General features: G+C 38.6%; 1 protein-coding gene across 1 annotated transcript; it reads left to right on the top strand.

Annotated features, from left to right (window-relative positions):
• Window positions 1–16,677: 16,677 nt before the first annotated feature.
• Window positions 16,678–52,231, top strand: COL1A2 (collagen type I alpha 2 chain). The gene is made up of 52 exons (XM_024767086.1): window positions 16,678–16,967; window positions 19,465–19,475; window positions 20,076–20,090; window positions 20,737–20,772; window positions 21,904–21,996; window positions 23,279–23,332; window positions 26,118–26,162; window positions 26,253–26,306; window positions 26,398–26,451; window positions 26,768–26,821; window positions 27,242–27,295; window positions 27,831–27,884; window positions 29,490–29,534; window positions 29,828–29,881; window positions 29,982–30,026; window positions 30,691–30,744; window positions 31,280–31,378; window positions 31,504–31,548; window positions 31,656–31,754; window positions 32,175–32,228; window positions 32,388–32,495; window positions 32,865–32,918; window positions 33,020–33,118; window positions 34,041–34,094; window positions 34,544–34,642; window positions 35,022–35,075; window positions 35,569–35,622; window positions 35,777–35,830; window positions 36,101–36,154; window positions 37,135–37,179; window positions 38,355–38,453; window positions 39,642–39,749; window positions 40,416–40,469; window positions 41,396–41,449; window positions 42,175–42,228; window positions 42,326–42,379; window positions 42,476–42,583; window positions 42,960–43,013; window positions 43,888–43,941; window positions 44,936–45,097; window positions 45,837–45,944; window positions 46,615–46,722; window positions 47,073–47,126; window positions 47,215–47,322; window positions 47,468–47,521; window positions 47,895–48,002; window positions 48,470–48,523; window positions 48,645–48,752; window positions 49,079–49,337; window positions 49,755–49,939; window positions 50,692–50,934; window positions 51,769–52,231. The coding sequence occupies exons 1-52, from the start codon at window positions 16,898–16,900 to the stop codon at window positions 51,913–51,915; spliced, it is 4,101 nt and encodes a 1,366-aa protein (XP_024622854.1). The 5' UTR covers window positions 16,678–16,897; the 3' UTR covers window positions 51,916–52,231.
• The last annotated feature ends 17,402 nt before the right edge of the window (window positions 52,232–69,633 follow it).

The raw sequence follows: 69,633 nt of genomic DNA, 5'->3' as shown, positions 1-69,633 counted from the left end.
CACACACACGCACGCACACACACACACGACTCCCACATAACGACCAGCATCAGAGAAGAATGGTCATCATTAAGAGTTCTATTTGTAATTCTATTACAGAGGATATCCTATTTTTTCTTTATTGCTAAACTTCTTGAAAAAGTGGCCAGTCTGTCCTCACTACTCTCCTGCTCCCTAACCCTACCACCCACTTATACTAGGTCCAGTCTAGCTTTCCTCCTAATGATTCCTAGATCAGTGGCCAGTGACCTCTTCATGATAAAGTTCGCTGGTCTTCTTTATTCCCTGCTTCTTAAACACATTTTCAGCCTTAATACTTGACCATCTTTACCTTCCTCCTTTGGATTAAGGAGCTTTGCACTCTCTCAGGTCTCCTGCTGTCTCTTTGTTCTTTCTCTGGATCCTCAGATTCTTTCTGCTGCAAAAATTCCCCTCAGATCTGCCCTTGGCTGTTTTGGTTTCCATCTCCACAACTTCTCCTCTGGCAAGCTTATTCAACCCCACAGCTTCAACCAGCACCTCCTCACCAGGTGGATCCCAGATCTCTCTCTCTAATTCTGACCTCTCTCCCAATCTCCACTCCTTTCCCTTTATTGTTCGCAAGACACCTTCATCTGGCTCTTCCACTACACCTCCAAAGTAACATGTTCAAAAGGGAATTAATCTTTTCCCCAAAACCACTGCTCATCTGGTATTTCGTGATTCTGTAAATTGTAGCTCAATCCTCTCACCTATCGAGCTTCGAATCTACAACATCTCTGACTGATTCCCGTCACTAGCCCACAACATTCAAACGGGTGACTAGCCCTGTTGATTCTTCCCCCCAGATATCTCCAACTCAGTCTCCTCCTTTCTAGTCCTACTGCCAGACCATAAATATTATTGTATTTTAAATATAGAGAAGATTTTTTAAGAACAAGAGTATTCAGAGAAAGATTCAAAATGCTCAAGATGAGACTTGAACAATCCTTGAAAGACTGGTAGGATTTAGGTAAGCCAAAGGAGAGGTGGAATGGAATCTGTGGGAAGATCAACATGGGTAAACGTCCAGATGCAGGAATAACTATGGCGTGTGCACAAGCAATGAGAAGCTGACTAAAGCTAAATGTGTGTATTAGTCTCCAAAGCTTACTCCCTAATAAACCACACATCCAGGTAATCACACCCCTGTGTAATCCCATCCTACTGAATCTCAGTTGGCACTGAGGCTCTCTTTATGATTACAGAATGAGGTAGAAGTGACGCTGTGTAATTTCCGTGGCTAAGACAGAAAAAGTCTTGCAGCTTCTGCTTTAGTCCTTTAGAATGCTCTCTGTGGGAGCCAAATATGAAAACTGACTGCTGTGCTAGAGATGCCTCATGTAGGCATTTCTGTCAACAGTCCCAGCTGAGCCCGGGCTTTCGGGCATCTCTGTAATGCCAAGAGATATATGAACAAAGCCGTCTTGGACTCTGTGGACCAGACCAGCTGCTAGCTGAACCTTGAGTGACCTCACTCAATAAAAAGTAGAACACGATAATCACCCAGCTAAACCCTACTTGAATTCCCAGTCTATAAATAAAGAATTTGTTTTAAGCCACTAAGTTTTGGGCTAGTTTATTAGGCACCAATTGATAACCGAAGTGCAAAGGTAAATTTTCTGGAGAAGTAGAAAATCAGATTATATATGTAGGATGGTTCCAAATTATGGAGAGCTTTGAAAACGTCAAGCAGAGAAGTTTTTCTTGCTAATGTACGATAATAGGGAGCTAATAAAAGTTGTTGAGCAACAGGTTGATAATCATAGCTTTGTATACAAGATAGTTTGACAGAAGTACACAAAATGCACAGACAAATGGCAAGCATTTGGCAGTCTGAAGATCTAGGGCCTAAACTTAGCTTTGTTAATACTGAGAAAATTACCAATTTCAGCTTGCTACCACCTCAAGGGGTTGTTGTGATGGGTAAATGGGTCATATACATGACAGTACTTTGAAAGCTCATTCTAAATACCACATAAAATAAATTTTTGTCAGTCATGTGAGTGAGAGACTAGAGGCATCAAAAGCAGCTCAAAAGCTGGGATAGCAATCTGGGTGTAGGGTGATGTATTCCTTACTTAGGATGGTTGATCTGGTCAGTCTTGAGCTTTATTTCCAGTCACTTTCTGCTGCATAATTTGTATTCTAGCCATACTAACTATGGAGGGTAGCTTCAACATGCCATACCTTTCCTAAGCTTCAACTCTCTTGTTCATGCTCTGCCCTCTAACAGTACATCTTTCTCTGCTTCTCTACCATGCCATTCCTATTCGTTTTCAAGACTCAGCTAGGGTTTTTCTTCTCTTGTAAATGTTTCCTTGATTTTCATAGTTTGAATTCTTAGGACCTCCACTATACATTGCACTCAGCAGGGATTCCGTATCATATTAAATGGTATTTGTAGGTTTACGTATTTGCCGTTCCAGTGGTACTACACTCTGAGCACCTTTGATTACCTGGCACACAGTAGGTTCTTAATAACTGTTTTTCTTTTCTTTTTATTAACTAGAACATCGGGGATAACAATATAAGAAAAATTGAAACAAGTAGCATAAAGGAAAAAAATAGGAATTTATGATTGATTGAATTTGGAGAATGACGACTGTGGAAGAACCAGAGATGATCCTGAAGTTTCAGATGTGTATGACTAGAGAACATTAATGCACAAAGAGATTCAGGAAAAATGATATGGATTCTGGACATAATAAAAGAATTTTGGAAAGCTTTGATGTACGTTGAATTGAGAAAATGACAAAACATCCAAATAGAAATATCTAGAACTAGTTGTATATATAAGGCTAATGCTGAGTTCATAGAACAAGAATCAACCTTTAGTGATAGTGCTTACGTTAGAGTGGTGATATTTGGTTATCTCCTTGATAAAAGGTCTTCTCAGAGAAATAGTGTACAGAGAGAAGAGGCGGCTCATCTTTATGGACCAAGAGGAAGAAAGGACTTACAGAGGGAAACTGAAATAAGCCAGCATTAATAAGGCTACCAGTAGTGATGTCACAGAAACTAGCAGCTGTTGCCTGCTAGTCAGCAGCAGATGGACATCCTGCACCATCTCAAAGATACCTTGTGCAAATCGAAGTTCAAATTCACAACTCTGCCTTTCCCCCTACTTTCCCCATCTCTGTTAACGACATCATCATCCACTCAGTGTTCCAAAGGACATTTAGGAATCATTCACAACTCTTTTCTTAATCCTGACATTCTCACAACAAATTCTATGAATGTGTCCTTGAAATATGATTCTCCTTTTTCCCGTCCAGCCTACCACCACCGTGTCATGTGATATAGCAGCTTTTTAACCGCCTGCCTCCAGTATCCGTTCCTTATGATGTATTCTTCTGTTGCCAGAATAATTGTTCTAAAACACAAAAGTGCCCTACTGAAAATCCCTCAGTGGTTCTCCATACCTTACAAGATATACCTTTGTCCTCCATGACATGGATACTGCCTACTTCTCTGCTTCACCTGTGATTCTTTACCACAAGCAGCCCACATGTTCTGGCCATGGGAAATTATATTCAGATATTTCAAACACAACATGCCTGAAAAGGAATTTATAATTTTCACAAGCTCAGATCCACTCTTCTGTCTCAGAAATGTTACCACAACAAGGCAGAAACCTGGTAGGTATACCCGTTTCTGATTCTCACGTCCCAAATCCACCTAGTTCTCTTCTCACCTGATGTTATCACCCCACACCCCACTACCATTCATCTCTTATCTGGAAGAGTCTCTTAAAGGGTCACGTTCCAGTCTCCTCTCTCAAATCCATTCTCTAGACCACAGACAGAGTTATCCTTCTAAACAAAATCTGATCAGGGTTAGCATTAGAGTGAGAGTTAGGGTTAATGTTTGGACTAGGGTTTAACTATCTTCAGTGGATTCTCACTGCTGCTAAGACAAATTCCTTAAGATGCCTTTCAAGGCCCTCCCTGACTGTCCTCTGGATAACCTGGAATATCCCTCTATGAACTCAACCCCTACCTCACCCATCTCCCTTCCTTTGGCTACATGGCACCCATCGTTTACGGACTGAATGTTTGTGTCCCCCCACCCCGCAAAAAAAATTCAAACGTTGAAACCCTAATCCCCAGTGTGATGGTATTTGGAGGTGAGACTTTGTGGTGGTAATTCGGTTTAGATGAGGTCATGAGGGTGAGGCTTTCATGAGGGGATTAGTGTCCTTTTAAGAAGAGAAAGAGAGACCAGAGCTCTCTCTTTCTTTCTCTTCCATGTGAGAACACAGCAAGAAGGCAACCATCTGTGAGCCAGAAGAGGGTTCTCATCAGGAACCAAATCTGCAGGCACCTTGATTTTGGACTTCCTAGCCTCCTGAACTGTAAGGAAAAAAATGTCTTTTTTTTAAGTCCCCAGTCACGGTATTTTGTTATGGCAGCCCAAGCTGACCAAGACACCATTCTAATTCTGAGTCTGTCATTTCCTCAGAGTTCTTCCCTGTGTCCCATGGCCAGGTCAGGACACCTGCCATGTACTCCCATAGCACCCCACATATTTCCTGTCAGAGGATTCATTAGTTTATTATGCAGACATGCTTAATGCCTGTCTTTTCTGCTGGTCTATAAGATTATGAAGCAGGAACTCTCTCACCTTAGATTATCAATGCCTGTCACAGTGCCTGAGAGACAGTAGGCATAAAATTAGTATTTAATAAATGAATGAATAACTTGATTGAACCATGGTGCTATATTTTATATATTCCTGTTTATTTCATGCAGTGCCAACCTAACAAACTCTAACCCATCAGGACTCATCATCTCCTCTTGGGGATTCACCTTAATATTCTCAGGCAAAGTTAGATACCTCATTTCTGTTTTCCCACAAAAAGATCTCTGTCACATTGTTTTGTTTCTCTCTCACACATCCCCACTAAATTATAAGCAACTTGAAGGCAATTTTCATCTTAAGCGTCCTTCTCTTCTCATTGCCTCTGATTCAATACATGTTTGCTGAATGAATGGACAAATGATTCCCTTGAGAAGGAGGTAGGTCAAATAATATTTCTTCCCGTGTTGAGGATGGAGCTATCCTAACTATTAAGTGATTCCAGTTCTCCGTTACCATATTTGGAAGGTATTGTAAACATGTACAAAACAACATTCTATCTTTTAAAAGATCTGTAGAAAATAAGGGGGTAAATATGGTCATTTTACATTAGGAAAACACCTTCAGTTACTTGTGACACCACTCTGCCAATTCCTTATTGGTCACTACAGTGCATCTTTTGGCCCACTCTTTACTTCCAAAAACAACATAAGTAGTGGAGATTCCTTAATGTTCTTTGGGAAATTTGTCTAATACATTAAAGGCCATTCGATTTTAAGTTGTGTCATGAGTTTCCACTATTCTTTCTCAATTATTTTTCTATTTGTAATCCTTCAACTTATCACTATCATTCTCTGACTTTACTTCCTGCAAATATTTTGGAGATGAAGTCTACATAAAGAAAAGATTCAAGTTCCGAGAACTGATGAACTGTATGTACTATTTCAGACCTTTGCCACTGACTGGTCACAAGACATTGATGGAACCACTTTAGGTCTCTGGAGTAACTCCATTACGCCTTACATGAAGTGCAGCAATTAGGACTATAAAAATAGAGCAAATGGTCTCTTCAATCCCTTCTTGCTCCCTGCTCCTGCCATGGGCTTTCATAGCCACTGAGGCTTTTTCTGGAGAGTTTCTTCAGCTTGAAGAACATTTTGTATTATTTGAGGCAATTATAGATGGCTCACATTGATTTGCCATATTTTTTACTAGTTTATCTTTCTCATGACTGCGAGCTTCCTTTTAAAAAAAATTATTGAGGTGAAATTCACATAACATAAAATTAACCATCTTAAAGTATAAAGTACAGTTAGTATATCCACAGTGTCATGCAATTATAACTACTATATAGCTCTGGAACATTTTCATCATCATCAAAGGAAACTCCATACCCATTAAGAAGTCATTCTCCGTTGCCACCACTAGTATGTTTTCTGTCTCTATAGATTTACCTATTCTGGATATCTCAAATAAATGCGATCATACATTATACAACCTTTGATGTCTGGCTTCCTTCACTTAGCATAATATTTTTGATGTTCATATGTGTTAAAGCATGTATCATTACTTCGTTCTTTCTATGGCTGAACAAAATTCCATTGTATGGATACACCACATTTTGTTAATCCACTCATCTGTCGATGGACATTTGGTTGTTCCCACCTTTTGGCTATTGTGAACAGTGCTGCTATGAACATGTTAGCTTCTTAAAAACTGGACTTATTTACCTTGCTACCCTTAGTGCCTGGGAAACTGGTTAATCAAATGTCTGTTGAGTGTACTGATATAAGCTAATGTTTTAATGAGTATACAGAGACAAGCTCACACACACATACAAATTCTGCTTCTCCTTCTATCTTCCTCATCTCAAGTAATGATACCAACATCCACTTAGCAGCCCAAGGCAGAAACTTCTCCCCCACTTTCTATATTTAATTAATCACCAAGTCCTAAGAATTCTAAGTCTTAAATATCTCTCAAATCTGCCCTCTTCTCTCTAACTATCTTCACTGCTTCAGCCTTAGGTTAGGCCCTCATCATTCTGGCACTATTACAATGCCTTTCTAAGTGACTGCCCAGCCTCCAGACTCTTTCCTCACTGCTTGGTCACCCTACTAAAACATAAATCAGATGGCATCAGTCTCCTGCTTAAAACCCTCCATGGAGCAGTTCTCCATGGACTATACATTAAAAGAAGACTCCTTAAGATAGCACAAGATGCCCTTCCTAATTTCTCTTTACTTTACTGATAGCCTTATTATTTTCCCACTGCTCTTTAACTATACCCTAACTTCTAACTCTGAATATGTATTTTCCCTCCCCAAACATTTCCCCTCTTCTTTCATGCCTCCATTCACTCAACAAATGTTAAATCAGTACCAACTCTGCCTCAAATTATGCTAGGTTCTGTTGACACAGGGGTGAAAAAGACAGGCTAGGTTCCAGGTCTCATGGGACCTACCTTATAGAGCAGAGGCAATGTTGACATTTGAGGTGGATGACCACATGTTATGGAATCTGTCCTGTGTATTGTAGGATATTTAGCAGCGTCCCTGGCCTCTATCCACTAGACACCAGTAGCACATGACACACCTTGCTGATAATAATTGTTATAACATTAATTATTTTTGAGTACAAATTATGATAAATGTCACCTGCCTCTACACATGTGGTACCATCTCCCTAGAAAGGGTTTCCTTTTCTTTTCTGCCTGATGAATTTCCTCCAAGAGTCAATTTCAACATTCCCTTTCCCTGCTCAACCTTCCCAAGTAGAATCAGTTACTTCTTGCTCTCTGATCCTCCTTACGGACTCCCTTAAACCTTGTTAATACATTGTACACTGAATAAGTGCAAAATATCTTTGTTCTAATGAGATAATGCCTTATTTTTTCCGGTTAGGTAAAGTAATCCCTCCCCATTAGTGAACTGCCCCTACTTCAAATTTTAGTAAACAAGGGGTTTCAGTATATGCAGATTTAGTTTTGTGTACTTTTTTTAGTTCCAGTATATAAGAATTATGAGTCACTCCTGTTGGGGATAATTAGAAAAAGAAGAAATTGGGTGTTGGGAATAAAAAAGTAAAGTAAAGCAGATGGCATGGCAGTAACAGAGGTTTTTGCCTTGAGGCTTTAGGAAATAAGGGAATCTGAGGAGACATAAACCAGGACCTTAAAATGGTACTCCTGCAGCTGCAAGGAAGGAGGAAAGTGATATTTGTGTGAGAGGGGCCTGATGGCATGTGCTTTAGAGTTACCTCTGGGACTGAGGATGCAGGAGTCAACAATTCGAATCACGATATCTGAAAGGCACTGCACATTTGGATGGAGAAAGAGATACAGGGGGAAAAATCCTTTCACATGCATATTATCTTCAGCAAAGCAAAGCAAATTTATGGGCATTTCATTGAAATGGCAGGGGAGAAAGACCCCGAGAAATTTCTACTGAGCAAGATATGGTAAATGGAAAGCAATTGTACCATAACCATTATTAGTAATTTAAGACGTGAAAAATGTCACTGATACTCTCTTCATTTAGCATGCTGTCTTGATGCTCTAGAGATGATACAAAGATTTATAAGGGCCTGCCTTTAACCCCTCTATAACCTTATTTTCTCCCTAAAATCTTAAGTACCTCAAACTGAAATATCTCCGTCCCCTCACAACTGGGGAGGATCTACTGCATTTGTGATGTCTCCTGAGATTGTAATCTATATCTTATCCCTCTATCCCTGCATCTGCACCTGGCACAATTGGAACTCCATCACTGATTGTTGAGGATGCAATCCAAAACAAGATGTGACTAGAGGAACTGGTAAAACCCATCCTCGTCTTGCAGAAGGAGATTCTGAGAGAAAAGTGAAGACTGGGAACGGGTGCAACAGCAATGGAATCAGCTGCAGGCAATAGCTGGAAGTCAGAAGCAGGGAGAGCACAGAGATAACTAGTATGTGCTGGGCCAAGCCAGGAGTGCCATCAGTGAGATCCTGCAAAAAGGAATGCAGGTGTCGCAACAGGTGCTGGAATACAGATACCTGAGGAAGCAGATACAGGCAGGTAGGTCTACAACAGTAGCAGACATGAATGTGGAGACATGGTGCTGAAGTCTAGGGGCAAGACTCCAGTCTCCAGGGTGTCAGAAAAGGTTGGATTGCCAAGATCGTATCTCAGGTCCAGTTTCCAACATTGTATCTTGCATAGACATTAGGTTTGTTGAGTGAATGAATGCATGAATGAGTGAATAGAGTGAATAAAGCCAATTAGAGAGGAAACAAGCACATTATCAAAAGAGGAACTCAGGTGCAAGAAGACAGGATAAAGACATATGTTGTAAGAACGGGCTTAACATGTAGACTCGGTTTCGGATATATGAAGCCCAGATAAAAGAAAAGTGCCACAGAGTCAAATCCAATGAATGGTAGTTAGAAAATGCTAGAACTGGAGCTTCTTCAATTCATCATGTACAAGGACAGGGCCTATTTCCAGAGTCTAGGCAGGACTGGGTTTGCAGTTGTGCCTAAGTGGCTACAGTTGTAACATAAGGAGCCTGTCAGAAAACCCAGTAGGGACTCACAGGCAAAAACAATGACTTCCGTGATGGTTTTAGACCAGCATATTGCACATTCTGAAGTTCTGAACAGGAAGATCCATCCTCTTACTTACTCTCTTGGGTGTTTCAGAAGGAAAATCCATTTTTAAGGCTGTGGAGTGCCATATTAATTCAAGTATCAAAACGTGATATGGGAACTACAGGAAATAGGAGCATATATGTCTGTGATGTCAATATAGAAATAAAATGTTTCAAAACATCACCTGGACTTTTGGGAGCATTTTCTAGAATGAGTAATGGATTTGCAGGAAACCATGAATCTTTCCTGCCTCACCTGAACTATTTAATTACCCAGGGAATTACACCCCAGGTCCACAGAGCAGTGCATTCCAAGCTACTGAAACAGGGAGAAGTTAATTGTTCCAGAGGGGAACTGATGCTACAAACCAGACTTCATTAGCACGAAGTTCTAACCATTAGGCCAATCACACTCAGCTTTCTTGAAGAGTTAAGGTATATCCTTCAACACACATTTTTCCACTGTAAATGCTATGTTACCCTAATAGCCTTAAATAAAGTCTGGATCAGCAAAAAAAAAAAAAACAAAACATAAAAACAGTCTTCTTTCGATGTTAAAAAATACTGTGAGTAAAGAACAATTAATAGCCTTTCAGAATGGTCAGCTACCCATCCTCTTGAAGCAAGGAGAATCAAGAAAAGACATATTAAGTCAACAGATGTATTAGAGAACAAAAATGGATGTGGAGGAGGCTCTTTGGAGTGAAGGAGAATAAAGGAATTAACATTTTCTTAACTGGACTTTCCCACTTTTCTATCCTGTTATGCTCACAGCTATTCTCCATGATACTAGATTTAGATCTATCTAATTCAAGTTTAACTTAACAGTAACAATCTTCAATACTAAATCACCTGGAGGGTTATTAAAACACAGATTGCTGCTAACCCACAGCCAGAGTTTCTGATTTAGTAGGTCTGAGATGGGGCATGCAATTTTTCTCTCTAACAAGTTCTAAGGTGATGCTAGTATTATTGGTCCAGGGACTACACTTTGAGGACTACTGATCTGGAGAATACCTTTAAGTTTGTTGAACCTCAATTTATCCTCTGTAAAATCATAACTAATCTTCAGATTGTTGTAAAGGTTAAATATTGCAAAATATTCCAGACAAATGCTAGATATTATTTTAATTTAAAGAAAAGGGCAGAAGAGTGGGAATCAGGTGACCCCTGGTTATGGGTCTACCATAAGCTACCAGTCACATAACCTCTCTAGGCATGTCTTCTCATTTATAAAATGTATTATTTCATGCAACTAAACCTTATTGAATACCTGATGTGTAACTGACATCTGCCAGACATTAGAAATATGGTAGTAAAACAAATCCTGATTCCACACACTATAATTACGATTATGATTTGGATGATATCTAAATTATCTTTCAACTCTAAAACTGTGTGGCTTTATCATTAATAAAATTAGCTTTTTCCTATTCTTCAATCACTTCGTCCTTCATAAATTTGACTTAATAAAATAAAATCTTTATGAGATATCAAGGAATAATTAGGTGTTATTATCAGGTGAGCTGGCTAAAATATATTCACGTATTATTCAAGTAAATTTCATATGTTGATTGCCACTCTTACCTATTAACAAAAATAAATTTTTAAGGGTGCGGGTTAAATGGTAAACCATCAGTGAAGAAAACAACCAGAATTTACATTTAGTTCCATATTCTCCAGTTACGTCATGCAAATCAGTCTTCATTTGTTGAGTAAATATTTGTTGAGCATCTCTTATTCAGCAGGCACTGTACTAGGATCTAGAGTTGAACGTGTGAATAAAATAGGCATTGTCTCTGTCATTAAAGACCTCACATTTAAATGAAGCCAGTCAATGAACAACTAGCCCCTTTAATTAACTGATCAGTTATCATGGTGATAGATACTAGATATTAGAAGTACAAGGCATTTAAAAATGTACAATAGGCAACAGATCCATGCCCAAGAATGGGCTTGACCCATTCTAGCATACCTGGGAAGCCTCAGACAAGTTACTTCATCTCTCTAAGCCTCAGTTTTTTTACTTGTAAACTTGGGAATAATAAAACATACCCCACCAAGATATAGATAATGATTTTTGGAGGTTTGAGATAATTTATGTAAAATTCCTAGCACAGTACTTAACACACTATATAATAGGTAGTTATGATGTCACATTAACTAACTGGAAGATTATCTATGAAAGTAGAGAATTCTAAAGGTCAAAATCAAATTTAAACTCTAAAGAGTTTGTCAGTAATACCATTAACTTAATTTGCTAGTTATTTTTAAAAGATGAAATATAAATTATATAATTTCTAAATATGGTATATATAATTAAATCTTTATAATTCTTTTTCTATATGTAATACATCTCAATTCAACTTAATGGGTGAATCAATCAAGTACCAACACCCAGACTCTTCAGCTGCAACTGAAGCAGAAGTCTCCTTATTTCTTTCAGCCACTTGAAAAGAATTGAAAAATATAATTCTGGAAACCAAGCCAACCAAAGTCCTAAGAACCCAGAGTGGACTTTTAGAATGCATTAGCATTCTGGCGCTCTTCGATTGAAGGACGGATTTGGAACTAGCTGAAGAAATGTAATCAGCATCTTCTCAAAGAAAAAGGTGGACTCAAGAGCAGAAATCTGTGTGCCCTAATATATCCCTCTGAATTAACAGGGCTTGGAACAGTCAGTAACAAGATATCACAAAACACCTATATCCATACAATTTGTACACTCTAGAATACTCAGAGTTGTGCTTAAGTATAGAAGTGGTTGTCTATTTCATATTTCTAGACATGAAAAATGGGGCACCGAATCCCAGAGGAATCTCCCAGATTAACTGGGATTCAAAAACCATGAAATAAATTGACTCTGTCTACACGTTTTAAAGGGATCTCCTGAAAAAAAACTGATCATTCACTACCAAGTTTTAAAAAAATATCTGCAAGCACTTAAGGGCTCCTTGCTTCAGTAATAAAAAGCAAATGAGGAGAAATCTAATGTAGGAAACCTAAAGAAGGAGAAGAACATTTCAATGGAAGGCTTTAAAATGGGGTTTGTATGAAGATTAAACATCTGCTTTGGATGGTCTCATTCTAACACACACAATTCTCTTCCATATTAATCCTAATATCACCCTTAAACTATATCCCAGCTCTCTCCCGACTCCTATTATACTCCTGATGTAACTTAAATTCTACTCCAGATGTGTTTATTTCCTCACTCTTCCACTTTCTCTCAGTAGGATTTCATTCCATTGAAACCATCCTCACCAAGGTCACCAGTGATCTCCAATTTGCTAATTTATGTCATCTTTTTAGCCTTACTTGACCTCTCTTGCTCTCCTCCCCCAAACAACCTGTTTCCTTGCCTTCTGTGATGGAAACACTACGGTTTTCCTCCATCCCACGTGGCTGATCCTTCTCAGTCACCTTTATGGATTTTCCTCTTCTACTGTCCACTGCTTACATGCCGGAGCTCTTCAGGCTTTTGTCCTAGGTTTTATTATTGTCAACTTCTTCCATTTACATGTACAACGTGGGGGATTTCATCCACTCCCATGACATCAGTAATCTGCTGACTCCCTTACTGATAAATCTAGGCCCAGTACACGTTTTGGACTTCAGGCCTAAATATCTAATCATCTATGAGACCTATCCACTTGGATCGCCCACAATCACCTAAAACTGAACATGCCCAGATTTGACTTCTTTATCCTCCCCTCCCTCACCCCAAGTCTTCCCCCCCTCAAATTTTTCCCTGCTTGATGGACGATACCTCCAGGCGGCCAGTTGCTCAGCCAAGAAACCTCCTGGTGCTCCCTGAGTCCTTCTCCCTCACTCCCCACAACCAAACGTCTGTATTTTCCTTCTACTCCCAAAATATTTACGAAGTCTGCCAACTTCTCTCCATCTCTACCAGCACTACCCTAGGCCACCATCGTTTTCCTTCAGAATTACTGCTACAGCCTCCTAACTGGTTTCTTTGTCTCCACTGTGTTCTCCTTCTAATCATTTCCCTACACTGCAGCCACAGTCATCTTTTTTAAAAGCACTCTCTCATCACACAAGTTTCTGCTTAAAATCATCCAAACACTCCCCATAACATAGTCAAGAAAACACAAACACCAGAATACAGCTGAAAGGGTGCTTTTTGCTCTGGTTCCTGCTAAATCCACCAATCTCATCTCCAGCTCCTTCCTCTGCTCTCCCCACTTCCCTCCACAAACCCACCATGCCGAAATGCTTCCATTCCTCAGAACTTCCAAGTTTTCTAATGCCTCTGTGCCTGGATCTCTCCCTCATCTCTTCTAATCCTATTCATATTTAAGGCTTGAGCTTCTTGCATCCTCCAGGAAGCCCTCTTTGATTCCACCCACCTAAATCTAGATTAGGTGCCCATCTAATCGTCCTCCAAACACATAAGCACCCTGTGCTCCCCCATCGCAGTACTCCCCACACTCTTAATCTCCAACAGACTATATGGCCCCCGAGGGCAATAACCATGTTATATACCCACCAATTAGCACCATGCCTGCTACAACACTAAATAGTACTTGAGTGAATATTCATCTGGTCTTATTTAAATAATCAGTGAGAACCGAATGACCCAAAAGATGTGATGTAGGGCAGGAATCTCCACGTCTTCCAAACAAATATCACAGACAGAAGTCAGCCTTCAAACCTTCTCAGCTTCCACCTTAATTATCAGCTAATACCTTCTTAGCAAAAAACCAACTCAACTAGAACTAGAATAAGATAGTGTAGTATTCGTGCTTTCCACAGACTGGACCCTCAGACATGTTTGAAAGGAGATGTCAGTTTGCTGCTTGACCAAAGAAGAGAAAGGAATAAACGCATAAGGCAGCACGGTCTTATCGGGCTGCCCTGCATTTTTTTAACCAGTGGGACTCTCAACCCTCCTCTTGCCAAACTTTAGGGTGTGGCCCAGTTTGTAACCTGTGGGTTATAGGGAGCTAAAGCGATCATCTTTTTTTTCAGCAGAGAATGATTTAGGAATAGGCGCCCAGGTGCTCACTGTGTAACAGCAAAATGTAGAGGTCTTTGATCTCTACCTCCCTCCTTCCTTCACTCCTCCACTCTCAGCCTCTACCCCACTTTACTCCTTACTCTCCTTTCCTCCTACTCAGTCTCCAATTGCCCCCCACCCAGTCACCCAGGCTTCCCCTAAACTCACATACATCATCACAGCCATTGCCAGGACACTCAGTTTAGGCTTTGAGTCAGCCCTCTTCCCAGCCCCACCCCTATCTACTCACAAAGCTTCTCGCTTTGTTTGGAGACACCAAATATTTAACAGAGACCTAAATGTAAGCATTAAAGAACTCCTCCAATAACATAAACACTCAATTAACTATCCTCCCCCGTAAGTGATGAGTAAGAGAAAGAGAAGGGCAAAATAATGCGTAAAAACTGCTGGAACAAAAATTTGTCTCCCGCTTAAAAAAGAAAAGCTCCCCTTCAGTTTTTTCCATTTTCATTGTTTCCTCTAGATCCAGGGCCTCCCACCAAAGGCTCCCGACTGCCTGCTTCAAACTCTGCCACGTCAGCAGGGAGGGAGGGAGCCCGGCAGCGTTTGGTATTTGCATCAGTTTCCAGTTTACTCTGCAGAGATATGTTTCCTTTAGTTTATAAATGTGTGCTTGAATTTCTCGAATTCTCAAAACCTTGCTGAGCATTTTGTTATGCTAAAAGGGAAATTATAATCACATTTCCAAAAAATGTACTACAATTTCAAAAAGTCTTCTCAAGTTATCTCCCACGTCAGTGCTCTTAATTAGAATAAAAGGTTTCTTTATATATATATATATATATATATATAGTTTTTGGTTGTTCTCTTTTATTTCAATTAACTTTGCTGTTTGTTTGTTTATAAGCTTAGAGGAAGCAACCAGTTTAAGAATATTCAATCCCTTTGGTTTACAGCAGCTGCTGATAGAGTTAGGCAGAAATTCTTCCTTAAAGTACCGGGTGGGGGGCAGGGGGGAAGGAGGAGCGGAGAGCTGGGGGAAAGAAAGGAAAAAAGATGAGCAAGGAACTACAGCCCACTCATTTCTGTTTGGTGGAGACAGAATTGACCTAAAGATGCCCCTTTTGCACTGCCTTCTGGGAGAGAATGGCCGCCTCATTGCTGGTGCTGAGCAAGCAGAGGCACAGCCCGGACCGATGGCCTTTCCTCTGGACCTGGAATGCCATCTCAGAAGGGTTGGGGAAAGGGCCATCCACTGAAGCTGACTGCACTCAGTATTCTAGATTCTCAAGAGTTCTGGCCTCGCATTTCCAAGGCCTCAGGGTCCTCTCCTCTCCCTGGTGGGGGGCAGAGAGTGGGAAGCGTCCTCAAGGGGAGAAGGAGCTCTCTCCCTAACGTGGGTGGTGGGGAGAGAACTAACACCCACGTTGGTGGGAGCTCCGCTTGAGGTGTTACCAGAGAAGACAGCCTGTATCCCAAACTCAAATTAGAAGTCCCTCTAGATGGCCTAGGCGTTTTCTCCAAGGTGTGGAGATCAGCTGGGAGGTGCTTGGGCGTTTTCCGTAAGTGTGGGGTCGGTGAATGAATGGGCAGAGAGGACAAAAGGGATAGCGGGCGGCGCCTCACTGGGGGCTTATCTAAATCTAGGCTCGGGCTGTAGCTGGTAAATCCAGACAAGGAGTCTGTGGAGAAGAGGAGGGGGAGACTGGAAACCCGAAGGGGAGGGCGTGGACTTTTCCACTGCAACCTCAGAAGGAGACTGCGAAGTAAGAAAGGAGTCCGTGTTGGTCAGTTGCAGTCACTTTGCAGGGCCAGATAATCCCCAAAGCCTCGGTTTAGAATCAGCCTCAACAGAGGGAAGCGAGGAGGTCGTATGATTTCTCCCGTGGCTCGGTCTAGTCTGGTGTGCGCAAAGCATATCCTCCCTGGTGCTGGATGCCACGCTGACCCTAGCCCTCTTCCCTCCCCACCCTCCCAACGGTGGGCGTCCTCGGACTCCAAGTAAACCCTCCACCGACTGAACCCCCCTCTCACCCTTTCCCGGAGCCAGAAGAGAGCGCGTTACTGCTCCGCCCTGCCGGTGGCCCGCGGGGCACCAGGTAGGCAGAGCTGGACAGCTCCTGCTTTGATCTCTGGGCTCCAGTCCCTTCTACAGCTGCCCGGCTGCCCGGAGATCTGAGAACTCTGCCCACGTCGGTGTCAGCAGAGCTCTCCGACGTGTACAGAAGTGTTTCCAAACTTGGGAAGGGCGGGGGAGGGCCGGGGGAGATGGGGAGGGCGGAGGTATGCAGACAGCGAGTCAGAGTTTCCCCTTGAAAGCCTCAAAAGTGTCCACGTCCTCAAAAAGGATGGAACCAATTTAAGAAGCCAGCCCCGTGGCCACGTCCCTCCCCCCTCCGCTCCCTCCTCTGCGCCCCCGCAGTCTCCTCCCAGCTGTGGCTGCCCGGGCCCCCAGCCCCAGCCCTCCCATTGGTGGAAGCGCTTTTGGAAGCACCCTCGGGCCAGAGAAACTTTGGCCGTATAAATAGGGCAGATCCGGGCTTTATTATTTTAGCACCAAGGCGGCAGGAGGTTTCGGCGAAGTTGGAGGTACTCGCCACGACTGTATGCCTGCGCCCGCCAGGTGATACCTCCGCCGGTGACCCAGGGGCTCTGCGACACAAGGAGTCTGCATGTCTAGGTGGTAGACATGCTCAGCTTTGTGGATACGCGGACTCTGTTGCTGCTTGCAGTAACTTCGTGCCTAACAACATGCCAATGTAAGTGCCTTCAGCTTGTTTCGGGCAGTCTGGGAAAGAGGTTAGATGGGTGGGCACCTGGTCTGAAAAGGAAAACCTAACAAAGTTCTAGGTACAGCTTGGAGGAAAGGCTCTCTGGCATGTGGAGAAACGCTGGCATTTATGAGAAACATGGAAAATACTTTAGAAATGAAAACAAAAAAGGCTCGACTCTCGCCAAAAGTTAGGGAACTTTTCTCTCAACTCAGAGTGAACCTGTTAACTTGATCTGGATCCTCCAGTTAGTGAAGCTCAAAGGGAGCAGAAATCCTTTTCCTTAAGGATGAGATATTAACTGACATGATGAAGGAAGGCAGAGGCCTCAGCCTAAAAGGCCCCAAAACTGCACTGATGCCCACCTTGTGGAACTTGAGGCCTGGTTTGGAAAGCCCTTAATTTAGTAATAAAAAAACTCACCTCCTAAAGGCTTTTCTCTTCTGGGTGTTTTAAGACTGGTCTGGATGATGATGATGATGACGATGATGATGATGACGACCACCAGGCGCCCTCTGGAGGGGGACAGTGAGAGCACAGGGGTCCAGGGCTTAAGGTTTATGGAATCCCCATTTAAAGACTCCACAGGTTTATACAGAGAATGATCTGCATTTCTCACTGAAGCCAATCCCAATAGCTAGTCAGTGTATCCTGGGAAGAAAAATGGATACATTCTGAAAAGTAAAATTAGCTTCTCATTTCATTACCTGGTCATGGAAATGGTAACATTATTTAGCTAAAATCTGCCCTGCCTTTTGTTGAGCCAGAGTTATCTCTTTAATATGTTCCCAAAGACAGGCATTCTGAACATAGCAAGTTGGGAAATATCAACACTGATCTGAGATTCAAGAGACCCGGTTCTTCCCATGCCAATAATTTATCATGTGACCTTGGGCAAGTCAAACCGAGCCTTTTCTAAAATGCAGGATAGAAATTGGATGGACTCCAAGGCTGCTTTCCAGCTGTAGGTTTTATGACCAGATTTCCATGTTAAGATAGAATGAAGAAAATCAGTCTGGTTTTGCCTTGAAAATGGCTGACTAATTACCAAAGACACTGATTTGATGGGGTAAAGAGGGGGATCTGGCCACAACCAACACTCTAAAAGTTTGCTCCACCCACATGCCACGGTGTATTACTGATGCATTTGTGTGTGTATGTGTGTTTTCTCCCTTCATCCACTTTTAGTATACACACTGTGAATACTAAGGAATAGTTGCATTGAACAAATTCATAGTATCGAGTTCATTTTTTTTAATGAGATCTGAGGGTGGCAGGGGGAAAGAGTTGTCTCCTAGAGAAAAGATGAAAATAGACCTAGGAAAGTTTGAAGGTACAAAGGGCAATTCACCTTCTGATCAACATCCAACTACAGTCTGAATAAAAGTTACCAAACACACATTCTTCAAAGTGGCTCAGTCTGAATAATTAAAAGGCAAATTTCCAAAATCATAAGAACTTCTGTTAATCAAGTCCAGGCATAATTATTCTTCCTACTGATGAACACAATGAAGTAAACATATCATTTTCCTAATTTAAAAGTAATTCTCATAAATTGCCCTTAAATGTCAGTGCTGGATATGGTCCACCCTCCTGAACTGTGACTGTTGCAGCAGCTGTTCCCACTCCAAATGACACACTTCTTGGCCACCTAATTAAAGCAATTTTTAGGGGTGATTCATTTTGTTGCCAGCTTGGCCTTATATCCTGTGTTAACCTATAATTTTTATACCGTAGGAGAGGCATTCAGTCTTTAAAGGCTTATAGCAATTATGGCAAAGGGGGAGGCTATTCCTTTAGTGTATTTTTCCCATTATTTTTCTAGATCTTTAATCCACAGTTTTTCCATTTATACAGAGCAATTCTTCCTCGGGGACAAAAGCGATACACATGGGTAAAATGACCTTACCTAACTTAAGTGAACCTATTTAAAGCAAAATTTCAGATGTCCGAATGAATCCATTTTCATGGTGACTTATTTGCAAATTAGACCTTTTGAAAAAGGACGGTAAGGTACAAACTTACAAACTCTGTAACGTTAACGTTTTAGAAAAAAAACTTTAGGTAAGGTACTTTCCTAAATTTCCCCCTTTTAAAATTTTTAAGTATCAAAAATTGTCTAATACCAATTATTTCCTCATCAATATACTGGTTTTGCTCATATTCAGTGATTCACCTGTGCAATATGGCATCTTAATTACTAAACATTAGAAGTACCTTTAGACACATTAATATTTCACAGCAGTTATAAAGTAGTAAATAATTAACCATTTAATTCAAAATATACTTATCATCCTGCTGATCCCTGCCATAATTTTGACGTGCATAATTTCTAAGTCATTAGAATATTCTTAATAAAAAAGATAATTTGTCCTTTAATTAGGTAAGTCAATTTTATAGACTAATATAACCATTTGTTAGTCACTGCTAGTGATCAATGAAATAATACTAATAATTATTTCTTTCTTTCCCCTTTCCTCTATAGCTTTACAAGAGGTGAGTAAAATTATTTTTTGAATTTGTTATTTTAGACTTTGATTGCCTTGGCCCCAGTCATGTCTTCTCTGGGGAAGGAAAAGGAGGCTGTATTGATATTGACCAACTCGAATTTCCAAAATAATCATCAGGAGTTATGGTAGTCAATCCTTTCTGGCTGCCTTAGAAAGTACCCACCCCAGTTTCTGAAATGGGCGGGGCTACTGAATGAGACCACCCTAAAACGAACACCCATAAGAAAAGAGAGTAAATTATCCAGTGGAAGTTTGGGTTTTAGCATCAGCTGCTACGAACTAGAAGACTTCACCAAGCTAGAGAATTTTATCACTCCCTTGGAATCATTTGCAAGATTATTATGAACAAATTCTTAGTTCATGAATTGAATTTGAGGCATAATTACAGATAAGTATATATCTGGATTCTATATGTATTTTATTTTATTTATTGGTAAAATTTTAAATTGTGCTTTGAGATATTAAGATAATAGTAATGCAAAATATATATACTCTGTAGGTATGTTTGTACACTACATGGAAATGGGAGCCATTTTAAAATTTATATAATCTTCCTCATAATAATCCTTTACTTATTCTTTTCTAGGCAACTGCAAGAAAGGTAAGAATCCAATACTTCTCCATAGTACCTGAAATGATCAGCGATAACTTACAATTTAACGAAATTTATGGTACACTACAGAAGGAAAATACTTTGTCAAGATTTTGCCCACATGAATATGCATTAACTAAACCATAAAATAAAATAGCTTTGATGTGTAAGATAACAAAGCTTTATTATTTTCCAGAGTCATCTCTAATTATACTTATATTATACAACTGGTGATTTACATACTAAAGGAAAAGAAAAGACTTGTTTTTGTTCTGGAGAGGGAATGAGTATTATGTTAATTATATGTGATAAACAAAAGTTTATTTTAAAGGGCTTTGACTATATAAATATGCTGTTATCGATGCTACAAAATGATAATTTTATCCACAGAAATCATCTTTCTAAAAATAGTGGTCATAATATTGGCCTAATGCTGGAGACTATAGCCTCCAATCTCCCAGTTTAAAAAAATTACATGTAATTATAATAAAAACAAAGTACTTTTGTCTATTGTATTGTGCCATTTTTATAGCCACTATCTAATAACATTATGGTTAGATCAGCCTTACCGACTAATTATTATCACGACTGTTTTGCTCATTCACTGGAAATTGCCTAGACATTTATTATTGTGCTGTTTCTACCTTCCTCATAGGGCCCAACTGGAGATAGAGGACCACGTGGAGAAAGGGTGTGTAATTTTTGAACTATTAAAGGGCTTTGGCCCATATTTTAATAACTACATATTAGAAACTACAGGAGACGACAATTTATAAGGATATTATGTATCCAAATAATTGCCTACCTTTAAAGCAAATAATGCCTTACAGAAAGTGAATAAGCATTATTACATATAATCAATATTCTTTTTAGGTCAAGATTATCCTTTAAGAAAGTAGAACTATTACAGACAGCCATATTCTTTGCATGGTCTATCTTTCTTTGTTTTTAGTTGACCTGTCCAAAACATACATAATGGAAATATATCTACCTACCACCACATGGCCCTTCTCTTTTTAACATGTTTTGTTTGCTTTTCAAGTAAGATCTTTTATCTAGGCTGGGAATAATAGTTAAACAGCAGCCAACAACATGTTTCTGTCTAAATTAATAAGTGTACAAGTTAGGCTTGCATTTTATTCATCGTATTCTTAGATCTCCTTGCTATGCTTATGTGGCAGGTATAACCACATGGTTTCATTATATGACACTTTCATCAATATATAAATACCTATACCTTGTATCCATCGAGAAGTGCAGACTTAAATGTATTCCACTCAAGCAATCTATTAGAGGTAGGGTTATGTCAGTAAATTACTTTAACAACATAAATAGTGTTAATGGTAGGAAATCTGCAGGATTTTCTACCCTGTGATAAAATAACTATTAATTATCATATCAATTAATCTGCTTTTCATACATAACATACCAAAACAATTGAGTAAGTTCATCAGTCAGAAACTGACAATCAATGTACACAGTACATCACTGTGCACTGTTAACCATATGAATTTATAGCTATAAATTTTAGCTATAATTTTTATCTTCATTTGAATACTGGAGCTCCGTTATGAATTAATATCCAATGGCTGACATAGTCCTCTTCCAAGAGGAACTATCCTGTCTTGTGTCTTCTTCAGACACCAGCTGCTAAACCTCCTTCTAAAATAGACCCATGTCAATAGTGGCAAATGTGGCATTTTAAATTTCCACACCACTTGTACATTCTGACCAACTGATCTTACCACATGTATTCTGAGGTCTCCTTTAGGTTTCTGCAGAGTCTGTCTAACCCTGACTTAATTCACTTTTTACATAACAGGGTCCGCCAGGCCCACCAGGCAGAGATGGTGATGATGGTATCCCAGGCCCACCTGGTCCACCTGGTCCTCCTGGTCCCCCTGGTCTTGGTGGGGTAAGGTGTCTTAAGTATCCTTAACTTTCAGCTAACTTCAGTTTCTTACACCTGTATCGGAAGAAGATTCATTGTGGAATTTATTTTTAGTAGTTTTAAGGGAGAGTCTGCTATTTGGATATTAGTATAGTATTTTATTTCATTTCTTTGGTTTCTTCATTCAAGATTCTGCTTTGCCCGATGTCTTTGTGAGCCCTTGTCAATTACAGGACAGGTCTTTGTGTTCGGGGAAGGTAGCTGCAGCCCTCGTGACCATTATTTAATTTGGGAATTTAATATCTTTTATCAGTAGGGCACAAATAAGAGGTGTTGCATTATTAAAAAGTTTGATTAGATTGAATTATAAATGAAATCCCTGATCTTAAGCAATTTCACAAACATCCTACTCTTTTTATTCTCCTTGGCTTGAAGTCTACTGAACCAACATTCAAAGCAGTTTTTGGTTTAATTTGCTTGAAACTAATTTGAGAAAAGTACATTTCTCTTTTTCATTAATATCTTCTTTTAGCTTTATGCTTTAACAATGGTATGAGCGCCAAATGGCCTCACTGCAGGAAGGAAAACATATTTGCTTAATTGGTTAGCACTATGAATCAGAAGCCTGATTCTAATACCCAACTGTACACCAGTAAAATAAGACCTTTCTCCCCCAAAGATCTTATTATGATTGCTTATCTACTGAGTGCATTAAAAAGCACCTTTCTTAATAGGTCTACCACTGTAAGAGAGATCTTTAACAGTAAAGCTATTACTGTGAACTATTTTTTAAAATTTAATCTTCCAAGGGGCATTTTAATTTAATTTTCCTCTAAACTTTAAAACTCTTTATATCCTTTTTGAAACTACAGCAAGAAAAAGGTCTCTTAGTCATTTTGTGTAGTCATGGAGGAGCAGGGCAACAGGTAGAAATATAAAGTTGTTCTCTTGGGTTCTGCTTAATTTATCAGGGGCCCTCACTGACTTTTAAAGTTTAGAAAGCTGTCTTCCTCAGTGTACAGGTCGGGGGTGGGGATTTGAGTGAGAGGGTTAACAGGGCAGGAAAAGTTTCAAAAATAAGGTAGGGAAGCTCCCTATTTCAAACTAGGTGTGGACTAAATTTTAAACTTGTATCTCTCCTGAATTTTTAGGAATTTAGCTCAATATGGAAGTCTAAACTAATAATTATGTCAGAAATACTGCTTCCTTTTAAACAACAACAGAAAAATCTTTAGTAGAATGAGAAAATGAACTACATGGCCAATTATATATATATATTTTTTTTTTTTTTTTTTTCCCCATCTAGAACTTTGCTGCTCAGTATGATGGAAAAGGAGTTGGAATTGGCCCTGGACCAATGGTATGCTTATCTCTTTTTATCTAGCCAAAAAATTACTGAATATACTTTATGTTAAATTTCACATTGCCATTTATTTAGCTACCTAGTTTAATACTCAATACTCAGATCAGATAAAAGCAGCAGCTCTCTTTGTATTCAAATCTATAAAAATCTAAGCCTAGGTTAGGGGGTTTGATTTTTTCTACAAACATGCCTCCTTAGGATAGACCAGATATTTATATATCCAAGAAATAATCTCTGGACGTAGTAATCATAATTTAGGTAAACCAACTTAATTCAGAAAAGTAATCACTCTAATTTTTTTATGCACTTTAACATTGCCTCGAATTTGAAGCAACCCACAGAGACGCAGAACTATTAAGTTCTATGAACTTGCTGGAAAAGATCAGCAAGTTCTAGAGTAGCCCGTTCATTTTCTAGGTAGAGAGTTTAAGCCCTTTCCCAAGGTCATATATGTGGTTAATGACAGAATGCCAGGCAAGATGTCTGATATTCAACATCATGGCTCATGTATCCAGTACTTGAATAAAACATTACTTTATTTAACAAGTATTTACCAAGTTGGTCTTCGATAAGACCCAAACTATATTATGCATTTGGGATATAGCAGTGAATATGACAGATTCCCACCCTCTCTCAAGGAATTAACAACAGAGGAAATGTTTCTTTTTATCCATCTTGATAAAAAATTCTTTTTTAAAGTCTAATTATAAATCAGTATAGGAGGGACTATGACTATGATGATGATGGTCTATCTTTAACAAGTAAACCTTCTAACAAGCATTAGTGAGATGTGTTAGGGGGAAAAAAAACTGATATGAGCATGCAAAATATATATTAGTATGTAAAAAATAGAGGGGAAAATTGCTGGAAATAAAAATGTTAAGTTGATTAAACACTGCAGTTTAGTACATACCCACACATAATTTAGTGATTTTTAATTAATTGTTTGCAAACAAAGGTATTTATACACCCAAGTTAAGATAGTCTTTAAAATATAAATTTTACCTGGACAATGCATTCAGTGCTCTGTCTTCAAAAATGTTCTGCTGGAGCTAATGGTCCGCAATAAGCTAATACACGGTAAGGGCAAGATGATATTTTCTGTAAATTAAAATTCTCACTTGAGAAGTAATATGCCGTTAATTGATGATTTCCAGTTTCCTGATTTTGCATGGTAATTTAAAACATTCATATCTGAAATGAAGAAGTAGAGATTTTCTTTTGGCTTTGTTTATATTGGATATTTGAAATCAGCCATTTCAGCTAATGCTGGACATTAGTCAGTTTTAAAGCAGTACCTATATCTCAAGAAGAAGCTAAAAAGAAAAAAAAGTAAAGCATTAATTAAAAAAAAAAAAGCCTACATAAGCCTGGAAAATTAATATGGATTTCAGATTCCCCTGACTTTGGAACATCTCTCTGGGGGGCATATAGCAGAGTGTTTTACTTTTAAATATCAGTGAAATATAATTTAAGCTTGCACATTCACAGACATATGTAATCAACAGATACGTTTCACAAATAGGAGAGGTAGGCAGCAATAAAGCATTAAAATAAATTTCCATGTTGGAAAATCAATAACTATAAAACCCCACAGGGTCCTTCTCTGAATTAATGAATAATCATCATCCATCTCACAGCCTCCACAAAATAAACTACCTTTTATGTAAATGAAATTGTTGCAAATACATGGAAAAATGAATAAATATAATTAAAAATTCATGGCGTCAAGGAAAATTATTTTTAATGTACACCTAAAAATATTATTTTGATTGAAAAGTGACAGTTTCTTTTAACTTTGAAGCAATTTCTAAAACCAAATAAATAACTCATAATTAAGATGATGAGCTTCTTAATAAAATCCATATTATTTGACTGTAGGCATTAATACAGTGGGGCAGACTTGACTGCAGAGTCCCCATGCTTGATGTGTCGTGAACAAATTAACTGAGGCTTGCCTGTGTAATGTATTCAGCCTTAGAGGAATGGCCCCTACAGAAGAATTTGCACAGGCCTTGCAAAGGGGAGTCACAATGTGTATTTAGCTTCCAAACTAGTAACACTCTGTTTTACTCTGTGTGCTACAGAATGAAGAACACAGGCGAAAACGATCTGCTGTCATTTGGGCCATATTTTCAATAACAGTAGCATATAACAGATTCTTCCAGTAGGATGTTCCAATAATATTTTATTTTTCCTTCACCCCTGACTATATCCACTTTTGTTTGACATCTTCATCAGTCACCAATAGCCCTTAAAGGAGTTGTAAGGTTATAACAAACCTCCCTCTAATCATTAAGACAGACTTTCGATCCTTTTCAACTTATGCCCCTTGTGGCAATAAGAATATCAATTTCTTAGCTGAGTATGATATGAGGAGATGACATATGATAAGGAAATCCAAATGGAGATGCTTCATCAGCTGCATGAACGGCAGTTGTATATTCTGTGCTGTGCAAAGACTGAGTCACTTCGTTGCATTAGAGCAATCTCAATATGCCCAATTGTGTACAACGTTAAGGAACCCGTGGCCACCTCATCTAACTGAGTTCTGATTTGGATTAGGGGGGCAAAGGCGAAAGCAAAGGCAGAGAAAACAGTGGCAGAAACTTGGGTCCTTAAAGGCTTCCTTGAGAGGAACAAAAACTGTGAAATGAGACCAGGACAATTCTGTTCATTTGTCCATCACAAAACGTCTATGGCACTACTAAGCTAGTCCTGTCTAACCCAACCCTAGGCCATGACGACTTGTCAGTGCTAACTATATCTGTCCTCTTTACAGGGTTTGATGGGACCTAGAGGCCCTCCTGGTGCATCTGGAGCCCCTGTAAGTACCGAAAGCTTGTAATCTCTCTTATGTAAAAAAAGACAGAGAATTAAATAAAGGCTTGCAATGTGACATAGTGTTTTTTCTTAGGGCCCTCAAGGTTTCCAAGGACCTCCTGGTGAGCCTGGTGAGCCTGGTCAAACTGTGAGTACTTTTCCCCCTTTGTGATAAATATTTTTTTCAAGAAGTTTCTTAATATAGCATTAACAAAACAATGGGTCTCCCATTTTCCTAGGGTCCTGCAGGTGCTCGTGGTCCACCTGGCCCTCCTGGCAAGGCTGGTGAGGATGTAAGTATTTACTCGTAAGCATTTCCAAATGCCATTTAAATACTCCTGCCTCAACAGAATTTCTAGACTCAAATTAAGTATTCTGCCAAAAGCTGAATATGTCTGACATAATTTTCCCCATATGGATAATAACATTTTAATGAAATAATAATTAATTTTCTTGTATTTAAGGAAATATAATTGTTAATTAAATATATATTTGGATCCACATTTTTACATGATGCCTTTTTTCCCTGTTGTAAAAACCAAGATGCACCGACTATCATCTGATAGTTTACCAGGAAAGGGTTTACCCTATGATGCTTTCATGTTTTAGGGTCACCCTGGAAAACCTGGACGGCCTGGTGAGAGAGGAGTTGTTGGGCCACAGGTGAGATTTTTTTACAACAGTATATAGTCCAAACATCAGAGGTATCTCATATATAAGATAGTTGCTAAAACTAGAATCAGACTAAGTGGCAACATAGAAGTCATACCTATAACACTCACTGAAGGCATCTGACAAATAAAGGAGCCTAGTTAAGAACGCATACAGGTTTTATTAATGCAAATAATGTAATATTAATGATGGTGAGCATCCTTTAAACAACTAAATTGTGTGTTCTACAAGTACCATAGTATTAGTTACTCAAATTAGAGCAACTTATTTGCTGCTCTGTGCTTACACATATACTAGTCTTTGATTCCAAGCTTGGACTTTGATGAGAAGAAACACTTTGGAGGGAAGAAATCATCGTCTTTTTATTTAGGACAAAAACGTCATTCGTCGTCTTCTATGTTTCTTTTTAAGGGTGCTCGTGGTTTCCCTGGAACTCCTGGACTCCCTGGCTTCAAGGGCATTAGGGTGAGCACATTCTTTACCCACAGAAGAGAAAATGTTGATTACTTTTAGTAAAAACCTCAACTATATTTAAACTCCTGGATGACACATATTTGCTTCCAAATTCCTGGAATTTGCCGGAGTGGAGAGAGAGTTAAAGGGTAAGGGGGCCGGAAAGTAAAGTGGGGTGTAGTTTTTTTTTTTTTTTTAAGTCTGTTCATAGCTTCCAAGAAAGGAGGATCCCTACAGGGAAAATGGTATAAAATGGGCATAACTTAAGAGGTATTTAAAGCCCTCTGAAGATCATAAAATTATTAATGATGGAAAGTACATGAGAGAGCATCTAGTTCTTTATCCTTCCCTTTCAAGTGTAGGGAGGTTTAGTGACTTACCTAGGGCAGCAGAGGGAGTTTGTTGGGAGCTGGGGCAATGGGACTCCATTCTACAGAAGCAGTCACAAGATTCACGCAGGAGATATTAACTGCAAAGATACAAGATGTTTGAGTTGACCAAACACTGTAATGGAATAGCATTTTAATAATAAGGATTTGCCTTTCAGGGTCACAATGGTCTGGACGGGTTGAAGGGACAGCCTGGTGCTCCAGGTGTGAAGGTAAATACTAAATCAGAAGCACTGTTTTTAAAAAACTTAAAAAAAAATTGATTGTAATTTCCCATCGCCATCAGAAAGTATATTTTTACTGAAGGCTAATCATATTCTGAAGCATATCTTATTTCCTCTTCACTACTTTAAATCCTTCAGTGGTGAGGACTATGGGGTTCTGTAACAAAAGGCCAATTATTAATAATATTTATTTAATTCAATATCTATTAAGCAATTGAGATTAAAAAACATGTCAATAATTTCTTCCTCCATTTCCTTTCCTCCTATAATTTTAGTCGATCTCTGCAGCCAAAATAAAAGTAAATAAACATATAATCAGATACTAGAACACCATGTTATTTTAAATAGTAAATTCTCCTTTGCCATGCACTAATTAGATGGGTACATTCATGTCACAATATACTTTTCAACCTCTTTCCTGTGATTTATCTGTGCACACTCAAAAAAATTTTAATTAGGTAATTAAAGTCTCAGAAGTGTGTTATCTCTTGGCTGGGCTCTTCTCTGACAGCATTTTCAACTATAAAATGTTCTCTCTCCTATTAAGGAGATAATGTGATATTAAAGTGAATACCAACGTAATCACAAATTAATGAGTAAGGAATACTAGTGGGACCAGAAATGAACATGAATATGGAGAATCCATTCTAACTTTCCAGCTGCCACACCAATGGATAAGGTCAAACTCATTCTCCCTGGAGCCTAATATAAGAGCTCAGACTACTGATCACAGCATCATAAAATGTTAGGGCTGCAAGGAGCTTTGGAGACCCTCTCATTTTGCAGATGAGGGAAACTGAGGCTTAGAGAGAGTGAGTGACTTGCCCAGAGTCACACATCTAGAAGTTAGAAGGGCACAGGCTAGAATTCCTGACTCCCACTCTAGTGCTTACTCACAAAGAATACACTTCAGATAGAATCCTAGAAATGAAGGGTCCTTAAATGGTCTCGAAAACCAGGTTTCCTCTATATCTCAATTAGATTATCTTGAAGGAAAGTTCCTTTTCATGTGCCATTGTATTAAATTACCACCAGCACCAGCATCACTACCACCACTACCCCACCAACATGGTTTTTACTCAAGATAAGAATGTAGATTGGAAAAACAACAACAACAAAAAGAATGTAGATTGGAAGTAAATAAGACAGTTCTATAAAATATTATGAAGCTTTAATTTTTCATGCATATTTTATAAAAATAAAAATATTGAGTGTTCAAAATAACTTTAAAGAGGGTAAATATGGTTATGTTGAAAGCAATTTATCCTATCATCTCTTTTTATGTTATCATTGCTAATATATAAGCCTAGTCTAAATGATATCCAAAATCTAAGGGGAAAACTGGGGAAAGGGTAAATAACACTAGACCACATCTCCCTGATTCTGTGATATTTGGTATTATCTAAATAAAAACCCATATTTTATAAATTTTTTTAATGTATGTGATTGGCATAATTGAGAAACAATCTATGTAAGAAATGTTACAAAATATATGAATGGTTGAAGTTGAAGTAATAGTGTAAAAATTACCAAATCAGAAGAAAATAATTAATATATATAATGAAAAAAACTCAATCTTTCTTTTCCATGTAGGGTGAACCTGGTGCCCCTGGTGAAAATGGAATTCCAGGTCAAATAGTAAGTATTGATTACTTTACTGTAAATCAAAAATGTGTACACTCTTTGCAAGCTGGAACTTCTTTAATGTTTTTGCTAATTACCATTTCCCTTGGCATTGTATTCTTTGATATTTTTCTAATAGCCTTCTGCATAGTTAATTGAAATCATTACCTTTTAGTTGGAATTAGAACAAGACCTATTTATTTCTAGTGGATTCTTGTGCATGCTGGAAATTGGAAAAAGGAAATGATGCCTGTAACTTTTTCTTAAATTAGCATTCTGGATTTCAATGGAAATATTTCTGCTTCTAGGGAGCTCGTGGGCTTCCTGGTGAGAGAGGACGTGTCGGTGCCCCTGGCCCAGCTGTGAGTGCTTCCACGTTTGTTCATTTTTATTCTTTTTAAAAATCTTCTAATAGGTTCCATTTAACTTTCCACTTGACTTTTTTCTTTATTTTCTTCATAGGGTGCCCGTGGAAGTGATGGAAGTGTGGGTCCTGTGGGTCCTGCTGTAAGTGGTGACACTGAGGAATTTGGAAGGGACTGAGAGTGTGGGATGGGAGCTATCTTCTTTATTAATTCCCTATGAAATAACACCATTTTAGACACCTTACCAAACGTTCTAAGAGGTCATTTAAAGGTTCTATTTATAAGAACTACTATCCCTGAGGTTTGTAATTGATATATAAAGTAAAATCTACCTCACCTGGGATACCTGGAATGTCTTCCCTTCGATAACATACCAATGACAACAGATTAGCTGTCAGTTTTCTCTTTGCCAACATTAAGTAAGATCAAGCCACTCTAAGCCACTTCCATCTTCTGTTGTTGTTTTGTTAATTTTTTTTTTCAATTGATGATCACTTTATTTAGGGCTTTTCTTTTTCCAATATCGTTTTGTAGGCTTTAGTGCACAGGTCATACTTGTATTTTGTTAAACATTCCACTAATAACTTGATTTTTTATTTTTATTTTTTTAACATCTTTATTGGAATATAATTGCTTTACCATGGTGTGTCAGTTTCTGCTTTATAACAAAGTGAATCAGTTATACATATACATAATGTTCCCATATCTCTTCCCTCTTGCGTCTCCCTCCCTCCCACCCTCCCTATCCCATTGTTTCGTTAATTCACTGAGAGGAAACTTCTTTCCACCTTCTTCTTTGATTTCAGGGTCCTCTTGGGTCTGCTGGCCCTCCAGGCTTCCCAGGTGCTCCTGGCCCCAAGGTAAAAATGCTGGTGACCATTGTCATTACCTTGATAAACATTTTATTGTGATGTGAAAGATAGGGACTGTGTTTGCATATAGATAATTACAGAACAGGCAGCTTAATTAGTCCCGCCTTCGAAATGGATACAGACTGACCAGTTTTCTCAGATACAGAATGACCAGTTTTCTCACTCTAAACTTGAAATAGATGATCTCTCTGTACCCAAGCACTATGAGCATAGGTAGAGATGGCAACGTGGAAACTGATTCCCTGGGGTTCCTCTGGGATACTCCCAAACTAGCTGGGACTGACTGGCTGAGAACCAGAGTCTCTACCAAGAGAGACAGAGGTAGGTGAAGACAGCAACAGTAGCCAAGATGGCAGAACCAGGCCAGGAAAATAGGAACACAACCCCCAACCTGTGGTACCAGATCAGATAAGGGAAATTATTGTAATGCTGAAGAACTTTCATAAAACTTGGCCACCTAAAAACGGAGATATGCTATTTCATTATTTGCTGACTAATGCCTCAACGTCATTCCTGTTTTTAGGGTGAACTTGGACCTGTCGGTAACCCTGGTCCTGCTGGTCCCGCGGGTTCCCGTGGTGAAGTGGGTCTTCCAGGTGTTTCTGGCCCTGTTGGACCTCCTGTAAGTAGCCACTGTCATTAACTTCATTGAGTAGAAGGAAGAAAACAAAAAGAATGAAGGTGGGGTCAAAGAAGACCAGAAATACTCCTATGAACCATATCTTTCTCCCTTCCTTTTCGTCACAGGGCAACCCTGGAGCCAATGGCCTTCACGGTGCTAAGGGTGCTGCCGTGAGTATATGCCTAAAATGTGCTGCTGTGGTTTTAAAGGTATTTTAATGGATGCGGTCTCTCCTGGCAGTTGCCTCATGAGGGACCATGCTGCGTTTCTTTCCCAGGGCCTTCCAGGCGTTGCTGGGGCTCCTGGCCTCCCTGGACCCCGGGGTATTCCTGGCCCTGTTGGTGCTGCTGGTGCTACTGGTGCCAGAGGACTTGTTGTAAGTGGTCATGGCTGATGCTTTCATCATTCTGAAATACCGGCTCTACCATCACTTCATCCCCATCTAGACTTCATCTTGTCGTCTTATCCTTATTTCTTCCTTAGCGTTTTCAGTGTGTATTTCTTCTGTAAGTTCAGGCACACTTATGTATACTCGCTCCCTCACACACACACAGACACACCCCTTCTGCTATCCTAGAACATTACCCAAGGGTCAGTGAGGCACGCTTCTATTATATCAGTCTTGTCCTTTCAACCAAGACCATTCCCCTGTAGGTCGTTTAAATATGAACTGAGCATATTTCTTAGAGAACTAAAGCTCTCTTTACTTTGATTTGTAAATAGCCCCTGATGTTTGTCTTCCAGAGAGTTGTGACAAATGTTTGTCATTTGACCACTGTTTTGTATTGGACCCTAGGGTGAGCCTGGTCCAGCTGGTTCCAAAGGAGAGAGTGGCAACAAGGGCGAGCCTGTAAGTAGTTCTATAATCACAGTTTTATGGAGTTACTACTTTTTCAATCCAAAAAGTAATACTTTCACTTTTTTTAAGTTATTACTTTTTTTTCTAGCTAGATATGAACACAAATTTTACTTTTCCTGTGACCCCTTCTTTTGTTTTTTCATTAAATAGGGTGCTGCTGGGCCCACAGGTCCTCCTGGTCCCAGTGGCGAAGAAGGAAAGAGAGGCACCACTGGTGAAATTGGATCCGCTGGCCCCCCAGGACCTCCTGGTCTGAGGGTAGGTTGCAAATGCTTTTGACACCCAGACACACCAGAGGCACCCATTCGTTGGGAATTGGTCAGAATTACTGAGTGCATTTTCTAGATGAAGGAAACATCTGCTTTCCATCTGCTTTATTAAATCACTGACTCTCAATTTGATATGTTATAAAATTGGTCTGGAAACAATGTTGACCTACTTTTGCAGAAGGTTTCCTCCACACAGTCCTTTGGGGTTTGGATGAAGTTTTTTGGTTTGGTTTGTAATTGTATCTCCCCCTTAAGGTCATCAAGATTTCTTGCATGCATGCCATGTTTCAATAAATTCTGCCCTACCTGATATAAGGATACTCTCCAATTCTTTTCTATTTCATGTACTTTGTTACAGGGAAATCCTGGTTCTCGTGGTCTTCCTGGAGCCGACGGCAGAGCTGGTGCCATGGTAAGTTGTCTATTACTCACATCCTGGGAAGGAACTTGATGCTTCTGGCCGTGGGTATGTCACTGGAGTTAACAACCTCCCCTCCCCTTTCTTTTTAATAGGGCCCTCATGGTAGTCGTGGTGGAACTGGCCCTGCTGGTGTGCGAGGTCCCAGTGGAGATTCTGGTCGCCCTGGAGAGCCTGGCCTCATGGGACCCCGAGTAAGTTTCAGATTGATTTTGAGCAAGTCACACCTAGCACTGTTTCCTTTCCTAAAGGGATGATTAATATTTGAAGACAACAATAAAAAAAATCAAAAATTAATTTGTTGGTAGACTTGCTGATGGTTCCCTTTTTAATTTAACTTTATCAAAGCCCAGTAGATATTTTGACGAATTTAGTTAGTTCATAAATTTCCTATTTATTACTTGATACAATGGCTGTGAGGTTTTGGGAAGAATAGATTTATTTTAATATATCCAAATTAGGTTGGTTCTCCTATCAGCATGAATCTTTTATCTCAATTTGTGAGTTTTATATAAGGTGTTCATGAAATATATTAGGACTATACATTATCAGTTTATTAGATTCATAAGTGAATCATTTTTCCAGCGATCACAAAGTGCTGTAATGTATTCAGCATCACACTAGCTATGGAGAAATGACCTTTAGATCTGTAGACACTCTAATCCATAGCAATAGAGTAATTTTTTGCCTCCATTATCTCTTACGGATGAGTATCAACTGTCATTGTGCCATAAACAAGCAATAAAGACACCAAATATAGCAATTTAAAAAAATCCACTTTGAAAATTACTTACTAAAAGTATTTGTTTTTCTATTCTAAGGTAAAAAAATATATACATTTTGCACATATAGTATGTTGCTCAACAGTTTCTTGAGATATCTTTAAATGGATCAGTTGCACTAAAATTCAGTAAAAGGAAAGGCATTAAAAATAGAAAGAAGAAAGTTTTCAGAGCTCTTTCATACCTCCCAGCTAGTGGCTAATACCCCTAATGTTTTGCCCTAGTCAACACACAAAAAGTGGGGGGAAAGTGCTTTTGTGAGATTTCAGTTAATTGGAGCCTTGAGTATATGTGTTAGAGTGCCAATAGGAAAGCATCCTCATTTATTTTATAGGGTTTTCCTGGTTCCCCTGGAAATGTTGGCCCAGCTGGTAAAGAAGGTCCGATGGTAAGTATGGCTTATATTTTCAAGGACACTTATTGCACCCTTATCAAGTGTTTCCTGTAGCTTATTTATATGTGAACACATTGAAAATATATATTAGCCACATACATATCTGAGAATGCAAAGTAATAGATTGTAATTACAGAGTCCAAATGAACACAGGAGCAAAAGGAGAGAAGGAAAAAGAAAAACATGGCAGGGAATATTGAAGAGGGTGACAAGGGTATGAAAAGAGAGGAGAAAGAGGGAATTGTGTACATATGAGATTGACCTGGATGTGCATGTACCGACATCCTATTTAGCAAAGGAAAGTGGATTCATAACTTATTGACACTTTATACAGGAAGCTCTATACAATCAGAAAATGATTCTGTTTCATCCTGTGGCAGCATCACAAGCTTGAGGTGGTGAGATCCTGTGCTGAGTAAACATTAAATAAACTCTGGTTTCAGGGCCTCCCTGGTATTGATGGCAGGCCTGGACCAATTGGCCCAGCTGGAACAAGAGGAGAGCCTGGCAACATCGGATTCCCTGGACCCAAAGGCCCCACTGTAAGAATCACCAGAACCTCTTCTCCCTTGGCACTTTTTTGCCACATTTCACCAAAACTCTTATTTCTCTCCTGCCTCAGTCCACTCTACCTCAAGGGGGTTCCTTTCAACACAAGAAAACTGCAAGCCACTTACCACAACAAAAGTTGACCTTCAGTGTGTCATTGTTCCTGCTGAAAATCCACATCTTGAGTCATATGCTCCTGCAGACATAAGTGTACTTTATTGTATCTGGAGCTGCATGATGATGGGTCATGCCTTAAATAACAGAATGCAAGGACTAGGAACCTAAAAAAAAGAAAAAAGGCAAGAAATTCACATTTCAAAATTGTCATGGTTAATTTGACATTAAATGTATTTTTTTTAATGTTTATTATAGGGTGATCCTGGCAAAAATGGTGAAAAAGGTCATGCTGGTCTTGCCGGTCCTCGGGTAGGTACTAACTTCTATGCGGCTCTATCCACATAGTATTCACATAGCATACACATCTTTTGAGGCCATCTGATATCATTCCATCACTTTCTTTCTAAGATGGCATCCCCAAGCTTCCTTTTACCATCACAAAATGTCTTTTCTCTTTAACCACGCTTACAAGGCAGTGAGCTATGATGAATCAGAATGTATATTAAGTCAAAAATATTTATGGATGCATTTGGTTTTTATTTAATTCATTTCATGATTAAAAGGCTATGAATATGCTAGTAGCATTCTCTGACTTTCATAAATTGCCCTTCATCCATGGACTTCCTATGAGCCATATCACAAGTTAGTAGGTAGTATTTGGGCCTTGGCCACAATGTGTTCAATTCATGCTGAAATAACAAGCTTTGTTATGAGGAAGTAATACATGAGGGAGGCTTTGGGGTATCTTAAATTGTCTGACTCACAGGCAACTAACTCTGAGCCTTTCTGTTGAACATTTTAGGGTGCTCCAGGTCCTGATGGAAACAATGGTGCTCAGGGACCTCCTGGACTACAGGTGAGTATTTCTCTCACTCTTGCTCTATTTTGCACTAAAATGAATCTAGTCCCACAAAAACGGCCATCTCTTTTTTTCCAGTCTAAAAGTTATGTAGCTCGATAGCAATGGTGGCATATATCTCTATTTATGTAATCTTTCCTATCACTTTCAGGGTGTCTCAGGTGGAAAAGGTGAACAGGGTCCCGCTGGTCCTCCAGGCTTCCAGGTAAGTCAGCTAAAACATACAGACTACTGCTTTTGGGCAGACTCTCCAGCTGTAAATAACTATATAACACTCTCCCCACCACACAGTAACTGGTTTCAGAACTGAAGCAAAGAAGCGTACATTTTTTCAAGGCAAACTTTTCTGTAATCCTTTAATAACACATAATAGTTAGTGATCATGTTGATATTAGGTATTTCCCCAAAAAAACAATTATTAGAAAATCCCCCAAATATAGCCGTAAAGATTGAGGTTTGTCTTTTTTTCATCTAGGGTCTGCCTGGCCCTGCAGGTACAGCTGGTGAAGCTGGCAAAGCAGGAGAAAGGGTGAGTAAAACAAGTGATAGTAAATTCGCCTAAACTTGGGACTTTCCCTCTGTTTAATACCCTACTGCAGTGCAATTATAATATGCAAAAGGAAACTTCATATTTCATATGTTAATGATAGTGTTCTACATATGTTGGTACTGATGGAGAGAATGAGCCAAGTTACTCATTTTCATTCAAATTACTTTGTTTTAAGGATTGAATGAAACATCACATTATGGAAGTACAATATCATGAACATTCCATTTAATAGCCTTACTTTTTGTATTGTTCTTGGTAATGTTAAAATACAAATTATTTCCCTCTCCATAGTAAAAAAAATTAATGCACTGATTTTCCATCAAACTAGACCCTGAAAAATTGCTTTTAATGTTTTTCTTGGCATTCAGACATGACACTGCTATTCACGATCAGGGCATGAGTCTGAGTCATTTTTTCTGTAATTGTGATGAATGGGCCTCAATTCAGTTACATTCTGTGGCCTGCTCTCCTTTGTCAACAGTGGGGCACATTAAGGAGACAGCTGGTCAGTAATAAAGGAGATACACTTGGGTATACAATTAACTAGGTAATGTGCAGAATATGATCATTTCTATTAAGAAAGCAGTCTGTTATATAACTAAAAATAGGCAATGTCTGATATTGTTCATCATCATTATTTATTATATTATCAAAGGAGATAGTCTTTTTTCACTTTTTAAAAAGCAATAAACCAAATAATGAGAGACTAAAATTTTCTGATACCAGGTTCTAGGATAGATATATATTTAATATCAGTGAAATTCTCACTTTTTAAAAATCTTTCCATACACCACTGAAAGCTCTCTTGGTCCTAATAGCCTGTGTACTTACACACTCATGTAGGTGGAGCCTATCGGGCTTTTTTTCACTCTCAAAACTTTTCTAAATATCATAAACATATGTGGATTTAGAGAACATACATAAGTTTCACACTTTATTTTTTCTCACGTTTTGCCTAGGGTATCCCTGGTGAATTTGGTCTCCCTGGTCCTGCTGGTCCAAGAGTAAGTGTTACTTAACTTTCATAAACTTCTCGCAATGTTTTTAAAACAAATGGTGCCTTCTCCTAAAAACTATTGGTGACCTTGTAACAGCAAATTCCTGACACTCTTCTGTAGTCAAACATAATCTGCAGAGAATATTCAATTTCTAAATTGACAGTAGACTTTTTATGTAATTGCTCATATGTCTTATTTAAAAACCACAGGATTATAAGAAACATAAATGAACTAATACAGGTATTATATTCAGTGATTTATACAAACAAGTATGATATATTTATGACAGTGGCTCGACCTGAGCTAAGGAAAAGTAATATCTTACTAAGATTTAAAATCAATTTTTCCAATGTGTGTTGGTGTTCAAAGTCTAAAAGATGAAATCATGAGCCTACTTTTATTTTAAATATTAAATAAATTGATGTCATTTGTCTGTGGTCATTAGAATAACTGGAAAGATTAGTTGGCCCCTAAAGTATATTGTTATGTGGCTGGTTACCATATAGCTAGGATGCCCAAACAAATTTACTGTCATGGAACCATAGTATCATAGAACCAAATTATAACAAGGGCCTTTGAAACAGTTGCAATGTGGGCTTAAACGTTAAATATTCTGGACCATAGAATACTATGTTGTAGTGATATTTACATGCAAATTGGGAAATATTTAGACAGATAGATAGAAAGATAGACACACATACAAATACACACATTTTCATACATATATTCTCTGTTAACTATATTATAGCTGTTACATCACTATTGCATGCAATTGTATAAAGAGAGCATAGATATGAAATATCTAATCTTATTTACATCTGGCATTGCTATTCGCCTAAAATGATGGTACTGTGCATAACTGGCATCTATTTTTACCTATGGACCTATCACAAAAAAAGGAAATGAATTCCAAAAGTTGAATATTACACTCTAAAAGCAACAAATTTTGGAGTTGTAGCCATAGAACATTAGAGCTGAATGAGACATTACAGATTATCTCATCCCGTCCCTTCATTTTACTAGTAGAGAAATTAAGGGAAAAATAATTATAATTTGCTAGTAAACTAGGCATTTGGCAGAACTAGGATTCAAAAGCTAAACAAGTGTGAACTCTAATGTGTAAAATGGTATCTCTGAAAATGATGAACAGTGTAACACTTCTTCTAATCCCCTTTTCACAGGGAGAGCGTGGTCCCCCAGGTGAAAGTGGTGCTGCTGGTCCTGCTGGTCCTATTGGAAGCCGAGGTCCTTCTGGACCTGCAGGGCCTGATGGGAACAAGGTAAAACTTTGTTACATATTGCTGGTTTGGCCCAGTGTGCTCTAGAATAAGTAAATCCTTTACAGTAGTAAGTGAATTGTTTCTCAGATTTTTTTAAAATTTATTTCCAGTTCTGTGATGATTTCCACCTCAGTAAATAACAATCTGATTCCAACTGACCTGAATTATTCCAAAAGAGGCAAAACCCCAGTGTTCTACACACATAAATGAATTAGTATGGGTTTTCACTCTTTTCTCATCACACTATTTATACTTTTGTCTTAATCTAGAAACATCGTATACATTTGGACACTATTTTTAGAGAATGAACTTTTACCTTCCCAACGTCCTACTTCATAAAGTAAAATTTCAAAAAGTAATCTAAATTTTAATAAGATAATTTTATGATGATAAAAATTAACTGGACAGTACATTCATCCCCAAAACATAAGCCTGAAAACTTGTGTTTCAAAATAGAATCTGTGGTTTAGATCTTAAAATAGATGGAATTACACATTTCTGAAAAACAGATTACTTCAACCACAATAAAGAGAAGGTAACATATTACTTCTGATTCTTACCTTTAAGGGGTAAAGATTTGCTATAAAAGGCTATTTTGGTATATGGAAGGATATTGGAAAAAATAAAATAAGGTAAGAGGGAGAGAGGAAGTAAGAAAGGAAATATTGGTTCTGTGAGAAAGTACTTTCAAAGGGTTTTATCTCAGGAGCTAGTCAACAGGTTTTAAGTATGTGGAATTGTAAGGTTTTATAAAAAAAATGGAAGCTATAGTCCACACTCTTAAGAAGATTAGAATGTAAACATCTCCCCCGTTGATGAGGTCTCTTTCCACATTTCCTGTCTGAGCTAAGAGACTTCACCTTGAAAAACATTTGTGGGCATTTTTCACTCTCTGCCTTCCATTGTCATACCCTCTTCTCTCCCCTGCCTGACTCCCTTAAGAGGACTGGGAGCAGGTTATAGGAAAATCACAGGCACCCATCCTACTACCCTCTTCTCTTTAGTCACTGTGTCATTAACAGCATCCTCCTCGGTTATATTCTCCCTCCTTTCAGTAGGCCTCCTTTGTGTCTAAGCAGGCGAGCCTGCTATCCATTAAATGTTTAAATTGGAATGCTTCAAGAGTTTGGCTCTTCATTTTCTTCTTGTACCACAGAAATAACTGATTTCACATGTGTTTGATTCAAGGGCGAACCTGGTGTGGTTGGTGCTCCAGGCACTGCTGGTCCATCTGGTCCTAATGGACTCCCAGGAGAAAGGGGTGCTGCTGGCATACCTGGAGGCAAGGGAGAAAAGGTAGCCTCTCAGTGTTTGACCTCAATACATATTGTTGATGAACTCTCACAAAGAAGGCTGTGCAAGGTCAACCATTTTTTTTTTTTTTTTTTACAGTTCTTGGCAGGTGGTCTGGTAGCATTTTGATATCTATCTATATACATTTCCCTCTGCCACCTAGCACCTACGCATTTCTAAACTCACTAATCTGGCAAAATTCTTTGCTACCATGGAATTTCACGCAAACAGATGGTGTTGAGTAATACATGAGGCTCATTTTAATGCCACTAACAATAATGCCTCAGCCTGCCCTAATTAATGGGAAGAAGCTATATTGAACAGCTGTCAACCGTGCTGCTGCATTAGTTATGCCATAAGAGTGATCAGGCACTGAAGCCCATTGTGATGTTGCCTTATAATTCTGTCCACATGAATTTGTACCTTGCTTGATTACGCTTCAGGAGGGTGTATGGAAATTAGAAAAGAATATTTAACACTAATCTGGAAAGGGCCTTGAATTATTTTTTCCTCATTCAATATTTTATAGAATGGTAGGGAATCAAAACATTACTAAAGATCTTAAATGAATAAAAGTATTATAGCATCTTCTGTAAAAACACTGTGCATTAATTTTGATTCAAAAATTTGGTCAGAAAACAAACATTTGCTCTTGCTTTTTACTTTCAGGGTGAAACTGGTCTCAGAGGTGATGCTGGTAGCCACGGCAGAGACGGTGCTCGTGTGAGTAGAATTCTGTTGGTATCAGATTGTTTTGTTCTGTTCTGTTTTGTTTTACATTTCACTCAATTTGAGTTGAGAAGCTTTCCAAAACTGAACTGACAAAAGAGGGATTCAAGTTTTGTAAAAGAGTATTCCATTCCTTCCTGGACCTATGACTAATAATATCAGTTTACATGTTCCAAAAGAAAAATTCAAATGAGGACTTATCCCCTTGAAAATCATAGCCTGAATTTTCTACCTTCCTTAGTGTTAACTATACCAAGTACAAGCTACAGTCCAAAATCTCTAGGTTTAATAGAACACTAAATGATTGTTTATCATAGGGCTTTAGAAAAAACAAGAATTCTTCCACTTTAGGAAGCCAGAACCTCTAATAAGGTCCTGTTTATTCAAATGTATACCCTAAGAATTTATCACTCAGAGCAGCTCCAAAGAGTAACTGTTAATGCCATGGAGATGCCAGTGATAATCCCATAGAGGTATAATAATCCTACCTAGAGTGTTGATATCATGGCTCTTCCAGGCCATAAGCCACTTGGGCTTTTCTCACCTCTCCCTCAGGCCTGATAACTCCCTGTGGCACATTCATCATATCCTTTCTCCAACTCACACAGTCCTCACAGTTCTTAGCAAGGCTAGTCATTTGCTACTCTCCAGGGAATTTTACAAGAGCAGAGAGTTCAGATCTCCCCAGTGTGCCTAGCCTGCCCATGACTTAGTTCCATAACCTTCACCACTAGGGTACTCTCCTCCTGAGAGTGGCTTCTAATAGTCTTGATAATTAGAACTGAAATGCTTCAAAAGCTTTCTTGATGTCCACCCAGGGTGTTCAGTCACTGTATAAGCACAGCAAGGGGAAACGGCAAGGGTCACTTTTGACGGTATGGGGGTGTTATTAACAAGACTTGTTTTCTTTTTGGTACTAGGGTGCTCCTGGTGCTGTAGGTGCCCCTGGTCCTGCTGGAGCCAACGGGGACCGGGTAAGCATGCATTTTCACTGAGTTGCAGCTCTCTGAGCCAATGGCGGTATCTAAAATTCCCTGCCACCCTGGCCCCAAAGGGCCCTGGCAATTCATTTTTATGGCTTGGTCTAAAGCCCATTGATTTAAAAACTTATCCATTAGTATGGGGCAGCAAGAAACAAATGCTGTGTGTTGAAACTTCTCTTTCCCTTCCTATACACGTGCCAGGTATCTGATCTATACTTCAATCCCTATCATTTGTTTTAAAGTCTTTTAAAGTCTTTCGGGGTTGCCCATTAACAATATCCTAATGCACTGAGCCTTCTTGAAGCCTTCATTGTAAAAAAAAAAAAAAATCAATAAAATACATAGTGTGCCCATTTCACATTGAACAGTCCACTTAAAATAAACCTTATTTATTGTACAGCACAAATTGCAGCAAATAGATCAGCCCTGTGTCCATCTAAAAATTAAAATGTCCTCCTCCTGGTATTGTGGGCACTGATTTATAGTGTTTTGGCAAGTGTATGACCAATACCATTTCACCCTCCAAAATTAATACAATATTATGCAGAGTAAGAATCCATTTCAGTTTTCTCTGTGAGATGTGAATTAGTTATCTCTTTGGATGCAATTGCAAACTCTGGCAAGAGCCCGCTGTCTACGCCTGTTCCCTCTCCCTCCTACCTCTTTGAGCATTTGTGTGAGGAACACTGACAAACTCATTTTTGGCCCCCTTATAGGGTGAAGCTGGTCCTGCTGGTCCCGCTGGTCCCGCTGGTCCTCGTGGTAGCCCTGTAAGTAAAAACCTGGGTCGTTTTAGACACGCATAACTTCTAGACACTCATGAATCTAAGATTGCTGAGACATTTTAAAATCCCTTTTCCCACCTAGGGTGAACGTGGTGAGGTCGGTCCCGCTGGCCCCAATGGATTTGCTGGTCCTGCTGTGAGTATCACGTGACACAGGTCAATCTGAAAACATTCCAAGTTAGCAAGTAGAGTAAGTTGGAACACCTGAACTATAACTGTTCCTTTCCAACAGGGCGCTGCTGGTCAACCTGGTGCTAAAGGAGAGAGAGGAACCAAAGGACCCAAGGGTGAAAATGGCCCTACTGGTCCCACAGGCCCCGTTGGAGCTGCTGGCCCAGCTGTAAGTTGAATTCACTGATGGTCAACACAGCCTGTGCAGTTACCCGTGAAATCTTATAACTCAACATAAATCAATCAAGTGCCTGCTATACGTCAGGGAACATACCAGATAGAAGACAATTTTAAAATAAGAGTTAACATTTGCATACCACTTTACACATTATAAAAGTTTCATAAATATTGTTTTATCTCACTTCTTTGATTACCCATAAAGGTGGTAATATTGAAGTAAGGACATTTATTTTATATAACACAGATAATCATTTTACATTTCTAGATTTGATTCTAATAGACATGGGAATGATCCATTTGAAGAAAAGAGTAACATTTATAAAGACTGTTTTCTGATTTGACCATCTTTTCTTGTTTCCATTTAGGGTCCAAATGGTCCCCCTGGTCCTGCTGGAAGTCGTGGTGATGGAGGCCCCCCTGTGAGTATTTACAGTGTATTCTGATAATTTTTCTTTCTTCAGAATCTATTAGGGACAACTTGAAAGTTTGGAAATTTTTGGTAATTTGGACTATAATGAGAGTCTTGAGAGTCAAGCTAACTATTTAAAGAAATTCTGATAATGAAGTCAAGATCAGATTCATGGAATGTTAACTTAATCCCAGCTGGAACTCAGCACACTGTATGTTGCTACCACTTCACTTGAGGTAGTGATAACCAAAGTTAACCCCAAGTAGTTTGTGAAATGGGTAAAATATTTCTTTGGTACCTTTTATCATTTTGTTGATGCCCCCCTTCTTCTGCCTGATTAGGTCCCTTCCCTTGGTGTCCAGTGCTATCACACTGACTTCCTAGAGACCCAAAGCTCCCCAGGAAATCAACTCCACTGACTTCTTCCTCCTCTCATTGGACAGCAATTAATACCCTTGGTCTTTTATTATACCTTCTTCTGTAAACAAAATTACTTACTCAGTGTCCATTCCCTTAGCAGCCAGCCAGGTGGTTAAGTTATTAATATATACAGATCATATATAATAATAGTATAGTGTCTTGTCTTCTTGTTTTTACAACCATCAGGCAATATGTTAGCATTTCAAAAAAGAACTATCAGAGCCTTAATGCAAAATATAGGCATTGCAACTGGGGGCATGCTGGTCAGGAAGCTGTGTAGAGATGGAGGGTCTTCGGGGTCCTGGGTATATTTAACATAATACCCTACCTGAGGCTGTCACTGCCTACTCTTTGGTCCATCCTTGATCACGTGTACTGAGGATTTTCCAAGGGAGAAATTTCCATCTTACCCAAATTCCTGGAGTTGGTGCTGACTGTGGAATTTTAATGTGCTTGGTTCTTAGGGTGCTACGGGTTTCCCTGGTGCTGCTGGAAGGACTGGTCCTCCTGGACCCTCTGTAAGTAAATCACTTCAAAATGTGTCTTCATTTATTTACTCTAGCCAAAATCCCTAGCCTCTAGTAAGAAACTGGTAAGAAACTCCCTATGAAAAACATGCTACTAATATTTTACTATTACTTTCCTAATCTGAAATCAGTTTTTCTGAATCATTAAGGCAAAATCATCAGAAATTATATTAGAAATATCAGTTTAAGAGGCTTTTATTCATGTGAACATAAGTCCCCTTGTCCCCTTTTAGGGGCATGGTCTCTTTGTTAAAAATAAAAAACAGAACAGTTTTAGTCACATATCAGATATTTCTATATCTAATTACCCTTTATGGCCAACATTCTGCCTCCGTTGTTAAAGTATAATTGTTCCTGAATTTAAAGGTGGTTTGGCCTCTAATTTAATTCTGATTCAGACTCTCCTGTCAGGACTCAAGAGAATTTAATTAATTACAAAGGATTAAGTCTTCTGGTTAAGGTTTCAGGGAAAAAAAATAGCGAAGATGTTGATTTCTTGGAATCCTTTCACAGGTTCATAACAGAAAAATCTTCATTCCCTGTAGGCATTTAATTAAACCTAGTTGAGAGCATATGTGATTCCTCAATTATGAGCAAAATGCCTGTATTGGCTTTCTTCAAAAAGAAACAAGCAGAGTCCTCCAAAACCCAAATTCCCATTCATTTACAGCTAGCTCTTATAACTCGACATAGTTCTGATTCCAGTATGCCAGGTGGCTGGTGGTACAGCATTGCTTTTTCTCACAGACATTTGCCGTAGCTTCTGCCTCGGTTGTTCACTTTATTACAGCCCCAGGAGAGGAAGATGAAAGTTGCTTCTTTCTACAAGAAAGACTGTGAAGACTTCTAAACATTTCTCCAAAATGACCAGGATATTATTTTGTTGCTTCAAGTTGTTTGCATCTTAATATTTAGAACCTCAGCTGCTCTCTCCCATTCTGTGATGATTAACAGAAAGTAAATGACCTCATGTATTTGCTCACAGGGTATCACTGGCCCCCCTGGTCCCCCTGGTCCTGCTGGTAAAGAAGGACTTCGTGGGCCTCGTGGTGACCAAGGTCCAGTTGGTCGAACTGGAGAAACAGGTGCTTCTGGCCCCCCTGGCTTTGTTGGTGAGAAGGGTCCCTCTGGAGAGCCTGGTACTGCTGTAAGTGATTTCAAACTCCTCTTTCTTAATACCTTGCGTTGAATTAATATAAATCCCTTGTACAAACCTTCAGGTGGCATATATTTGTTGATGAGTACTGCGGGCTCTCAAGTAGAGCTCAGTTGAGCCAGGAAGTCTATCCAACAGATATTGAGGTGTCATGGCTTCAGCAGATGCTCAGAAGGCACTAGATGGAGATGACAATAAGTGAGGGAACTCACTGTTTTATCAATACAGCCCCTTAAGCTGTTGTGAGAGTACCTCACTGGTACTGGGATTAGAACAGCATCCCATTGCTGTGGTCACTCTACTGTAAATTAATCAATATCAGTAAGCTACCAATTTTTTAAACATGCAATGTGCAGTATTATTGCTACTCTGAAATGTGACTTTACTAGACCTGGTGCAGTTAGAGGCCAAGGTCAAAATTTGCTTCCCAGCGTAAATTCTATAAGAACTCTATTCCCTCACTCCAAGATGGCTTCATTAATCCCAACCACATATTTTTAAATGTTGTTCCATTGGTCTCAAGGAGGAACCAGGTACAAAGAAATAAACATGCCAAGATGTAAACTCATTGTCTTCACTAGAGAAAAGATAGCCAAAGATATGTTCTACTAATAGGAGGTCATTAGCCTTTTTCTAAACTGAGGATAAACTCATTCTCAGAAGCCTCAAGCCAACCTGTGTTGTCTCCTAGGGTCTTACAGTAATACTCAGTATTTTTACTGTTGTTTAGGGATCTCCTGGCACCCCAGGTCCTCAAGGTCTTCTTGGTGCTCCTGGTTTTCTGGGTCTCCCAGGCTCTAGAGGTGAACGTGGTCTACCAGGTGTTGCTGGATCTGTGGTGAGTGTTTGACACCATTCTTATTCTCATTAACATAAGAAAAGATTTAAAAGCTGCCACTTCAACTGTGACAGATTGATCAGTGAATAACTCCACTTAAGATTTTTTATTCACAGCATTTTCTTTATACAGATCACATGCCACTTATCTAAGAAGCTTTAATACCACCTTACTTAGACACAAGCTATAAAGACACAGCTTAACATTATGCAGAACAATTTTTGTTCTTTTTACATGCTTAAAAACGATATAAGCTCTAATTGCATTTACTCCTCTGCAGTATGAAATGCTAGCATCATCTATCCTGTAGGAAGAATGAAACTGTAGAAGTTCTGAATCATTCTATTAAACCTAATACATGACAGCAACTAGGAACCATCTAATCTCCATAAACTCTCTCAACTTTATGAATTCATTTTATTTGGAAAATCAGATGAAACTAGACTCACCTTGTACAGAGCAACATTCCAAAAGTACATAAAGCTGACCATCTAAGTGTGTAGGAGAAGGGCAAAGATGACACTAATGACACTTCTTACCATTATGTGGCCCACTCACTTTCAATCTACCTTCTCGCTTAAACCTGGAATCCCCTGGCTAACGTTGTTTTGGGAGAATGAGAGTGGCACTCAATCCAATGAGAGGAATTTTGTCTTCTCTGCCTCTTTAGGGTGAACCTGGCCCTCTCGGCATTGCAGGCCCAACTGGGGCCCGTGGTCCCCCTGGTGCTGTGGGTAATCCTGGCGTCAATGGTGCTCCTGGTGAAGCTGGTCGTGATGTGAGTCCAACATTTGGTTTGTAAAATATAACCTAGCAGTACTTCCTTGTGTGTAACTTTGTATCCTGAGCTGAGGTCTACATGTACTCACCACTCCCAGTATTGACAATCCTAAAAATAACTTGGGCTAGGGAATGAGTCTTTAAGTAGCATACTTCAAGTTGGCCAAAATATTAAAAAAAAAATTCTATAAAAATCTAGGTTGGCAAGTTCTTGTTCCTATTTTTAACAGCCTGAAAAGGGGGTTCTCCATTGGGCACTGGGAGTAATGAAGGCAGATAGCTGAACTGCAGGGGTCAGTGAGCTACAGAGCCTCCCTAAGCACCTTAATTGGCATGGTGTCTTCACAGGGCAACCCTGGGAATGATGGTCCCCCAGGCCGCGATGGTCAAGCTGGACACAAGGTCAGTACACCTCACCGTTGTTCTCTAACTTAAAAGGGACTAAACTACAGGCCGGATTGATGCTAAGCTTCATTTCTGCCTTCGGCAGGGGGATCGTGGTTACCCTGGTAACGCTGGTCCCACTGGTACTGTGGGTGCACCTGGTCCTCAAGGCCCTGTGGGTCCAACTGGCAAACATGGAAACCGCGGTGAACCTGTAAGTTTATAAACACCAGTTCCTTAATGCTGTCATCCTCAGCAGGCTTTACCTCTGACCTCCCCACACTTGGGAACTGTGGTGGCCTAGGGAGGAGGATCTTGGGCTTGGCTGATAAATTGTGTTTTTCTTTTCTAATTCACAGGGTCCTTCTGGTCCCGTTGGTCTGGCCGGTGCTGTTGGTCCAAGAGGTCCTAGTGTATGTACACGGTGAAGATTTCTGTACAACAGTTAGGGAGGATCAGTCCACACTGTACATTAAAAAAGATAAATAATACATAGACTGGATTTTATATATTTTTTAAAAATTTAGTCCATGTGGAGAGTTGCTACAAAAACCTTTTAATCTCTTATATTTCAAGTCTATTCTTATTTGTATTAAATTATCACAACGCTTAGCCACTTTACAGACAGCTCAACTAAAGCAGATTAAGAGTTGGGAGTAGCACCCACATGGTTTTTAGACCTTTGCATGTCTTGAATTATCTTTGTAAACAGATTGAACAATATTTGTGGAGAATTGAGTGTCATCTTTCAAAGGTAAATGTCCTATCTGTCCTTTTTCTTTATAGGGCCCACAAGGTATTCGAGGTGATAAGGGAGAGCCTGGTGATAAGGGGCCCAGAGGTCTTCCTGGCTTAAAGGGACACAATGGATTGCAGGGTCTTCCTGGTCTTGCTGTAAGTACAATGTGGACATCCAGCATGTACACAGATCTTAAAGTCCTTCAACACAGAATGAACTTCCTCACAATTTCACTGCAATTGTTCTAAAATGTCCTACATCATATTCACTTCCCGTTCTCTAACTCCATAGCTCAGAGGTAATGCCATTTCATCCCAACATGAAAAGGCGAGGGTTAGGGGAGATAGAAATATACATATATTAAAATCTCCTGGCAACAATGTCCTTCAACCCCACTTAAAATAAGTATAATTAGAGGAATGACTAATACTGCACTTCTGAAGTGGCTTGTAGAAAAAAATAATTGAATATAATAGACATAATGAGAGAAAAGAGCCCCATTTTACATTTTCAATTTTCTCAATCCAGAGTCCATTGAAACTAAAGTTTTCCATTCAATTTTTTGAAATCCGTGTATCGACACATGTTCTGAAAGTGTGATTTTCCTATTCTCTCTTTAAAGGGTCATCATGGCGATCAAGGTGCTCCTGGCACTGTGGGTCCTGCTGGTCCTAGGGTAGGTCAACTAAGAGACGTTTATCTCTGAAAGGAGCCTATGGCAGGCAGTGAGCCCCAGACCTCTTCTCCCTTGTGAGGTTTTTGCTGACTCACACAGACTTGGTTTCCTTCTTCCCTAGGGCCCTTCTGGTCCTTCTGGCCCTTCTGGCAAGGACGGTCGCACTGGACATCCTGGTGCAGTCGGACCTGCTGGCATTCGTGGCTCTCAGGGTAGCCAAGGTCCTTCTGTAAGTATGATTTAGGGAAATAATAAAGGGCATCACTGACCTAAGGGAATATCTTCTCTAGACTAAACCAAGACAATTACAACAACACATTAAAGTAATCCCCCATTTCTGTATGTTTTCTAAAATATATAAAAGTTGTCTGTATGTAATGAGCTCTATAAACCCATCCCTGCAAGTATGCCTGGGAGCAAGTTGTTATTTACATGAACTTGATTCTTTTTTACTTATTAGAACATGCTTTTGTGTGAATCTCGACGGAAAACCTGCTCTCATTCTCTCACTGTAACCAAATACAAAGCCTCCTCTTTCTTACTTACACTCTGCAGGGCCCTCCTGGTCCTCCTGGCCCTCCTGGCCCTCCTGGCCCCAGTGGTGGTGGTTATGACTTCGGTTTTGAAGGAGACTTCTACAGGGCTGACCAGCCTCGCTCACCACCATCTCTCAGACCCAAGGATTATGAAGTTGATGCTACTCTGAAATCTCTCAACAACCAGATTGAGACTCTTCTTACTCCAGAAGGCTCTAGGAAGAACCCAGCGCGCACATGCCGTGACTTGAGACTCAGCCACCCAGAATGGAGCAGTGGTAGGTTGAGATGTCCAACCAGAATGACCCTTCTCACAAGTTAGGCTTTTCAAAATCAGTTCCCACTGATATTTAGAGGAAAAAGGTATTTGGGTAAAAACTGCATTATGTGAAATCATACCCACTTAATAAAACATTTTCTTCTCCCAACCAGCACCCATTTTCAAGATTGTCTTGATACCTGTTTTTGCCCTTTTCATGGTAATATGTACCCTGATTTGATTTTCATGGAGAGGAGAGGAGGAACTGTCTAATTTAGAAAATAGCCACCCTCTTCCTGTTAATGTGGAGTAGACAATATAGCAGTACAATCAGAACTGTTACTTATGGGACTCAGAATCTTTGACTAGTAATTATTAGAACCTATATGCCACTCAATGAGAGGTTTTATGATCTGGGTCTTGTTTTTTCTAAAAGGTTACTACTGGGTTGACCCTAACCAAGGATGTACTATGGATGCTATCAAAGTATACTGTGATTTCTCTACTGGCGAAACCTGCATCCGGGCTCAGCCTGAAAACATCCCAGTCAAGAACTGGTACAGAAGTTCCAAGGCCAAGAAGCACGTCTGGGTAGGAGAAACTATCAATGGTGGTACCCAGGTAAGGAATCCTACAAACATTCCTTCTCCTACTAAATAATATCTTGTTCGGATTATTCGTTTTTTAATTATCTACATTTTAGCCCTTTACCAAAATGGGCTTTTTAAAAGAACCTGCTCTGTTCTTGGGTTTGGTTATGTCCTAGATTGCACGTTAAAGATGGATTGATTAGACATATCCATATAATTCAAAAATAATTATTCAAATGTGACTTAATTGATAATCGCTGGAGAAACTGACTAATGTCATTAAGTGTGAAGGAGTACTGGCCAGCATGTAGTCCAGTACTCATGCCACATGTATTTTCAAGATATGAGCTTTTCTGAATTTCTAATTAAAAGTTTTCATCAACTTTATTGGTGGGAATTATAGAAAACTAAAGGGGTCTGAATCTCTAGATCCTTGCTCTCTTATTTTAAAAAAGGAAACACATATATGTGTGTGTGTGTGTGTGCGCGTGTGTGTGTGTGCGTGCGTGTGCGTGTGTGTGTGTGTGTGTGTGTGTGTGTGTGTGTATCTGGGCTTTATCTGAAACAGGTCCCTTTTTGAGATGACTTGCCTCAGCTTGGTAGTTCTTATGTTCCTTCTAGGTAGCTTATATTTCAAAGACAAGTGAATTGAGTTTCCTTTAAAAGTACAAGTTCAGATCTGAGTCCGTTATTCCTCTCTATACCAGACTGTTTTTTTAAATTTGACTCTTAGTATCTGAGTCCTTCTTCATTTAACTGGAATGCCCATCTTATTCTCTGTAGTTTGAATATAATGTTGAAGGAGTAACTACCAAGGAAATGGCTACCCAACTTGCCTTCATGCGCCTGCTGGCCAACCATGCCTCTCAAAACATCACCTACCATTGCAAGAACAGCATTGCATACATGGATGAGGAGACTGGCAACCTGAAAAAGGCTGTCATTCTGCAAGGATCCAATGATGTTGAACTTGTTGCTGAGGGCAACAGCAGATTCACTTACACTGTTCTTGTAGATGGCTGCTCTGTAAGTAATAGTGAAGTATGGGAATAACATTTATTTGGGAAGTGGGATAGTGGAGCATAGACCATTAAATGAACAGATGAATGAGAGACCAAACTTATTTGATTTCTCTTTCATAAATGTATTTGTTTAAATTCAGATGGTAAATTCAGAATATTCTTATCAGATCTTGCCTTCTGAAATTTTCTGAAATACTGAAATATATACGCTGTTCCATGTATTAGTTGTCTTCTAACATGAGTTTCTTAAATGATGATGTATACCCATAACTTAAAATTACTTGAGGTTAAAAGGGCCCAAACTGTAATTTATAGTTATATGTATTTTATTTTATTTATTAGTATGACCTATATTTAATTTTTCTTTATGCCTTCTCTATAATATACTATAAATTGAAGAAAATTTAAATTCACTAATAGTAGTACTGCATAGCCACCCTACCACACACATCCTGAAAAGATAATGTAGAAATAAGCCACTTGGAATATGCATTGGAACGTTTTTTTTTTTTTATAAAATTAGACTGGTAGGAAACCTCTCCCTGTAAAGACAGCCCTGATGCTACTGTTTCAAAGATACACTTGTTGATCTGAGACACACATCTTCAGAAGGACATAAGCCAAAAAGTGGTTATTATAATATCTAGTATATAATATTATATAACATATAATTATATATAAATATTATCTAATATAATTATATATAAATATATGTTCTGTATAATTATATATTATATAATACAATTGTATGCAATATATAATTATATAATATTATACAAGATGGTTAGGTTCCGTAATAGTGCTGCTTTATGTATATTTTTCTTCTCTTTTTAAACAGAAAAAGATAAATGAATGGAGAAAGACAATCATTGAATATAAAACAAATAAGCCATCTCGCCTGCCCATCCTTGATATTGCACCTTTGGACATCGGTGGCGCTGACCAAGAAATCAGATTGAACATTGGCCCAGTCTGTTTCAAATAAATGAACTCAACCTAAATTAAAGAAAAAGGAAATCTGAAAAATTTCTCTCTTGGCCATTTCTTTTTCTTCTTTCTTAACTGAAAGCTGAATCCTTCCATTTCTTCTGCACATCTACTTGCTTAAATTGTGGGCAAAAGAGAAGAAGAAGGATTGATCAGAGCATTGTGCAATACGATTTAATTAATTCCCTTTCCCTTTCCCCCTCTCCAAAAATCTGGAATTTTTTTTTCAACAGTCTTAAACTTGTTGTGGAAAATGTCAACCTTTGTAAGAAAACCAAAATAAAAATTAAAAATAAAAACCATGAACATTTGCACCACTTGTGGCTTTTGAATATCTTCCACAGAGGGAAGTTTAAAACCCAAACTTCCAAAGGTGAAAACTACCTCAAAACACTTTCCTGTGAGTGTGATCCACACCATTAGGTGCTGACCTAGACAGAGTTGAGCTGAGGTATCTGTTTTTTGTTCAAAATACAAAGGTGCTAACTAATAGTATTTCAGATACTTGAAGAATGTTGATGGTGCTAGGAGAATTTGAGAAGAAATACTCCTCTGTGTTGAGTTATATTGTGTATTTTTTTTTCATTTGATTTAACATCAGTACTTTACATCTTATTCCCGAATAAAAGTAAGTGGATCGTTTGCCCAACATTGTCCTCTTCTTTAAATTCAGCATTTGTTCTTTGCCAGTCTCATTTTCATCCTCTCCCATGGTTCCAAAGAAGCCTTGTTTCTCGGACAAGCAGAAAAATTAAATTGTACCTATTTTGTATATGTGAGATGTTTAAATAAATTGTGCAAAAAATGAAATAAAGCATGTTTGGTTTTCCAAAGAAAATATTGAGTAGAATTCCTTGCTTCAATGCTCTTTGCAGTATAAATATGGATTATAGCGTCTCTAACCAGCCATTAGACCGAGTATTTCTCATTAGACAGGAACTATGCAAAAAGGGCAGTTTGGTATGGTAGAAAGAGCAGAGAACAAGGACCCTGGAGATCTGAGCTCCAATTCTGGCTCAGCTCCTTCTGGCTAAATGACCTTGAGTGCTTTACCTTTCTGAGTTTCAGTTTATCTATAACATGGGGAAGATTCCTTCTCTGAACTGTTAAAACATTTGCCCTACTCAAAATACATAATACCTAAGCAACATGGCAATTGTTGACCTAAGTTTATTCTAAGTAGAGGTCCATAGAACTTTTTGATTTATTATCCATTAAGCACTTTGAAACAGTGGCTGAAAGTTGGTCTATGCACAATTAATACTATTAACTAAAACAGTTTCAAATATTCAGTAAAAATGCCATACACTTAAATCTGATGCAATTGAGTACAATGCCTGTTAAGAGGTAATGTGTGTGCTGTCAATCAGCACAGACAGTTGTGGATAATAGTACCATGAACACCTACCTGTCAAATCAAATTCCCCCTGCACCTTTCAATGACATCTTTAATACACTTAAACATAGTAATGTGTCAAGTATAATCTTAAGATTCATTTAGAGCTTATTTCCTGTTGCAGAACATAATTGTGATTGTAATATTTGCCTCCTGTTATAAGTCATCTCGAGATTCAATTAGTTTTTAAAGCAAAAGACTGAACATGATAAAAATCTAAAATTAACTCTAAAAAAGTTAGCAACGTCTGCTAACCAAATGGTAACTTCAAATTGTGGTCCTTCCACCACCTAAATCAGAACACTAGAATGCTTATTAAAATGCAGATTCCCAATCCTCAACCACCAAATTAAGATTTAGTAAGGAATCAGTATTCTTTTAAGCACCTTGAAAAATTCTGACATGCACCAATTGGGAAACCACTGGGTAAGGTGATTTCAACAATCCTTTGTAGTTTTAACATTTTATGTCTGGCAAGAACGAATCAATATACCTAACCAAGCAACATAAAACTGAACCTCTGGGATCAGAGTACTAGTACTCCCCACAAATTACTAATTGAAACAGCCAAGACAAACTTACATAATAACCAGTTAGAAATCTCTGGATAAAGCATATGCTATGCCCTCAGGCTCACAGCACAAGAACAAACCATAAAGTTGATAAAGTTGGTATAAGGAAGGGAGAAAGAGAAGGAAGAAAACCGACATTTATTGAGTACCAACTACGAGCCAAAGCTATGCTACATGTTAGTAATGACTTTTGTCAAACTGTATCTAAATAGGCAGGTTTCCTAAGCAAGCAGTCACTTAATAATCATTTAATCATCCTTATGAGATAGTATAGGAAAATAGTTAAATAATGATATATCTGATAGATAACAATAAGGAAATAAATGATAGAATATCTAATAAATACTAATGAGGAAAAAATAATGATATATCTAACAGATAATAATAGGAAAATAGTGAAATAAATTTTTGTATCAATAACATTACGAGGATAATTAAACAAAAGAAAAAATGTAATAGAATGTTACAATCTTTAAAATATAATATTCAAGCACACTGTCATTAAAAATATTTTAAATGCAATGTAAAGATACTGAGTAGGTACATTTATATAGTAATGATAGAAATGATTTTTATGTCTAAATTATCCAAATCTGCTATAATGTAGTTATATTACTTTTATCATTTACAACAAATTTACTCTTAAAATATCATGAAAAGAAATAAGCAGTCACAAGTGAAAACAATCCTGGTTGAGGAGTGACCAACTCCAGGGGAAGGGTGGTCACCCTCCTGCCCACCCACTTTCTGAAAGAGAAGGAAAATCCTAACCTAAGAGTCATCCTTCACCATGTCCCAGCCACTCTGGGGGACACTGGGGAGGGGTGTACAAAGCCATACCAGGCAGCAGCATCCTCAGGGATCTCGCAGCTCAATTGCAGAGAGAGAATAAAATAATGCCTGAACACAATTTTAAACGAAGTGTCCTCTGAGGATAGCAGAGGACACTATTAATTAAGGAGATGGAATCCCAGGAAATTGACCTTAGCCTCATGCAGTAACAGTGATATTTGGATTTAGCTGGCCAGCTCTTGCCAGAGATCTCATATCACCTTCTAGCCTTCTGTCTGGCTAAATGTTTCTTTTCCAGAAGCCACATATTAGAACAGTCTGGTACTTACCAAGACAGGAGGTCCACTGTTAGTGTTTCCAGGGCCTGGGCAATGTCCTGAAGGCTTGGCCTCTGAACGGCAGGTACCCTCTTCAGAGGCTAATCACCAGACTCAAGGGAACCTCCTCACAACATCTCCCGACCCTTGGTCATGTGAAGGTCAGCTGTCTCTAACTTGTGTTACTGTGAGAGGGAAGAAGATTGCACATGAGAGAGTTGAAGGAGCTAGGTAGCCAAGGTGAGCGGAAGAGATATTAATGAAGTCTGGTAAAAAGGGTCATTTAAAATTCTAAAGTCAATACAGCTAATGCACTGGCAAAGAGCAAAGACACCTGAGCAATGCTGAACACATTTATTATGTTTAATGCCAAAAGACTTTTTTATGCTATTCCACTTAATATCACTGAAAAGGAAGTTCAGAAATTGGATTATATGTAAGAAAAGTTGGAAATGTCATTTTGGGTCAGAACAACAATCCATCTAGATAAGTACTTTGCCTTTGACAGTGGCACCAGGGGAAATTTGGGAGAAACAGTGGTTGGCACTTCCCATGAAGCCAGCCTCAAAACTCCCATTTAATAACCCATTGTAAATCTTTTTTGTACATAGATGTATCTAAACCCTTCCAGAGCCCTCTATCTCTTTTGAAATATGTTGGTATTACAGTACCAACAGGAGAGAGCTAATGCTCAATTGTTAGCTCAGCTTCCTGGCCCTCTGATCAAGGAGCTAAATATGTTTTCTATCCCTGTGCCTGGATCAGCCAGGGATTCAACAACTCAGTGGCCTGCAGGGAGCACCAGTAACTGCAACAATGGGGCCACAGACAGCCCATAATGATTGACTTATCCCTGCAGTTCAATGAAATGAGCATATAATTTGTGGTCGGCAGCCAAGGTTATGCGCACCAGCTCCACCACCGACTAGCCACGGGCCCTTGGGAAAGTCCCTTAAGTTTTCTGAGAATTTGGTTAACATACCTGCTCTCAAGAGATTTCCATCAGCATACCTACTGTGCCTATCTCACAGAACCACTGGGAAGACTAAGTGGGGCATATGTGAAAGTGTTTAATGAAGTGTAGGCAAATGTCACCTGTCATCATTAGGTCTAAAACTTCCAGTCACTTGTAATCTCCTCTTGATTTAAGTTCCTATCCCTGGCCCTCCAGTTTAGGGAGAGGAGAGACTAAAATTTAAATTTAATTAGCACCATTCTCGAACTGGTAGTCTATCAATTTTGAGTTGTGCCTCCCTATCAGTAAAAATGTGAGCTCTTACAACTAATTTTGTTAATTGATTTATATGTAAATGTTATATGTGTACTGTTGCACTAATGTATTATGTGCCATATAAAACCTACATGGAAAAAAATGTTAAAAGACAGAAAATAAATACAAATAGAAAATTCCACACTCCATTGGATCATTTGGCACACAGCTTGGCACGTATCACCTACCCACCCCCATTTCAGAGACTATTGCTCTAAACAGGACTCAAGGTGGGCTCCAGGGGAGAACAGGACATCAGTGAACTCCTGAAATAGAGTGCTAAATTTTGTGTGTGTGTGCATATTTATTGGAAAAGGGTCCACAACTTTCTTCAGCTAAGCCAAGGGGTACATGACCAAAAAAGATGTTATAAACCAATAACCAAAAGAAGTACTACTCACTTCATTAAACCTGGCCTTTTCTGAACTAGACTTTCATATCTCAGCTTGGGTCTCATGCTCAACACGCTGCATCTCCTATCCTAAGACCCAAGAGAATGAACCAACAATGGCCCAAATTAAAATAGAGGTTTGTCATTCATTCTTTCACTTCGCTGCTATAGACCTCTATCCTATGCTTTAACAAGTCTTCGCACATGCTTTATGACCCAGCCTTATACTCTGCAACATCAAAATGCACCTGTCCACAGAACTTCTTCAAATGAGAACAAAGTCAATAATGGAGATCAATTAATGAGGTATTCCTTTTAGGTAAAATATGCAAATGTAAGTTATATTTTCTTTTTTTGAAAAAAAGAAGTTTTAACCTAAAAGGGATTAAAAATCTGGGCACTATTAGAGGTTGTAAGGACAGTAATAGGAACATGTTTTTCAGGGACCCTCAAATCACCTCTTAGAACCAAAATGTCTCCTCTTCATCTGGCTGCTCCCAAGCAGAGCTATTATTCTGAGTCCAAGGTGTAAGAGTAATCTTGGCCAGAATTAGCAATCCTAATGGATGCTAGAAAGGTATCTTTAAAACTACAATTCACTACATATTTAAAGATGTACTTTATTATTACTAATCATAAACACTAAATGTACTTTTCTGCTAAAGTAAATATTTTTCTGCTGCAGCATTGCTGTTGGTGTCCACTGAATAATTAACCATAAACAGCATGGAAAAAAAACAGAAACGATTTTTTTTTTTTTCATGGAATCTATTAATGCCAGGCAGGATAAGAACACTTACTCACAAACCACTGTGCTGAGTGGATGGCCTTTCTCTCCCTACTGGATGTCACTTCAAGTTCACTGCTCCCCCTGCTGACTGGATAATAGAACACCCCAGTCTTTTAACACTGCCACATGCACAACATCAGAGAATGAAAACTCGGATTTAGGAGGAGAAAATAGAACAGTTTCCTGTGCTTATTTCCTGTCTGCCCCAGACACACAGCCTTCTCTCCAGATGGTGGAGAGATAGTGTCCATAGTGGTCTACCTTATGTCCTCAATGCTCCCTTTTTTTAACTTACCCTCTCTAATCCATCCTTAATATCTCTCTCATAGAGCTAATAAATGGAAGTCCCAAGGAGAAAACCATAAGGCTCAAAAGGAGAATGGCCTTTTGGGTGAGCAGTGCTGCCCAATGCTGCAAATGTTGCCCCCAAGTACCATGAGTAATCCTTCAGGATTTAAGAGGTTTTAAGGATTATATGGAACAGAGAGAAGAGGATGTGCCAGAAAGAACAGGAGCTTAGTAAGCCGAGCTATCTGGATTTAAATCCTGTCTCCACCATTTCATCATCCATAAAATGGTGATAACGATGGCACTACCCATCGGACTGTTAGGATCGGAAGCAGGAATGCATAGCAGCTTGTGAGGTTGGTGTAGAGAAAGTACCCAGCACCACTGTTATCATTATCCCTACAAGGCTGGATCTTCGTGAAAGCCCCGCCCCCTTTTAAAAATTTTTTTATTTTATTTATATTTTTATACAGCAGGTTCTTATTAGTTATCCATTTTATACATATTAGTGTATAAATGTCACTCCCAATCTCCCAATTCAATACACCACCACCAGCCCCCACCACTTTCCCCCCTTGGTGTCCATACATTTGTTCTCTACATCTGTGTCTCAGTTTCTGCCCTGCAAACTGGTTCATCTGTACCATTCTCCTAGGTTCCACATATATGCGTTAATATATGATATTTGTTTTTCTCTTTCTGACTTACTTCACTCTGTATGACAGTCTCTAAATCCATGCACGTCTCTACAAATGACCCAATTTTGCTCCTTTTTATGGCTGAGTAATATTCCACTGTATATGTGTACCACATCTTCTTTATCCATTCGTCTGTCAATGGGCATTGATGGGTGGCATTGGGTTCCCTCCCTGTTGGTTGTTTGGCCTGAGGCGGCCCAACACTGGAACCTACCTGGGCTCTTTGGTGGGGCTAATGGTGAACTCCAGGAGGGCTCACGCCAAGGAGTACTTCCCGGAACTTCTGCTGCCAGTGTCCTTGTCCTCACAGTGAGACACTGCCAGCCCCCGCCTCTGTAGGAGACTCTCCAACACTGGGAGGTAGGTCTGGTTCAGTCTCCTATGGGGTCATTGCTCCTTCCCCTGGGTCCTGATGCACACACTACTTTGTGTATGCCGTCCAAGAGTGGAGTCTCTGTTTCCCCCAGTCCTGTCGAAGTCCTGCAATCAAATCCCACTAGCCTTCAACGTCTGATTCTCTAGGAATTCCTCCCCCCATTTCCAGACCCCCAGGTTGGTAAGCCTGACGTGGGGCTCAGAACCTTCACTCCAGTGGGTGGACTTCTGTGGCATAAGTGTTCTCCAGTTTGTGAGTCACCCACCCAGCATTTATGGGATTTGATTTGACTGTGATTGCACCCCTCCTACCATCTCACTGTGGCTTCTCCTTTGTATTTGGATGTGGCGTATCTTTTTTGGTGAGTTCCAGTGTCTTCCTGTCGATGATTGTTCAGCAGTTTGTTGTGATTCTGGTGCTCTCACAAGAGAGAGTGAATGCACCTCCTTCTACTCCACCATCTTGAACCAAATCCTTCCCTGAAAACCTTTAACTACATTGCTAAGAAAAGTAATCACCTTTCTACAGGTACTATCTTCTCTGACAGCAGTGGCCTAAAACGGCAACACATCTACAATTCAACTACTACACTTCAATTTTTTCTACCACAAATAGATTCTAGCAAACTTCCAAACCCTCACAACTTTTGGTGACTACTTCTCCACAATCCAATTTTTTAAAGTACTTTTATTAAAAGCTTGAAAATCTTTTCAATTTTTTACAACAACAAAATAATAATTTCACTCTGACAGTTAAAAAAATAAAAGAAGTAAAATTTCTGACAAATAGAACAAACTTGCATTTAATTGGTCTCTGTCCTATGCCATTAGGTTCTTCCAATTTTTGAGAGAAAGTTTCTGATCATAGAAATGGCCCTTTTGCTCACTCGGAAGCCAGCTTTTCTACACAAATTGGCTATAACTCATACATGTTGAATTATCCAAACTTCTGACACTTAATCTTCACAATTTGATTTTCTAAAACTTTGTCTCTGGCAGTGGAAATCCTAACTCAAGAATTATCAGCACAAGAGATGATCATAATTATTAAATTCATGTCCTCAGGGAAATTTCTTGGCCTATATAAATTTACTCAAGGGCTTTAAACATCACTAAATCACCTATTATTGCCAGTGCTTTGAATGTCTATATGAGTAATATTATAAGTGGATCCACTTCAAGGAAATATAAAAGAAGCTTTGATTATAGTTATTTCCAACGTGGTTTTTCCATCACTGATTATAAGCCTCCTTTCCTTTATAATACAGAAGTCTAAAATAATTTCAAAAACTTTTATCAATGTAACTAAATTAAAGTTTCCATCTACTACTTTGCTCATCATGATATGTTCCTAATCAAAAAAGGTAAAAAGACCTTCAGATAACATCTAGAAAATTGCCCATTTAACCATTTTTCTGGATTATTCACAACAGATATTTACTTTTACTTATTGCTGGGCATGCTATTAAAATATAGTGAACTTATGGTCAATTTGAAGTGCCATATGTTTTCTTAGATTTTCTTCAACTAAAATATTACAATAAACACTCACCTTGCCATCATAAATTATGAAAAAGAACTGTGCTTTTCTTCTCTCAAGCTTGGGAAGGCTATCTATCAAACAGAGTACAAAGTCCACTAAATCCTTTGAACCTTTGAAGAGAGAAAGACAAATCAATGCCAAAAATGATGTGCCTTCTCACCAATACACAAATTAAACTGTGTATTTTATAAGATTTATAGGGTAACTGAGCTCTTTTTATTATCATTTCTGCTAGGTATCTGTCAAGTGAGTCTAATTCAGTAAAATAAATTGATACGTTGGGAGAAATCTCTAGTCTCCATTCTAGGTTGGGGAGAAAAACATGCAGACAGTTTAGTCACCCTATACCACTTGTATTATGATTTAATTGGTCTGAAATATTGTTTTAAAACTCCCTTGGTGATTGTAATATGCAGCCAGTCATGAGAAAAATTGTACTAGACTAAAGCCACAGTAAAATCACTGGTAAAGTTGGAAGTATGTGAATATGTGCCTTTTTCTAGGAAGAAAGTGTGCAATACTTCTCAAAGTTCTTCCAGACCACACATAATATCTACCTAATCAGAATTGCTGGGGGTGGAGCCAAGGCATCTGGTATTTTCAATGAGTAGTGAGGTGATTCTCATGTACTCCCAAAGTTTGGGCACCATTGGTTTATTGCTGTCATCATATTATTGACATATTCTTGGATGATTCTGTGCCCCTTTCCCCAAAAACTATTAGGACCACAGCTCTAAAATCATGGGCTCTCTAAGCTGCTTTAAATGAGAACATGTAATGGCTCATTGAACACATGAGCAGTTAATTTGGGAACAGTTGCAGCATTATAAATGCGCTTACTTATTGCAAACCCAATTAATCCAGTCAGGAGGAGTGTTAATTACAAAGGAGTTTGGAAATTAGTGTGAGTGCTTGACTAAATGCCTATATTTTGACCTATTATATTGTCTGTCTGGTAATTTATTTAAAAAATAATTCCATAGGGGCTTCCCTGGTGGCGCAGTGGTTGAGAGTCCGCCTGCCGATGCAGGGGACACGGGTTCGTGCCCCGGTCCGGGAAGATCCCACATGCCGCGGAGTGGCTGGGCCTGTGAGCCATGGCCGCTGAGCCTGCGCGTCCGGAGCCTGTGCTCCGCAACGGGAGAGGCCACGACAGTGAGAGGCCCGCATACCGCAAAAAAAAAAAAAATAATAATTCCATAGGCGGTCTCATGTATATATGTGCATATATCTCACATTCCAGGACTGATTTTGTAATCTTGGAAATACCCTAATTATGAAAATCCACAGCTTTAGAGGTGGCTACTCTGGTATTTCAAATAGCATTATTGAAATCTACACCAGAGGATATGTTAATTAGCATAAAGGATGTTAAAAATAAATTTTCATTGTTGACAAAATGGTCTTGAAGCTATTTTGACTAGCTAATAAACATTTAATATTAACAAAATTTGGGCTAAGCCTTACTCTGCTTATAACATAACACTTAATAGCAAGATTGTCAAGAAAAGACAAATAGTCCAATCTATTTTCAACCACCAGAGGCTACCTATATTTACCCCAAACTCTTGAATCACTAAACCGGCTTAGATCGGTTCACATAATGACTTCCCCCCCAAAACTGAGAAATGGCACAAGATGGCCAAGAAAACGACACATAAAGCAAAACTGTATTTAATTGATTAAAAAAATAGAATAATGCACAAAACAATAACTGTATGTCTCTAGGAGCAGTGGAATATCAATCAAAACAAATCCAGATATAGCAGAAAGCAATTCGAAGGCTTCCAAAGCTGCCAAGAAACTCTCTCCTAATCTGGGAACAGCCAAGATTTACTAGGTCTGTGTGCTTTTATGGCCCCCCCCCCTTGGACATAATTTAAAAGATAGAGGCAGAGGCTTAGCCAAGGTGGGCCATTCCACTCCTCTCCTCTGAGAATTTAAAACTTGGAGTGGAGAATGACAGAGACTGACAGCCACTGAAGTTGAGGCATACTAATGGCAATACTCTAGAGACAACTATGTACTTCTGCTGATGAGGTCCCAGAACTGTACTAGTGTGGGGTTGTTCTTTGAATTATGAAATAATCCAGTATCCTTCCACAAACTTTCTTTTTTGCTTAAGTTAGAGAAAATTGGTTTCTGTTATGTAAAACAAACAAACAAAAAAACCAGTTTTGATTAATACACCTAGTAAAAAGAATACGGTAAAAATGGGGGAATATGGGACAATCTTACTTATTCTAAGTAGATACTTAGAGTTAATAGAAATAAGAATCAAACATTTGAATGGTTTTAGAGAGTATCCAGAGAAAGAACACTGTTGGAATACAATTCTCTAAGGGTTTATGGTGTTTCTGCAAAATGTCTTGCAAAAGCACTGACTATCTTTGTTTTGGACTATCTTTTCAAGGATGCTTATATAGTGATAGTGAACAGCCTTGGAAGACAGAGGTAGTGTCTCCCTCCAGAGTGGAGGGCAAGTTACTATCCAGTATAATAAAGATGTTTTCCTACAGGGCAAATGTCAGGCAGGTTTGCTTAAAAGATTTGGGTTCCCTATGCTTGGTGTTCCTCAGTTGTGACACATTCATCAAGTTGCCCTGCATGCCCCCATGGGACTTGGGGTCAAGAGGACCAGAAGTAAACATAAAAATCATGTTGCTTGCCTTGCCATGAGTAATAAAGTTCTTTGTCTGTGACCCAAAAGTCACACGTCTTCTGCCAGCATCTATTAAACCGTGGCAGGCTCACATTGTAGCCTTAAAGGAGAGAAAATTTCAGACCCTTCACAATTCTTGACAAACATTTCAAAGAAGAATTCATATCATAATGAAGGTGCATCAGTTCTGTATTCCCGTATTTCAAGTTGCCTAGCAACTAGTTGGTCACCATTGATCTGACAATCTGCAGTAATGAAAGACCATGCTATGTAGAAAAGTGTGATTGAACTATATGCTTCTAGATGACAGAGATTGTCTGATTCATCTCTGTATCTCCATTACTACCTAGCCCAATACCTAATATAGACTGCATGCTCAATGATTTTATGTAGAACAAATTATTAAATGAAAGAATTATTGACTATTAAAATAACTCTGCTGGGCTATGTATAGAGCTGTAGTAAATAAGATAGTTTTAAATCTGTATAATAGGTACTTTTCCTCAGAATCATTCTGTTTCTTCAGGTTCACTTAAATGTAAATAATAGAGGTCCACTCAAGGAAGTTTAAGAGACAGGGTGATGCATAGAGGTATAAGAGCAGGAAAGGTAAACAGCTCTGCTGAAACTGGAGCTGGAAGGTGGCTGTTTAAGGTAGCTTTAGAGATCTCAGGAGCAGGAATTTGTGACTCTTTTCTCTACAGCTCCACCACTAATCTGGCTCATTCATATTCTGCATGTTTGTCCTTTCAGATCTGCTATTAATTGGCAATCTTTTTTTAAAAAACTTGCTATTCTAATTCCCTAGGGAGACATTCCAGTGCAGTTCATATATCCCTTGGCAGCCTATTAACTCGTGACCTTTGAGTAGACATCCCATCAACTATGATCTTTAAAGTCATGTGGTATAACAGGTGACCACCTAGGCACCAGAAGCCTTTTTAAAGGGGGTGAGCGCATGAAAGGCCATTCTACTTGAATGTATGTTGCCTATCTATCCTTCTCACCCTCTTCCTATCACTTCTTTCTCTTGAAAAATATGTATATTATTTCACGTGGTTTGAGTATTATTTTTAATACTAAGTGTTCTTACATATTAGTTTTTATTTAAAAATGCTTACACCAGAAACCTTGTGAGAGAGGGGACAAAGAATGTGAGTTAAAAAATAAACGACTAAAGGTCATTAAACATGCAAAAAGACTGTTCAATTCCTCTAGCAATTAAAGAAATACAAAGTAAAACCTCACCTGGTCTATGGCTAGGCTTCTTTTGAAAATAATAATGTTTTAGCCAAAAGATCAGCCTCATATATAGTTGACATGATATATACAGTGATATATATAGTGACATGATATGACTATGACATATATAGTCTCATATATAAATTGGTACAAAATTTCTGGAGAGCAGTTTATTAGTATGTATCAAAAGCCTTAAAAATGTTTACACTTGACAAGTCATTATTCTACATCTAGGAATGTATCCTAGGAAATGAATCCTTGATTTTTCTAAAGATTTTTGGACAAGGAGAGTCCACATGAAGAGTTTCTCATAAAGCTGTGAGACCCTGGTTTTCTTTCTACTGTCCAAGTCAGAGCAACGCACAGCTATCCTTCAATGCAGCTGTTCAGAGCAACCTAAGCTTTGAAGGAGAGCTATGCCAGTCTGAAGGACAAGCACATGAATCACAGAAGTCTTTGAGAAATGCCATGTCCTTCTTCATCTGAAGAATGAAGCCAACAGAAAGAACTGGAACACTGCAGCTCTCAAAAAAGCCACAGCAAATACACTCTTTGAACTGGCTCACCTGACTAAGCGCTAATCCAATCCTCTGAACAGGAGGTGTCATGGCAAGAAGCCTCCACAATACCAAAGACTGTATTTAAAATGTATGTTTTATTGCCCCCTCTTCCATTGGAGGCAATCTCCAATTGACTATTGTAAAGTCACATTCCCCTAGCTTCTATATCTCACCAGCATGAAAGTGTTAAAAATGCCTGAAGGAAAGACACTACAACAGCAGTAGGTACATGTGCAAAAATAATGACTGAGCATCACATCATATCTTGGGTGCAACAGTCATCATAGCCTTATTTACAGCAAAACATTGGAAAGTAATCAAATATCTAAAAAATAGTGGATTGGCTAAAGTAGATATGGCACATCCATATAATGGATTGCATTGCAGTTATTTAAAATGTTCTCAAAGAATACTTAATGATATGAGAAAAAATTAATAACCATATACTAAAACAAGTAGATTACAGTGAAATGCATCTCATACAGGAGATAGGTTTTAAATCAGCACATGATAAAAAAAATCTCATGTGGTTAAGAACTACCCTTGAAAATCTCCAGTTTGGACACCAAATACTATAACTTCAACACAGTTTTTCTTTTTAGTATCAGAATAGATAATTGTTTCTGTGATTGAGCATCAAAGCAGTTGGCTTAAGTTTTGACCACATTGTAGGAAAATGTATATTTTTACCATTAGAATCATAGTCAGTGTAGCAAGATGCACATACTATAAGAGACAGAGAAATTGAGAATGAATGAGGAAATAGCAAATTCCTATCCCCTATCTCATGCTTATTCCAGGGCATACACTCATGAACAAAATGAACAGGAAATTTAAAAAATCTATTTAAATTGTTATCTCTCTCACACAGGCAGACTAAAATTCACATAAGTTAAAAGTAGTGGGACTTCCCTGGTGGCACAGTGGTTAAGACTCCGCGCTCCCAATGCAGGGGGACCCGGGTTCGATCCCTGGTCAGGGAACTAGACCCCACATGCATGTCGCAACTAAGAGTTCACATGCCACAACTAAGGAGCCCGCAAGCTGCAACTAAGGAGCTGGCGAGCTGCAACTAAGGAGCCCGCCTGCCGCAACTAAGACCTGGTGCAACTAAATAAATAAATACTTTTTTAAAAAGTAGTGACTATATACATAAATCATTATATAAGTCCAAGTTTGTTTAAAATTTTTCATTTTATAAAGACATGCAGAAAAAATCCAGAAAGGATATATGTAAACATCGTAATAGCCATCACCCTTAATGAGACCTGAGAATTGTCAGGTTTCTTTCCTTTCTCTTTCTGAATTTTTCAAAAAAATGTAAATGAACATTTAATATTTCCATTATCAGAAGAAAACTGATTATTTTTAAATGATACTCAAAAAACATAGATGATACCTTTAAAACTAAGCCTTATTTTATTACAAATGCTTAACAATATGTAGTTTTTGGTGTGCAATTTCTGTATCCAAAGAACAAGGATTTGGTTAAACAAACTACTGCTAAACATGACAGAAACAGAAGAACACATTTATAATTTAGGAATTTCAATCAACAAACAGAATTCTATTAGTTCACCTCAGTAAAGCAGTGCTATTAGGGACTATTGAACAGAACTATACAACAGCCTCCTTATGCTGAACTGGACATTCAAACGTACCTGTCAAAAGAAAAGAAGGGTTCTCTCTAGACATGGATTACATAAATATTCAAAGTCTACAGTAAATTACCTTAGGAGGTGCCTTCTGAGCTTCCATAAATTCCTATCCTTTATGCGTTTCCCTAAAATATCATTAAAACACCTATTACAGCAATACTTTCTCTCCTTCATTCATAAAAGATGCATAGATGCATTCATGTAATAAAGGAAATTTCTCACTGAAACACATGTATCACTCTAGTAAGGCTGTTTCAGTGACTGAAAAAAATAAATGACTCATATGAAAAGGATTTAAAAGACAGGTCGATTAAAATAGTTCTTTGATTACGTAAAATTACTGGTGGTTGATCCATTGTGTCAGATGTGAAATGAGATCAAACAGTAAGTTTTAAATTCTCAACATTAAATTGAATTAATAAATTGAGCAAAGACATGGTTCAAGTAGGATTGAAAGGTTCTGCTGAAACCAGACTGTTTAGATACGTTAGCAACACAGCTACAAAGACCGAATATCTTATCAGAAAGCAGTATAGGCTGTGGAAAATTAATAGACAGTGCTAGACCCCATCTTGGTGTAAAATTACATGGAAGGGATTAGGAAGTGAGGGGAAGGTAATTAAGTAGAAAGAACAGCCGGAAAGAATTGAAAAGCGAAAGATCAGATGGTCTGAGTTTGAGCCCCTCACCATCTGTTGGCAATCATCAAAATTTATTTGATCTTATTGTGTATTTACTTTGTAAAAGGGAAAAAAATAAAACTTCATTCTAATGAATGAATAGGTGAGATGCAAGGCAAATGCCTATTATAACAGAGCTCATTATTATGGCAAGCAAAATCATTACCATTGCAACATAACAAATACAATTAATGCAATTTAATTGTTCCATCTTTGTCCACATCCCTGACATCAGCATCATAAAAAGGTTCTTATGTTTTCCTGGCTTTCTGTGATTTAGTCAGAGGGCTTTGTCTGCAATTTTACTGTCATTGTTTATTGTATGTCCGTCCATACAATTTGCTCTTGTAAAATTTCTGAGTGACTGCATGTATCCATTAGGAAAGTAGGTCAACCAGCCACTTAGTTTCCCCTTCTAATCGACATCGGCACCTGTCATTTCAATATCAGTTAAGAATGTTACTATCTACGCAGTTATATAAAGAAGAAAACTCAATTCTTTCCTCGGCTTTACCTCTGGCCCCTGTATTCACTCAACAACCAAATCATTCTAAATGTTTTTCCTACATGCTTTACCTTTTAAATATTTTGGTGCTTCCTCCACTCTTCTTCACCTGTGCTGCAACCTTTCACTTCAGGCTTTCATGGTCTTTCACCTTAACTACTACCTGTCTTTTTTCCTGTCCCCCTCAAATCCATCTTCCATCACACAGAGAAGATACAAATCTGACCTTTCAATTCCCTGTTAAAAGATTTCTGTTTTCACAGTACTTACAGGATAAAGTCAAAAGGCATCTGTGTGGTCTATGAAACCCTTAACCACAGTGTCCCCTGACAATTTTACTTCTCTAGCTCTTCTCTCCCATCTCACAGTTTATACCTTTCAGCAAAACCAGAGTGAGTAATTTATAAAGCAACTGCTAATAAATAATTAAGCAATTTTTATTATAATCAACTCATGACATGCCTCAGGGACAAGTATTTTCATTCATTCTTTAGGCCTGTGCCATGCATTACTATTTTAAAATTAGCTGCTAGGGTTTTAGAGTGAGAGCCTTGCAAGTAAGGCAGAACAGACTACACAGCCAGCTGTCACACAGGAGCATCTGTGTAAAAGGTCTCCATACAGCTCAGCGAGACTAGCAGATACGTCATCGTACACCTGGACATATATTAGTATTGCCTGCCAGTCAGGTAGTGTGCAGCTACACAGGAGAGCTGTATATTTTCCTTTATTAAAAAATGATTGAGACAGTGTTTTCCTTTGTCTGTATCATCTTTCATGTACCTAGCAACACACTTTTAGGATGCCGGATATTTGAAAGCTTTATCAGAAAAGGATGGCTGCATCAAATCAAGGGTTTAATTTAGTTCTGAAGTTGCTTGAGGAAAATAAATTGATGTGAGGTTTTTAATTTTAAAGTTACATTTGCATTGCGGATGGACTATTTAACAGTTCACATAATCAACAAAATTACTGCTGAAGCCAAGCTTGTGTTAATGAGATATTCTAATATCTGGGTAAGTGGTTTCCCTCTGAAAAGTCATATCATGTTTGCTTGTTTGTTTAAGTTTGTTAATCGTAAGAAGCTACCTTCTTCTGATGAAATAATAGTTGAATGTCTCCACAAAGTAGTCAGCTCCTTGCACATGATGTTAATTTCCTTTTAGGGACTAACATATCTGGGTAAGTGGAAATATTCTACCCCCCTCCCCACACCCTCCCACCTTAGAAAAGAATGTGCAGATCCAAATTTGTGCAAACTGGTTTAAAATGCTAATTCATTACTATGCCAAATGCCAGTGAAGAGATATTTTTAAATGTCTTGGGTATTCTATATACCTATAAATGGATGAAATAAACATTGAGCCAGTAAAATGTGAACATTCTGAATTTTTTAAATATTAAATTTTCTTTTTAGAAAGAAAAGATAAGAGTTGTATGTATTTTTTATAGTACAGCACACTTTTTTACTATATACTTTTAACAGCTCTACTAAGGTAAAATCAATACAAAATAAACTGCACATACTTAAAGAAAACAAATCAATGTACATATTTGATATGTATGTATGTATAATACTTTACTGTGTCAAGTTAAAAAATTAGAAATGAATGAACAAGGAAACTATCAGCTATATCCATTGTACTATAGATAATCACAATTAAAACTTTAGGACATGCCCTTCCACGTTTTCAAAAATCTATTCATATACATGTATGAATAAAATAGATACAGGCTTCTACTTCAATCAATTTGGGAACAAACTACTTATACTGCACATAGTTTTTCATCTTTTAAACTAAAGTTTTCATGAATATTTTCCACATCAATAAATATCTTCCTAAAGATTACATATATATGTGCATATATATATGAAATGTACATTTTTGTTTATCAGTAGTAAAATTATTACAAAATGAATGATGAAGACAATAATCACCTTTAACTAGGAAATACAATCATAGAAATAACCATACA

Source organism: Neophocaena asiaeorientalis, unplaced genomic scaffold (genome assembly GCF_003031525.2).
Source record: "Neophocaena asiaeorientalis asiaeorientalis breed wild unplaced genomic scaffold, Neophocaena_asiaeorientalis_V1.1 scaffold70, whole genome shotgun sequence".
In the NCBI taxonomy this organism is placed as follows: Eukaryota; Metazoa; Chordata; class Mammalia; order Artiodactyla; family Phocoenidae; genus Neophocaena; species Neophocaena asiaeorientalis.
Note: the sequence above shows the minus strand (reverse complement) of the source record. Positions and strands in the feature narration are given on the sequence as shown.

Excerpts from the sequence above, each read along its gene's own strand:
- COL1A2 (XM_024767086.1), top strand. The coding sequence starts at position 16,898 with ATGCTCAGCTTTGTGGATACGCGGACTCTGTTGCTGCTTGCAGTAACT. Across the intron at positions 31,549-31,655 it reads ACGGTGCTAAGGGTGCTGCC|GGCCTTCCAGGCGTTGCTGG; the intron begins GTGAGTATATGC and ends TTTCTTTCCCAG. Across the intron at positions 49,940-50,691 it reads CTATCAATGGTGGTACCCAG|TTTGAATATAATGTTGAAGG; the intron begins GTAAGGAATCCT and ends TATTCTCTGTAG.